Source organism: Protopterus annectens, chromosome 13.part0 (genome assembly GCF_019279795.1).
Source record: "Protopterus annectens isolate FY-2018-M chromosome 13.part0, PAN1.0, whole genome shotgun sequence".
Taxonomy (NCBI): Eukaryota; Metazoa; Chordata; order Ceratodontiformes; family Protopteridae; genus Protopterus; species Protopterus annectens.
This window is the reverse complement of record NC_056747.1, coordinates 98643492-98715580: the sequence shown is the minus strand read 5'-3', so window position 1 is coordinate 98715580 and position 72089 is coordinate 98643492. Positions and strand designations below refer to the sequence as shown.

At 38.1% G+C, this 72089-nt stretch overlaps 1 protein-coding gene across 2 annotated transcripts; it reads left to right on the top strand.

Annotated features, from left to right (window-relative positions):
* Positions 1 to 36651: 36651 nt before the first annotated feature.
* On the top strand, positions 36652 to 67792 carry LOC122817619. Of its 2 annotated transcripts, XM_044090664.1 has the most exons (5): positions 36652 to 37175; positions 38985 to 39069; positions 63866 to 64010; positions 64925 to 65056; positions 65492 to 67792. In XM_044090664.1, the coding sequence occupies exons 1-5, from the start codon at positions 36852 to 36854 to the stop codon at positions 65502 to 65504; spliced, it is 699 nt and encodes a 232-aa protein (XP_043946599.1). In that variant the 5' UTR covers positions 36652 to 36851; the 3' UTR covers positions 65505 to 67792. The 2 variants fall into 2 exon arrangements, with proteins under 2 accessions (XP_043946599.1, XP_043946600.1); XM_044090665.1 differs by lacking the exon at positions 64925 to 65056.
* The last annotated feature ends 4297 nt before the right edge of the window (positions 67793 to 72089 follow it).

The following is a 72089-nucleotide window of genomic DNA, read 5'->3' as shown; positions in this document are numbered from 1 at the left end:
TGAATATGCTTTGTAAACATATATCAACACACCATGTTCGTTACTCAGCTGATATGATTACATCATTCACATTCAACAAAGATACAATCATGAGTCATCTGATGGTTATACATCATATCTATATAAACCTTGATGACATGATTATAGCTCAGTTCTTATCTGTGTCTCATATTAAGATACAACGGACTACAAGGGGTAACTGTTTGAAATTTTGGGACCCACATGAATAAATCCAGCAATGTGAAGACTGAACAGACAAAAATCCTGACTTACATATACGAAGTCCAAGACGGTTATTTCTTGTAAAATTCTTATTTCCAGTGTATGGTGATGTTGGAGTTGATATATACAAGTCTGCTCCCCACATTGAGGGGTGCAAGGGGGCTTACTAGCCCCCCCCCCACAAAAAAAAAAGTTTAAAGGAGAATTTTTACAGTATTTCTGGATTTGAGTTTTTTATGTAGTCAGGACTAAGCATTTTGAGTCCCAACATTTCAATGGGGAGCCACCTCATGGACCTACAAACTATCGATGAATCAGTTATGTATACATATTAACCTAAACCTGCATTATATGATCATGACTCAGCCGATATGTATGCCCATATTTTCATACACTAGCAGGACATCATTACGCAGCTCATATGTATACATCATGCTTACATATATTAGCACTGGATCCCTATCACTTCACTGAATTTACACAAGACTGAAATTCAAAAAAACGAAACAATAACAATGGATGTTTAGAAGGACAAATGTTCTCAAAATTGAACTTCATATCAACCGAAACAAACACATTCAATCCAATAGTCTTGCACATGTATAAACACTCCAGAGAAATACAAGTCTGTCTCTTTAAACTAACCTATCATTTCTACAACTACTATGTTATATACAAAGCACTTTTTGCATTACAATTCTTTAACTGAAATCATAAACGTACTCTTCTATTTACCTTGAATTCAACCTATTTTTAAGTTTTTGCAGGGGGCAAGCCCTGCAATTAACAAATGAAGGTTGATATTTTTAAATTTCAGTAGGCTCATGTTTTTGATGGACAATTTTTACTTCATTTAAATTTTTGAAAACATACACCTTTAAGGGAAAAAGTTATTGAATTGGGTCATGTAATGTGGTTTATAGTTTAAATGGGTGGTTCTTAATCTAACTTCTGTATCTGATTGTTTTGGCAACACGTTTTTTTTTTTTTTGTAGTAAGTTTACAGTACTGTTTGGATTTGTTTGTTTTGTGTCCGAAATACCTACAGCAGGACCTGCTTCTTCACCTGCGTTATTCCTACAATTTGAGTTGGGTGATTTACACAAGTTGGTTGGTAATTTAACACTGGGTATCCAACAGCTCACCCACAGAGTTGATGAATTATCTACACAGTGCCATTCTAGGCAAATGGGAGGGATACAGTATCAACAAGGTATGAGAAAACTTGCAATCAATGCCCCTCTGATTCACAATGCTGGTATTATCATTAATAACGCCATGAACAATCTTATGAATCACATGGACTGTATAGTAAGACAATATCCCTTTCAGGAAGGAGTGCCATCACTGAATGAATGGCTACAGCACAAGTCTAAATTTCATGTGGAACCAGTAGTATGTGAATCAAGCATGAATTGCAAGTTGAATGAAATGGATTATAAACTTCTTAACGTAAGAAAGCTCCAGCTCAAGAATGTCTATTTTCTGGACTCTGTTAAAGTAAATAGAATACCGAAGAGGCTTAGAATATGGTGATTTCCCACAGGACTAGAAAGAAACTCAGTGGTACATCAAGAATTACTAGCCTTGTTTGATAAACAAGGGTGGGAGTTTTTACAGCTGCTCATTAAACATAATGCCATGTTTATTGAAGAATTAATGGCAGATATCCAAGTTTTGGACAATTTTATTATGCAGGATGCACAATCCAAGTTTTCCAAATACAAATACACCAGGATTTTCTTGTGTACTGAGCAGCAGATGGAATGACTGAGGGATGTAAAAATAAACAAAATGGGATGTGACAGGCAAAATGCAGCACAACCCAACCCTCCCGACTCCCAGACATGGGGTAAAAAGAAATCCTGGCATTGCATTAATCATTCTTTCTTGGACCAAAATAATGATTAATATGCTAACAATAAGAATCCAAATAATACTAACAGCAACAGTTAAAAGCAACTGCCAAAGCCCTTCAGCAAGTGTCCCTTTAGAATCCCCTCCACTGAGACTTCTGAAGAGAATCAAAGAGTGAAACAGAAACAACCAATAGCAGTAACAACAGTCATACAAACCCTCCAGAAGGAGCCAATGGCAATCCAGCAACAGGAACCAACCCTCCCATTTCAACCAACAGTACCAACAGCAATGGGCAGAGAAGAAATAACTACACTGAATGCAGAGGAAATTGAACAGGACTGTGAACAATGGAGATGAGATTGGCACTTACAATTTTGATATTATAATGAATGAAGAACAAGATTTTAAACTATATAATTTTTCTATTGTTGGCATTAACAAAGAGAGGGTGAACATGTGGTTTAAGGGTATGACGTTCATTACAACAAAGATTGCAAATGTTGCCTCAAGGCTCACTGATCTGAAAATGTTTTTGAGAAAATTAAAATTCAAAATCATGGTCAGCAATACCATGGAACCAGAGAACAGCCTTAGAATCCCCCACTATATCCGGCACTAAAATAATGTAAAAAACTATGCAAACTGGACATCAGGAATGCTATGGCTCGCAAGGAAAGGAATTCTAATATGAGCACCCATGAACATGAAAACCGGAAATTTATTAAGAATCAAAAAATTAAAAAAAAAATATGAAACCAGATAAAGGGGGAAGTTTTTTATGGGCAAACATGATTATAATAGAATAGTTGAAATCTTGGGAGCATACATTAGGACTCAAATCAAGGACATGTTCATCGATGAACATATTGACATGAATGAGTATGACTACCTTTAATGTGGTATCTCCCAAAATCCCAAGATTGTTCTGTGTTCCAAAAATTCACAAAAATATCAGGAATCCACCTATGGGACCTATAGTTGATGTGAAAATTTCCATAACAAGTGCATGTGCCAAGTTTCTAGATGTAAATCTAAAAGCCCTAATAAGAGACAAGGATTATATATATATATATATATATATATATATATATATATATATATATATATATATATATATATATATATACAAGGATTCCTGGGATTTTCTAACCAAAATTAACAACTTGTAATTTCATCCTGAGGCCATACTTATCACCATCGATGTAAAGCAGTTATATACTGTTATTCCCCAGGACCTGGGTATACAATGGTTTACTGAATTTTTAGCCTATAAAGGACTACCACAAGAACACTATTAACCTCTATGACGATCTTTCCGAACTTATTTTAAAAGAATAATAGCATCATTTATGAGGGGCATATATTTTTTTATATACAAAAAAGTGGAGTGCTATGGGTAGGCCAGTTGGTTCCTCATTTGCTAATGTGGTAATGGCTCAGTGGAAATGGGGATACTTATTTAACTACCAGTTGAATTAATTTTTTAGTGTGTGTGTGTGTGTGTGTGTGTGTGTGTGTGTGTGTGTGTGTGTGTGTGTGTGTGTGTGTGTCTGTTATTTAGATGACATCTTTATTGTATGGAGGGACTCTAAAGAAAAAGTGAGGGAATGTTTGGACTACACTGATAAAACCACAAAGCTTTTTGACCTTCACCCACGATATACAAATAAGTAAGGTAGATTACCTTGATGTCCTGTTGGAAAAAGATTATGATCTCCCGTATTTACAGGAAATTTACATACTCTGACTTTTTACATTTTACAAGTGCACATCCTTTTCATCAAAAAAGAGTAGTCATCGAAGGACATATAGTAAAGGCAGAACACGATTACTTTGGATTTGCAATTTATGGAAGAATGTATCAACCTCAGGAATAGGTTTATAAAAAGAGGATACCCAGGGAATCTCACTGAATTTAATACAAGAATTGCAACAAAAGAAGGATAGGGGACATTTTACCCCAATACTTCAAATAGGGGACCCATCCATACTGCCTATAATACAGAATCAGTCTAGAGGTTTATCATTTATGCCAGCACGGCACTTAGATTTAGCAAACACTTTGTTAGATCTTAAATGTTATATCAGAAAGTTGAACTTGTCTGTTTTACTGGGTAATGCAAGTAATTCAATGGTGGATTTTAAAATCCCTAGTACATATAATCCACCGATTCACCCCACATTAATGTTATTAATAATGTCAGGACATTACATAACAACAGAGGTAAATTTAATGAAGTCAAAAATGTAAAGAAGAAGGAAATGGAAATCTTAAATGATTTTAGACATCTCCCCATAAGAGTAATGAAGCCTGACAAAGGCGGTGGCCTTGTTGTAATGAGTATAGAGCACAACAATGAGAGAATGAAACAACTATTAGTAGACCCTACTTATGACAAAATAAGTTTGAATGAACTCAATTTAGCATACAGACAGGTGAACTCATATTTCAATGATATGTTTATACAATGCTCAATTGACATTCATACTTTCAATTACATTACCACCTTATACCCAAGAACACCAAGGGTATTTGGACTACCTAAATTACACAAAAGTATTGACACTCCTCCAATGCATATTTTAGTGGAAGCAAGACATTCCATTACATACGTGAGCACAAAGGCAGTCAACTCAATTCTTAAAAAGTATATCAAAAAGGAGAAACAAATATGTCATGACTCGTGGTATTTTTTAGAAGACCTGAATAAAGCCTACAATTTCCTGGCTATAGATGTTAGAGATTTGTACACCTCAATACCCCATTTGGAAAGTATTGAATGGGTGTCAGCTCAAATGAGGCAAGCAAGGGGTGACCAAGATGAAGTCAAACTTGTTGAGAAACTTTTGGACATCATTTTGTCTATTAGTATTGCGTCATTCGATAATGAAATTTACCATCAAAAAATCGGGGTAGCAATGGGCTCATCATGTGGAGCAAGTTTTGCTAACATGGTATTAGCCCATTGGAAGAATGAATACATTTTCAATCAAATTAACATAAAGACCCAAATAAATTACTACACCGGATTTTTGGATGACATTTTCATAATTTTAAAAGGGGATATAACAGTAGCTAATGCTTTAACTCAATATTTGAACAACACTACACATTTCTTACATTTCACACAAAACTTTGGCACTGAATCTATAACTTATCTAGATATTGACCTTAAAAAGACTGTAATCTGTCAGGTTATAGAGCTAGAATTCATCAAAAAATAATGTATTCGAACACCTTCTTACTTTTCACCAGCTCCGACCCTTACCAACAGAAAAAATCAGTTGTAAAAGGTCAATTGGTAAGAGCAGCAAGAATGGTGTCTCTAAAAATGATTTCAAACATGAATTTGAAACATGTTTTTGAAAAGAGGCTACCCAAGTGGACTAATGCTAGAATTAATTAGGGAAGTCCAAGATAAAAGATGCAGAGGTGTATATCAACCAATCTTGAAAATAGGACCCCTTAGGGAATTATTTGAGAATTGGAATATAGTTCACATTAGAGACAACTTACACACCCTAAATTACTTAGATACAAGTGTTGAACCTATCAACACTAGTGGTCCCACTTACAATATAAGTTTCATCACTACTTTTAGCACTCAAGCACTAGAAGTTAAAAAAAATGATAATTAAAAGTTGGAACCTAATTAGTATGGACAAGGTGTTCTTAACCACAATAGGTAACCACCCAATAGCAATTTTTAGGAGAGGGTTAAATTTAAAGAACCAGATAGAAAAAACGCTTGTCAACTTGGTACGCAATCTAGGCATGTTCAACTGTGAAATGTGTAACTTCTGTAGGTGGATAGAGACAGGGAACAAATTCCAGTTGCAGAATAACATACAATACACACACAAGAAATACAACCGCAACTCCAAACTAGTTGTCTACCTAGCCCAGTGTCAGTTTTGCCCCACTTTTTATATCGGAAAACCAAGCGTAAATTGAAAGAGAGGATATACAAGCATTTGTATTGTATCACCGAAACAAGAAAAGAAAACGAGCAGGCAATGGAATATCCAACTGTTTATTGTACGTAAGCGCTTTCACTGAACAAAAGACTTCAGCATCTTCAGACAAGTAAAAACTATTCACTTCCCAGTTTAGAAACCTAACACAAACCTGCTGAGCCAGTGGGCTGGGCCAGCCCAAGTACATGATGTCATGCAGCAGTAAACATTTAAAGCAACATTGACTAATTAAACCATGTTGCCCAAATGATAGTCTTAAGCATCTGAAAAAGTTAATAAAAAAGTTTACCATTTCCAACCCAAGACAAAAAAAATAAATACAATTGGGATGGTAAATGATGCTTAAAATTAGGCCATTGTTATATAAAAAATAAAAAAAATAATGATAATAAATAAAGTCTGTACTGTGTAAATGTGTAGCATAGAAATATATTATGTTATGTTATTAAATTGAGTTACATTATGTTAATGTAAAAAACCAACATGTAAATACATCATACAAGACTCGTACGCCCTGCCTTGTGGTGTTATACATGTAAAAACATATAAAACCATAGAAAGTCTTACTCATAAACAAATATAAAAAGAAGAGAAGTCAGTTAGATGTTTTAAACATTTTTGTGTGAAACAAACAAGCTGCCACCCCTATTTTGCCAGGGCTTAAAGCTTCAACAAGCTCTTGATAGATAAGGCTTCATTTAACCCTGAAAAAGAGTAAGCAGCAGTTGCAATTTGCCATTCCACTTCAGCCTCTTCTAATTTGAGTTCCCAGGGCCCCCCTCTTTTGTTATGTTCTACTTGTTGTAAAACCACAAATAAGAAATTGTGACTTGGGAAAATAAGGGTATGTCTCGCTAAAGCACTAGTACTAGTTTTGTTTATAATGCTGTACTGGTGCTCATAAATCCTCTGTTTTAATTTCCTCTCTGTTTTCCCGATATAAAATGCTTCGCAACTGTCACAGAAAGCTCCATAAACAACCCCTAGAGAGTCACAGTTGTATCTATCATGGATGTAATATACTTTATTTATGATTTTTACTCTGTCAGTTAATTTAATGAACTTGCATTGACGACATCTCCCACATTTTGTCCTGCCTGTATTAAATTTAGAAGTCCTTTTCGGCCTTTCAACCAAACCTTTTAGGTTTACGCCCCTCCAAAAAGTTAGTTGGGGTGTCAAACCTAAAAAACTTCTAAAGTGGGGATCTTCCGAAATAAATGCCCAGTTCTTGTTGACAATTTCTCTAATGACTCAGAGTCGAGTCAAGTGAGTAAGTTGTTAACAGTCTAGTTTATTTGTCTCCCTCCTGTATGTTTGTTGAAGCAGTAGATGCTAAAATGTTAGTGTGTGACTCTGGCATGTTATAACCTTTGTGTAACAGGGGGGTAAAGTGGCCTGATGACCTTTTACTAATGACTTCTTCAAACACAGTGGCCACAAAGGCCATTGGATACCCTCTCCTGTTAAACATGGATCTTAAGTCACATTCAGTAATAAAATCATTGAAGTCACTAACCATTCTGGCAGCCCTTACTGCTTGTCCCTTCACCACTGCTTTTTTTCTGGTGTAAAGGGTGACAAGTAGAAAAATGCAGAAAGGCATTGGAATAGGTTGGCTTACGGTATATAGTGGCTCTAAATCTGTGGTTAACAAGGTCCTTTGCTAGATGAATATCCAAAAAATCAATGTAGTCTGTGCCTATTTGGAAGGTAAAATCCAAAATGGTAGTATAAGTTTTAATCTCACTGATGAATTCACTTTTCAAGTTTACTTCACCCTTCCATAGAAAGAACATATCATCCTGGTACCTAGTGTACCAGACCACATTGTTCTTAAAGGTAGGGGAATTAAACAAATAGGACCTTTCCCAGTAAGCCATGACAGTGTTGGCAAAACTGCTGCCACATGCAGCTCCTATAGCAACGCCACTTGTCTGGAGGTAAAATTCATGGTTAAAAAAACAGAGAATTGTTAAGTAGTACAATCTCAAGGAGAGTTTCAATGACTTGCACCTCTTGGTTGTCCATGCCTCTCATGTGCAAAAAATCCCTAACCCAGTCAATACCAACTAGTTGAGGGATTACAGTATAAAAATCCTTAATGTCCACTGTAAGAAACACTAAATTGTCATTAAAGTCCAAGTTATTGATGGACTTAAGAAAGTGCCATGAGTCCTGACAAATTTGTTGTTCCAACTTGAGTATTGGTTTAAGCTCGGAGTCAACGTATTTAGCACAAGCATACGATATGGAACCATGACCATCCACAATAGGTCTAAACGGTGGGTTAGTTAGATTTTTATGTATCTTTGGGGTTCCGAAAAAGGTTGGTATAACTGGAACAGGCATAGACAAATAATGGTATGTATCAATGTCTACTCCCTTCCAGGAACAAGTCAGAAAGAATCCCATTGATAGACTTGTATGCTTCATTGATCTGGTTACGACTGACTTTTTCGTATGTTGTACTGTCTAGGACCAAATTCATCCTACAGTTGTAGTCATGTTGATCCATGAACACTAACCCTCCTCCTTTGTCAGGTTGCATGACATGCACTTGACAAATATTCAATAAATTGATTAAATCAAATTCATCCGGAGTGATATTTTTATGGATGTTACTGATATGATGATTGCTTGTGAACATTCTCCGAAAGTCAATTTCACAAGTTTTCTCAAAGAGTGCTAGAGATTCAGGCATAGGAGCATTGAAGAGGCTGGACATCCTGAGACCTTGTGTGAGAAGTGAGTTGGCACACATGAGTAATCGTAGATTAAGTTTATAAATGAAAAGTTTTAAATCAATGATAAGTTTGACCATACTGGCCCTCCTATCAGGTACAAATGTTAAGCCTTTTGAAAAAAAGTCCACCATAGATTTTTCAATATGCAGGGAACTAAAATTATAGATTTTAAAGTCCCCTTCAGAACTAGAAAAGATGTTAGGAGATTCCGAACTCATCTCCTCTTCCTGTTTTAGCGTTTCCTGTTCTGGGGCTGTCTCCTGTTATTGGTAGGTTTGTTCGAATGAAGGGGTTGTGGCCCATTGGATTCCCGAAAATCCTGGTGGAAATTAACATTCAAAGGTATTTAATGCTGTTGTCCTGAATGTTGGGCTGCCTGAGGTTGTTGATTATTTTTAATTCTTTCACTGTGATGAATAGGTTGAACTATGTCTCCAATGTCATTTGCCATGGCATTGCCATTGGCATTGTCATTGTGGCCCAAATGGTCCAACTGAGCATTGCTATTATTACTAAGAGGTGAATTCCCAGCAAGGGGAGGTGGTGTATAAGCACATCTTTTGGAGTAGTTGTTGAGGTCTCTCGATAGTTTTTTTCTTTTTGACCTCAATAAACTTGCTTAAATTGGCATCTATGCTGGAAAAAATGTGTGCATAATCAAACCGATACCTTGCATAATCTTCTGCATCTGTGATAGCACTTTCCAGCTTATCCAAGTCACTCCTAAGTGAAGCAATCTGGGATTTGTAATTATTGATTAACCACCCCAAAACCTCTATGCCTTGTTTGTCAAAAAGGACTATAAGTTCTAGATGGAAAGAAGAACCATTAATAAGCCCTGCTGGATAGCGCCACTGGTGCAAACCATTTGGAATAACTTTTTTGTGGATGCATTCCTCAAGGTAGGAAACTTCCAACTGCAGTTTCCTACACTTCAATAACTTTTGATCGTACTTGTTCAAGTTATTAACAATTAAATTATTTTCATTGTTATCACGATCATTGGTAACCGCAGTACCAAGAGGTACATCGGTGTTAAAAAAGGAAACATTCCTTAAAAGGAATCAGTAGTAGGAATGTCACTCACCCTAGAAACATTAAATAAAATGCGTGTTTCCACTGCCGTGTGTCTAGGCAGGTACAAGTTACTCACTGCATTGCCTGGATTTAAACAAGCAGAAACTTGGTTACCTGAACTAGTCAAAGGAATTGCAGCCTGTGCAGGCTGCCCGGTGCTATGTAGATTAGCAGGAACCAGTATAGGCAACTCAGCAGAAGGTGGAGAAGTGGAAGAACAAGATGCTCCAATGTCTCGCGAGATCGACTGTGTATTGTTGATTCTTTGAGATAAAGAATCAACTTTCTTCATCAACTCTTGTACCAGGAGTGTTAAATCACCCACAGTATTCATTTCAGAGGTGCTGTTTAAACCATTGTTTGTAGAACCATGCTGGGAAAATAACGGTTGCGATAAATCCAAGCCGCCAGCCATAACCACAAACTAAAAAACGTAAATCCAAACTAGCAAAACCAAAACAAGAAAAGAAAACGAGCAGGCAGTGGAATATCCAACTGTTTATTGTACGTAAGCGCTTTCACTGAACAAAAGACTTCAGCATCTTCAGACAAGTAAAAACTATTCACTTCCCAGTTTAAAACCGAACACAAACCTGCTGAGCCAATGGGCTGGGCCAGCCCAAGTACATGATGTCATGCAGCATTAAATATTTAAAGCAACATTGACTAATTAAACCATGTTGCCCAAATGATAGTCTTAAGCATCTAAAAAAGTTAATAAAAAAGTTTACCATTTCCAACCCAAGACAAAAAAATAAATACAGATACAATTGGGATGGTATATGATGCTTAAAAATAAGCCATTGTTATATAAAAAATAAAAAATAATGATAATAAAGTGTGTACTGTGTAAATGTGTAGCACAGAAATATATTATGTTATGTTATTAAATTGAGTTACATTATGTTAATGTAAAAAAACAACATGTAAATACATCATACAAGACTCGTATACCCTGCCTTGTGGTGTTATACATGTAAAAACATATAAAACCATAGAAAGTCTTACTCATAAACAAATATAAAAAGAAGAAAAGTCAGTTAGATGTTTTAAACATTTTTGTGTGAAACAAATAAGCTTCCACCCCTATCTTGCCAGGGCTTTAAGCTTCAACAAGCTCTTGATAGGGTTAAGGTGTTTGCCTTACAAACACACAAGGTACAGGGTTTGAATCTCACAGCTGGGCTTAAAATGGCTTGCAAAGGCAGTTAGCCTAGTATGAACCTATGAACCTATGAACCTATGATAGATAAGGCTTCATTTAACCCTGGAAAAGAGTGAGCAGCAGTTTGTATTGTATCAATAAAAATAAGATGGAAAATGCATTAGCAAGACACCAGCCAATGTCCCTCACATCAATTTAAATTTAGGGGTATTGATCAAGTAAACATGGATTTCGGGGAGGTCCGACCACTATTTTGTTAGGAAAATTAGAGTTACTATGGCAGTTACAGACCAATGCATCCACATACCCAAGTTTAAACAAAACTTGTTCTATTTTATGTTTTCTAAAGTTGAAAAGTCTAACTAGATGAAGTGTGGAATGTTAAGACTATGAATATAGCAGGGTTGAATTTTCAAGTAAGATTATATATAAATTAAAAATTTTACATAAATATATATATTACCATATATTTATTACACATATTTACATATATTTTTCATAATTAGGCTACTATTTCATAAAAAATGATTTTATGTTTTACAATTCTAATATGTTTATATGATGTTTGGTGTTTTCACTTTGCTTTATTCGCACATGAATTCTATTTGCGATTTTTATATGTGCTTTTTAAAAGATTTGATTCTCAGAGTTAACTTATGAAGTAATTATGTAAATGAGAGTATCCACATGATCTGAACATATTTAAGTGTTCTTTGAAATCTTGTATTTTATCTGAAGAAGTTTGTTTTACTAAATCAAACGAAAAGCGCTTAATGTTAATAAATTCCGGGTTTGGCTGTGGACATCATTTCCAGTGCTTTTTTGTTGTTTTTAAGTTAGTGTTTTTCATTCATTATAATACAGAATCCACCAAGCCTAAATGAAAATAATTGCGATTTTACATATAGTAGTTTCATAGTTTCATAGTAGTGTACTAGGCTATCTGCCCTGGGGCACTTACAAGCCTAGCCAACAATGATGTGGCTTACGCCACCCCGTATTATACAGTTGCGCCTCTCTAGTAGTGACACATGTGGGACCCCATTATTTAGTAAACTATACCTCTGTCTAGTAGTGACACTGAGGTGACTCCCGGGGTAAACTTACGATCTCCCATCCATGCATCGAGATTTTTCTTGAACAGTGCCAATGAAGGGCTCTGTCTCACATGAACTGGGATTTTGTTCCAGAGTACGGGTAACCTCTGTGTTATGAATCTATCCCTCCAGCATGTTTTATTCATATTTGTGCAGAGGTTGAAATCTTTAGCTCGCGTGGTTCTGGTGGATCTGGATTTTTTGAGATGGAGCATGTCCATCAGTTCTTGGTTGGACATGGCCCTATATGTTAGGCACAAATCACCTCTGAGCAGGCGGTATGCTACTGAATAGAGCTGGAGTTTCTTTAATCTAGCTGGATAAGGCACATGTTTGAGACCCATGATCCTCTTGGTGAGGTACTTCTGGGGTCTTTCCAGTTGTTGCATGTGCCGGGTGAGATACATCCCAAATGGAGCATTATATTCAATCATGGGCCTGACAAGGGAGGAATATAGAGGTACAATGACCTCCTTTGATCTGGATGAGAATCCCTTCATGATGAGATGGGCAAGGTAGAATGTCTTTCTGACCACTTTGGCAACATGGTTGTCATAGGAGAGGTCACTATCGACTTGAGTCCCCAGGTCTTTGATTACTTCTTCCGTACTCAGTGGGTTATTGTCTATGTGATAATTTGTGGGTACTTTGTTTTTCCCAAAGGGGATGACTATACATTTTTTGGCGTTACGTTTGAGGCCATGATTCCGGCACCAGTTGTCCGTTTCAGTGAGACCTTTCTGTAGGATGTGTGTGTCAGCAGGTGAATCAACTATGGCACCCAGTTTGCAGTCATCTGCAAACTTTGTCAGCCATAATCCTCCCATATTTGCTTTCACATCCGAGAAGTAAATGCCAAATAAGAGTGGTCCCAAGACTGAGCCCTGTGGGACACCACTCGTGACTGGTTTTGAATTTGACATGGCTCCAGCAATTTTGACCTTATGGGTTCTGTTTTTTAGCCAGTTTGCTACCCATCTTGTGACATATGGATTTACATTTAGGCTGCTGAGCTTGTCTATGAGGCCAGAGTGTGGTATCGTGTCAAAGGCTTTAGCCAAGTCCAAGTAGGCAGTGTGGACAGCCTTGCCCTCGTCGATGGCACTAGTGACTGTCTCGAAGAAGTCAACCAGGTTTAAGAGGCAGGATCTGCCTTTTACAAAACCGAACTGGGTGGGATCAAGGGTCTGCAGATCTCCAATATCGCCATTTATGAGTTCCATGATGATTCTTTCCATAGCCTTGCAGACCAGGCTGGTCAGACTTATGGGGCGGTAGTTACCAGGGTCAGTAGAATTTCCCCCTTTGTGGAGTGGGACCACTGTTGCTGTGCGCCAGTGTTCAGATACATATCCTGTAGTGAGGTTAAGACTGAATAGCGTTTCTAGGTGCGGGTTGAGTTCATCTTGAAGTTCACGTAACACGCAACCGGGGATACCATCGGGTCCCATAGATGCTGTGTTTTTTGCTTTGTTGAGTGCTGATTTCACCTGTATGTCTGAGATGACAGGTAGGTTACATTCAGCAGGGATAATTACTACATCTTTAGGGGGTGAGGGAGGGGAGAAATTTGCACTGAACCTATCTGCCAGAATATTGGCAATGTCGGTAGGGACAGTGAATTTTTTGTCGTTGTGTACCAACTCAGAGCATATCTGAGAATTTCCTCCCAAGGTTCTGACATAATTGAAGAAGGCCTTGTGATTGTCTTTGGTATCCTTGGCAATCTTTCTCTCAAAGTTGGCTTTAGATGTTTTTATGAGAGAACATAGTTTTTTACTTGTGCTGATCAGGGAAGCCTTTCCCTTGTGGGATTTGGCTTTATCCTGCAGTAGCTTCCTTCTTTTGTTGTACAGTTTGTTTATAGCCGGGGTACACCAAACCGGGCGTTTTCCCTTGGTGGAGAGGGTCTTGGTTTTAGTTGGGATTGCTTGATCCATGCATTCTTGGAGATGTCCGTAGAAGGCTGTTGTGTAGGATTCAGCATTTTGGGATGTGGTTTCCATTAACCCAGTAGGCTTAAAGGATATCATTTCTGACTTAAGGAGTGTAAAGTCAGCTTTTGAAAAATTTTTCACTGTAGTCTTTTGTTCTGGGGGTGGGGTGGGATATGTACATCCAACGTGATCAGTTTATGGTCAGATCTTACTAGTGAGGGGTTTATATCCGGTGCAGAGCATTTGGACCCCATGTTTGTGATAATCAGGTCAAGTATATTATCTCTCCTCGTAGGAGAAGTGACCAGTTGCTCCATAGCATTTGAGTTAATGAATTCCAGGAATCTTTGGGCTAGGGTGTTAGGGCTAGAATAGTGGGCCCAGTCTATGTTGGGGTAGTTGAAGTCACCCAATATGATGGTGTTTGGTGTGACATTCATATCCTCCAGTGTTTTCAGGAATGCTTGATGGGATTCCTGGGATTGGGAGGGTGTTCTATAACATGCGACCAGTTGTATGGCAGTTTTGCCTATGGTGAGTAAAACTTGTATGGTTTCTGATGCTTCATGGGTAGCCACCAATCGAGAGGTGTAGGTGTCCTTTATGAAAATGGACACTCCCCCTCCCTTTGTGGTTCGGTCTGGAACTTGAGGCCGAAAAGCATGATATGAGGTATAGCCTGGTAGTGCTGGAGTGCTCTCAGGAGCCTTGAACCAGGTTTCAGTTACTGCACAGACATCGATGTTCTCCATACTGAGAAGTGCTTCGAGTGCCTGCATCTTGAGATTTAGACTTCTGGCGTTGAGCAGCATTACCCTTAATTTTTTTCCATTTTTGTTTTTAACGGAGGTTGATTTGTCTTTTGAGCATTGCCTAAAAAGGCACTATGGGGTGGCAAGAGCCTTGGCCAGTATCCGAAGCCCAGTGGTGACAGGTGCAAGCCATCCCTTGAAGCAACGCTGCTTGTCCAGCATGTCATCCCAGGCTGACAGACATTGGATCCCCCTAGAATGACACCAGTGATTAAGCCAATTGTTAAAACTGATCATTTTGTCTTTGTACTGAGGCATCATTCTTGGTGAAGGCAGGATGCTGCTCAGGGTCAGGGTCATACCAGTCTGGGCTACATAACCGGAGAGCTCCTCAATGTCTCTTTTCATGTAGTCCAGGGAGGTATGTCTCAGGTCATTCACACCAGCATGGACAATGACTGCATCATACTTGTACTTGCTTTGGAGTGACCTGAGTGTGTGTGTAATGTGGCGGATCCTAGCTCCTGATAGGCAGCTCACCGTTACCCTCTCCTTATTCAGCCTGGTAAGTGGAACGTCGGTGTGTCTGACTATAGAGTCACCTATTACTAATGTCTCTGGCATAGTGTTTTGCCTTAGGGGCTGTGATTGTGTGACACACCTGTTGTTTGAGGTATGTGTTGTAGGTGTTACGTTTTGTGGGGGTGTATTTCTGGGTGTCTGCTTTGGAGGCCTCTGTTGTTTTGGTAAGTTTTTTATAAGAGCCTCCGAGTATGTCTTTGTGTTCTTATGTGTTTGGTTTGTAGTGGTGGTGGTTTTATGTGTGACCGGTTTTGCTTGGTGTGGGTACCTTCTCCTCCTGTCTGGTCTTGCCAGTCCTGAGTTGAGAGAGTTCAGCCTCCAGTCTGGCTATATAGTTGCATCTCTCACAAGTATTTGTGTTAGTAGGAAGGAGGAGAGGGTTGTCTGTGTACATGAGACAATTGTAACATTGTCTTAAGATTCCCAGGTCAACCAGCTGAACAAGAGAGGATGCTAGTGGTCTACCACTCGACATACTAGAATATTATAAGGAGTGCTGTGCCTTTAAGGGAAGTGGGTATTCACAGGGGGTAGTGGATGGCTGTAGTGCTTACTTTAGTATAAGTTTGCTTACTTTATTATAAGAGTGCTTGCTAAGACTAGAAGTCCCGAAAACAAGTGCTAATATATACAGCTAAATAGACTGAGTAGAGCTTTCTAAGTGAAAAATTGAAGAGCAGACTTGGCGGAGCCAGAAATAGTTTAAACCTGTATAACCGCTGCTGCGCTATGCACCCAACCAAAACGCCCTGAGGCGGATTTTTATACAGGGAACTTGAAAAGAGCTAGAAATGGTCCAAAGCAACCAATAATCTACAGCTCAAGTGCTGAGGTCACTTCCCCCAGGGACAGATAGGCTGCTCAAGGCTCCCCACTCCCACTGGTGAGCTCAGAAACTTCCTTCTATCCAAGTAAGGCAATGGCCAACACAGGAACTACACACAGCCCAGAATACAGCAAAGCCTGTATACTGGTCCAAACTAGTCGAGCAAAGGCAGGAAAACAAGGAGTATTTTTTTTTTTGTTTTTTGTTTTTTCAGGAAAGCACACAGAAATGCAATTAAGCAAACAGTAAAATCGATTTACACAGGCTAGCACACTTTAGTGGGCAGCCTCAGCAGTTAAATTAACAAAAAAACAGTATTAATCGACCAGAGTCGACCAAAATGCTACTTTTAAGTGCAGATACTTCAGAAATCAGCAGATAGACACAAAAACAGTTATAGCTAGTTAAATGAAAGCCAGAGAGGACAATGCAGATAAAAAAGCCAAAAAATACTTAAATCTGGAAAGTGGTCGCTTCTTTCATTTCTCTGTTGCCAGGACCCCTCTGCAGGACCACGTGGAGCTCTGCTTGGGTATATAGCCAGAAAAAACGCCCTGAGGCGGATTTTTATACAGGGAACTTGAAAAGAGCTAGAAATGGTCCAAAGCAACCAATAATTTACAGCTCAAGTGCTGAGGTCACTTCCCCCAGGGACAGATAGGTTGCTCAAGGCTCCCCACTCCCACTGGTGAGCTCAGAAACTTCCTTCTATCCAAGTAAGGCAATGGCCAACACAGGAACTACACACAGCCCAGAATACAGCAAAGCCTGTATACTGGTCCAAACTAGTCGAGCAAAGGCAGGAAAACAAGGAGTATTTTGTTTTGTTTTTGTTTTTTCAGGAAAGTACACAGAAATGCAATTAAGCAAACAGTAAAATCGATTTACACAGGCTAGCACACTTTAGTGGGCAGCCTCAGCAGTTAAATTAACAAAAAACAGTATTAATCGACCAGAGTCGACCAAAATGCTACTTTTAAGTGCAGATACTTCAGAAATCAGCAGATAGACACAAAAACAGTTATAGCTAGTTAAATGAAAGCCAGAGAGGACAATGCAGATAAAAAAAGCCAAAAAATACTTAAATCTGGAAAGTGATCGCTTCTTTCAGTTCTCTGTTGCCAGGACCCCTCTGCAGGACCACGTGGAGCTCTGCTTGGGTATATAGCCAGAAAAAAACGCCCTGAGGTGGATTTTTATACAGGGAACTTGAAAAGAGCTAGAAATGGTCCAAAGCAACCAATAATTTACAGCTCAAGTGCTGAGGTCACTTCCCCCAGGGACAGACAGGCTGCTTAAGGCTCCCCACTCCCACTGGTGAGCTCAGAAACTTCTTTCTATCCAAGTAAGGCAATGGCCAACACAGGAACTACACACAGCCCAGAATACAGCAAAGCCTGTATACTGGTCCAAACTAGTCGAGCAAAGGCGGGAAAACAAGGAGTATTTTTTTTTGTTTTTTGTTTTTTCAGGAAAGCACACAGAAATGCAATTAAGCAAACAGTAAAATCGATTTACACAGGCTAGCACACTTTAGTGGGCAGCCTCAGCAGTTAAATTAACAAAAAAACAGTATTAATCGACCAGAGTCGACCAAAATGCTACTTTTAAGTGCAGATACTTCAGAAATCAGCAGATAGACACAAAAACTGTTATAGCTAGTTAAATGAAAGCCAGAGAGGACAATACAGATAAAAAAATTCAAAAAATACTTAAATCTGGAAAGTGGTCGCTTCTTTCAGTTCTCTGTTGCCAGGACCCCTCTGCAGGACCACGTGGTACTATTTTGTTGCTTTCATTACTCCATTTAACACCGATCAGGACATTCTGAAATGGATTTTGAAAAAGAATTGGGTCTTATTGTGTGAGGATTCCCAGGTTAGAGAGAAGGTGGGGGATATTCCAAAGGTTATTTACAGGATAGGAACTACCTTTAAAAATGTTTTTGAAAAAAGTCCAAAGTAAAATACATCGGTGAGCCTCTCCATGAGAAAATGTGGTCATTGTCATTACTGTAAGTACATTCATACAGGTGAACATTATACCATCCAAGTTAAGGAATACACCACATAAGGGAGATATGACTGTGACACGACTGGGGTGCTATATGGTGCACTGTGCCAATCTTGTTCCAGCTTTTATATGGGCAAAACCGAATGCAAATTGTGAGAGTAAATATATGAACCTGAGTGTGAAATCTGGAAAAAACAAACTAATGTGCTTTACAAACATATTCAAATGCACCCAGGGCATTATTTTAAGTTTGTTGCAATTGAAAGGATGGTTAGGAATACTTGGGGGGAATCCATGGGAAATTATTTTAGAAAAAATGGGAAATATTTTGGTACTTGCCTATGATTGCCTACAATTGACCTGCATTGAACGAACATTGTTCTATCAGCCCTGTACTTAAAAGGCACTAACTAGGGAGTCTTGACCTTAACACCTAACAGATTACTTACAAAATAATTCAAGTGTGTTGGCTAACTTATTTGACTGTATTTTATTTTATATTTTTTTATAAATTAATTTAATCCTCTTGTTGACATGTTGATATATATATATATATATATATATATATAAAAGTTATGAGGATGTTATGTGGATGATTAACAAATGAAGGTTGATATTTTTAAATTTCAGTAAGCTCATGTTATTTTCCCCTGAAAAGTGGTCACTAGTCTAGTGGGATTAATGCAGTTAACAAATAAATTGGCTAATAAAATCCTTCCATTAAACTGTGCTCCTCTCTTCCTCATTATTATTAACAATGAAACTATGCTATCTTTTCATAAATTGTCAGTCTTCTTTTCCTTTATCCTTCCTTTCACTTCTGAACATATTGTATAATGCAATTATCATACGCAGGTCTCCATTTTCTATTGTCCACGTCTCTGTGATGCTGGTAATGTTCACCTTGTCAAAGCCACCATTTTATTAAACAGATTTGGACAATTTTGTTATAGTCTCCAGCACTTAGGACTCTCAAATGAGAAGTGTAACTTGCCCCTAGGGAGTCCTTTAACTCAAAGAATGAAAGCAACAAAATAGTACCAGCGGGCATTCTGTTACTCATGCTTTGCTCTAATATACTTTATGCTGTCATTTGGAAGTAAAAGAAGAATCTATTGTGGTAGTGTAAATGTTGTCATATATGTGTGTCTGTGTGTGAGAGTGAGTGTGTGCATGTCTGCATCTATGTGTGCACTTGTTGTGGGTCTTGGATTAAGCAAAAGAAACACTGGAAAATGAAGTGAAAATTAGACTGAAAAATGTACGTGGGGCAGAAGACAGCCAGTCTAAGAAGGGATATAAAAGTATTTTTACAAAAGTAAATATTTCGGTGGGCTGATGTTGCAGAGACAGAACATCCACCTGTGCTACTGACTATTCAACTTGAGAAGGGACTCTAGCTACCATGATGCACTTTATTGGGTAAATACATATGTATGTATATATATTTTTCATTTGTATATACACACATTTATATGATATGCTTTCTGCATATTGGTTTATTTGTATAGTATCCATTGTATGCATAGACTACATGTTGCTTATTTACATATATATGCATTTATGCTTTTTTACACATGATTTTTTATATAATTTTTTATATATATTTTCATTTATTTATTTATTTTACATTTTTCCATACACATGCTATACAGTCTTATTTCTTGTTGTTGTGTCTTTCGGCTTTTCCCAGTTAGAGGTCGCCACAGCAGAACTCCGGTCCGCTAATGATTGGCAGTTGATTTTTACGCACTGAGTTGCCAGCCCTAACGCACAACCTTCAACGAAGGTATGCCCAGTCATGCATGTCTTCATGCAGAAGATGCTCTAGCTGAGAATCGAACCGGACAGCGACTTACTGTGAGGCGACAATGCTACAGCAGCACCACCACCGCGGTTATTGGTTATCGTGTCTTATTTCTAACTGGTAGTAATTATAGTATTTTTTAAAATATCATTTGACTGTTTTATAGTATTTAAGGAATTGTGGGATTTTTAACAGTTGTCTGATGAAGGGGTAGATCCCTGAAAGCACTAGCCTTTGTATTGTGAGATTTTATCTTATATTTAGTTTTATTCTAATAAATTTCCTAGCTGTGGCACTGTCGTGGTTTTCTATATTTGCTGACTCTAGCTACCAGCAGGGTTGGCCAAGGGGATAGGATGAAGTGGCTGACAGACAACTCTGCTCTCCCATTGAGTGGGGAAAGAAAAGGGAAAATCCTGATAGGGTGACATCTGATGGAGACCAAGAGCCCCTTGGCTAACATTAAAGATTGAAGGAGTAGGAATGGGGTCCATACCTTTCCCAGTATTAGAAACTCAAAAGACTTGAAGAAATTAAACAGAGTGAAAAGTGAGAGACGAATTCAGCAAGAAAAGGAGAGTGGTATCACCGTACTCCTGGAAATGAATTCATCATCAGTCTTGGTGAGTATCTTCACGCACTGGATCTGGTTTTCACAAAATATCACCCAGATGACACTAATATATAGACTTGTCTTTTATACAGCATGGAGGTTGGTTAAAAAGGAAAGATGGCTTGGTGCACAGGGCACAGGATAAAAAAAGTACCCAATCCTGCTCTATGCAATGGTGAAAGAAATGGGAAAAAAGGGACTGTAGAATACTTAAGACATAGAAACATTCCTAGCACAGGTTCAGACCATGATCAAGGGGAGGATGGTCACTCTGTGATTGAAGGAAGTAGTAGTTCACAAAAACTGTCAGACCAAAAAGAGGCACAGATGTGACAAAAGTGGACTACAGAGGATAAGGAAGTCAGTATCTATGTTTACTATTATACAAAAAACACAGAATTTCCAGAAAAGGATATTCAGAAAGATTACGAAAGATTAAGAGAAAAAAAAATAAGAGGATAGGAAATTACTTGCATAAAAAAAAAAAAACACCGAAAAAAGCTACAAACAAATGTTGTTGTTTAATAGAAAGGAATTACAGAAATCATTATATAGACAAAAACACTGGGCCACCAGAAAAAAGAAATGACAGAGTAAGAAAGTGTAAAGAACAAAATCCTGAGCTTCTTAAAAGGTATAAAAATGAAACCAGGACATGGGAAAGAAAGAGATCCAATAAGCTGCCATATATACACAATGAAGAAAGGCAAACTAATAAATATAAAACTGCACCTCCAAATGTATATGAAGAGAAAAATAGCCCAGGCACCCAGATATGGAAACTTTCAAAATACAAAAAGAAAGAAAGAAAACAAAGGGGGGGTGGAGTACTAAAAAGGATTAGTAAGGCAGAAGTTATAGGTTATCTGTGAAGTATTTAGAAAGGAGAATCCAAAAGGCAGTGGGGGGGGGCTCGATCAACAGAATCCATTCAGTCCAGTGCCCTACACCTATACATACACACACACACACACACACAGATACTCTTACTTCCTTGCTTAGCGTTTCTGTTTTTGTGCCCGTTTAAGAAGCAGAGGCTGAAGTTTACATCACTGCCCCTTCCTCTTGCTCAGGTTTTGCCATCACTATCATTCTTGAGAAGCTCTATCAGATGACTGTACAGCAAGAGTCACAGCTGCATGGTGGATTTTGGCACTGAAAGCCAAGGTTAACATGATGAGCTACAAAGATAAAAAGCCAAATTTGAATTCTACCCACTCATACCTCACACTAAAAACACTTAACGCTATGCTCATAGATCTTCTAGAAAGATGGGACCTCTTTCTCCAGTGGGCTTATTTAGTTAACTGTAAAATATGAATATGAACCTGCGTGAGTGCAACCATTGGGACTGGCCAACTGCCCCTATCTGGAAGGATGCACTTTGTTTTGTCTGGGAGCACAAAGGAGTACATTTATAAATGGTTAGAGAACAGGTAGTCTATATATTTTCTGTCTGAAGAACAAACATTCTCAAGCAGGGTGTTAACATACAGGTAATACTGCAGAAAGAATTAGTCTGACAAGTTAAGGCAGCATATTAATCTGCTGTTAAGCTTAGAAAAAAAAAAATCCTACCATTTATTTTATAAGGTCACTAAACAGTGCTTTGCTATTTTATCCTGGTAGGGAGGGTGGCCTAATGGTTAAGGTGTTTGCATTACAAACACAAAGTGCAGGGTTTGAGTCTCACAAGGGATAATTGGCTAGGCTTGCAAGGGCACTTAGCTTAGTATTAACCTATGCACATGCAAAATTTTAAAAAGTAAATACATACAAAAAAAAGAAAGAAACCCGAGTGTCTATATGTGTGTGTGAGACAGTGAAAATGATACACAGTTGTGTCTTCCATCTGCAACAAGCAATCCCTTGCATCCTAGGATTTTGTTTTTCATTCATTTGCTCACAATGAGATACTGCAGATGATTCCGTTAAAGTGACTAACTGTGGAGTAAAAATGTAAGGTCTTTCAGCTTTTTCCCGTTAGGGGTTGCCACAGCAGAACACCAGTCCACTTATGATTGGCAGTAGATTTGTACGGTACCAAGGTTCCAGCCCGATGCCCAGCCTTCAACGAAGGCACACCCATTCACACACACACCTAACTGCATGTCTTTAAATGTCACTCGACCATGGGGAGGACATGCAGACTCCACACAGAAGGCTCTCCAGCCAAGAATTGAACCGGAGAACCTCTTGCTGTGAGGCGACAACACTAACCGCTGCAAAAAAGTGACTAACTGCTGAGTATGTGTGCATATTTCTAAATTCATGTACAAGTCTGTCTATGCTTCTGAATGTACATGTGTGTGTACACATATTAAATACTTACATAAATTATGTTTTGGAGGTAATATTTTTTCCCCAACAAGCATTACATATGGTATATCAAATCTGAAACATTAGTTGGAGGAACTATTTCACCTTAAAATATAGAAAGTATATAGTAATAAAGTACAAATCAATTTAACAGCCCACTCTCAAAGTCCAATAATGCCCTCCAGCAAATGTGTTATAGAAGAAATAACACCTTCCAGGAGTGTAGAGGCCCTATATGCCACTCAACACCCCTGGGTAGGCATTATTTTTTCTAATAAAACATGCCATATTGGGCATTATTTGCTTAACATACTACTTCCTGTGGTACAGTGTTAGACTCCCTCAGCCTTCATTTCCTACTGTGTGACCTTAAGCAAGGTCATCAAACCAGGCAATGCTATGGACGATTGGAAATTTTGGCTCATTACTGATCTTTTGGACTGCGTGCCAATTAACCACGTATGAACTTAAAAATATAAAAAAAAATGAGGTAAATGCTTAGGGACTTGAAACATCTTCATGTGTATCTTCTATTCCACAACTGTTTGGGGTTGGGCACATTCACATCAAAATGTTTTATGTTTAAAAAAAAATAGAAAATGTTTATTATGCCTAAGCATTTACAGAAATAGAGACAGCAGTAATGACTAGATGCTGATTACTAAATGCGCTGTTTAGGTATTACAGTAGTAAAGAACTAAAATCATGCAGAACCCATCACAAATTAAGGATAAAAAATTGCCAGTCAAGGAAGGTAAAGCCACAAGAACACCAGTTTAAATATGTGTGTGTGTGTGTGTGTGTGTGTGTGTGTGTGTGTGTGTGTGTGTGTGTGTGTGTGTGTGTGTGTGTGTTGGCTTAGAAACCTGAAATATCAGGAAAATGATTGACTTCAATAATTGGCTGAGCTTCTGGTGTCATTCTAAGGGACTCCAGTATCTGGCGGCCTGGGATGACATGATCTTCAGACCACGATGCTTTACCAGAGATGGCCTGCACCTGTCGCCCTTGGGATTCTGGACACTGGCTAAGGCTCTTGCCACTCCTATAGTGCCTTTTTTAGGCAAGGTTCAAATGACAAATTCACCACCATAACAGGTACAAGCAAGCAAAACTGAGGGTAATGCTACTCAATGCTAGAAGTCTAAACCTCAAAATGCATTCACTCGAGGCACTCCTTAAAATGGAGAACATCGACATCTGTGCAGTGACAGAGACCTGGTTCAAGGCTCCCGAGAGCACCCCTGCATTACCAAGGCTATAATTCATACCACACCTCTCAGCCACCTAGCCTGGACCGAAACACTAAAGGCAGAGGCGTGTCCATATTCATTAAGGATAGTCACACCACCAGGGTAGGTGTTCAGCATAATGCATCCAAGATTATCCAAGTGCATCTAATTCTGGGCAAGATCGCAATCCAAATTGCAACTTGCTATAGATTCCCCACCATACCCCAGGATTCCCACTTCTCATTTCTTGATCCACTGAAACAAATATTAGGGTACAACTCAACACCCTAATAATGGGCGATTTCAACTACCCCACCATTAACTGGGAAAACTACTGATGTACCAACTCTTTTGCTCAACGTTTTCTTGAATTCATAAATTCCAACATCTTGGATCAACTTATCCACACCCCCACCAGGGGCAGCAATATCCTAGACCTGGTCATTACCAACATGGGCGACCAGTGTTCCACACCAGAGGTCAATTCCTCATTGGTCAGATCTGACCACAAGCTAATCACCCTAGACATCCACATCCCACCCCCACCCTCCATTAGGGAAACCACCGTAAAACATTTCTCCAAAGCAAACTTCATGCTTCTTAAGACAGAAGTGGCAAACTTCACGACACCCATGCAGACGGACAATAGAGGTACAACTGCTGAATCCTACACAAATGCACTTTATAAGCACTTACATGAGTGCATGGATTGTGCTATCCCTAACAGAACCAAGATGCTATTCTCCAAAAAAAGGAAGCCAATCTGGTTGTCCCCTGCCATAAACAAACTCTACAACAGAAGAAAGAAACTGTTGCAAAAAAGAGTAAAATCCCATGATTGGAGGAACTCCCTGGTCAGCCTCAGTAAGAAGCTGAGATCCCTCATAAAATCCCTCCAAAGCTAGTTACAAAAACAAAATCACCACTGATTCTAAAGACGACCACAAAGCATTCTATAGCTATGTCAAGATTCTCAATGGCAACACTCAGATCTGCTCTGAGTTACAGCACAATGGCACTAAATATACAGAACCAACTGATATTGTCAACATCCTGACAGATAGGTTCAGTGCTAACTTTATCCTCTTCTCAGCCCCTAAAGGGCCCATCTCTATACTGGAAGAATGCAAAGTTCCTGTAATCATGGCTGCACAGGTAAAAACCACACTCTCCAAAGCCAAGAACACAGCATCCATGGGACCTGACAACATCCCAGGCTGCGTTCTATGAACTACAGAATGAGCTGGCTAAGCACCATGTTCAATCATAGCCTCACCTCAGGATTTGTGCCCACTGAATGGTGCACAGCAACAGTTACCACACTCCACAAGGGGGGAGCCACCACAGACCCCAGAAACTATGGTCCCATTAGCCTAACGAGCCTGGTCTGCAAGGCCATCACCATCGAATGTATAAAACAAAGACATTGGTAATCTCCAAACTCTGGACCCCACCCAGTTCAGGTTTGTAAAAGGCAGATCATGTCTCCTAAACCTGATAGACTTCTTTGAAGTAGTCACCAAAGCTGTAGACGAGGGTAAGGTGGTTCATACAGCCTATCTAGATCTGACCAAGGCTTTTGACACCATCCCCCACTCTGGAATTATAGATAAACTCACTAAACTAAGTATAAATCCCTATGTCACAAGATGGGTTGCCAAATGGCTCACTGACAGAACCCACACTGTGAAAGTAGCAGACTCCAAATCTGACTTCAGACTACCACAGGGTTCAGTCCTGGGTCCTCTCCTGTTTGGTATCTACTTTTCTGAAGTACAGGGTAACACAGAAGGTCTTTGGTTAACAAAGTTCACAGATGACTGCAAACTAGAAGCCATAATTGAAACTCCTAACGATGTGGACATCATACAAAAAGGCTTCACTGAGTCAGATGCCTGGTGTCAAAGCCATGGCCTCAAGCTCAATGCCAAAAAAGTGCATTGTCATCCCCTTTAGTAAAAACTCTGTACATATGCACTATCACATAGGTGGTAGTCTGCTTAACACCAAAAGAGTGATAAGAGACCTTGGGACACAGGTGGACAGTAGTCTCTCTTTTGATAATCACATCGCCACAGTAGTCAGGAAATCCTTCTATGTAGCAAACCTCATCACAAAAGGATTCTCATCCAGGAAAAAAGAGATCATTGTTCCCCTCTACTCATCACTCATTAGACCCATTATAGAGTACAATGCCCCTTTTGGTATGTACCTCACAAGACAGTTACAACTGGGAAGGCCGTAGAAATACCTCACAAAGAGGATCACTGGCCTCAAACAGATGTCCTACGCAGACCCTCTCAAAAAACTCCAGCTTTACTCCGTCGCATATCACCTAATCAGAGGTGATCTCTGCCTAACATACAGCGCTATGTCAAACCCAGAACTGTTGCACATGCTCCACTTAAAGAAATCCCAATCCCTCCGAGCTACATGCTCTAGGGACCTAAACCTTCTCACCACAATAAACAGAACATGTTGGAGGGATAGATTCCCGTCCCAGTGTCTTCCCATACTCTGGAACAAACTACTTATCTATATCAAACAAAGCTCCTCATTAGCACTGCAAGAAAAATCTTGATGATTGGATGGGAAATAGGAAATTCACCCCGGGGATCACCTCTGTGGCTCTGCTCGACAGGGGCACAGGAGAATAATTTTCTTGGGTGGTGAAAGCCAGGGCACCTTTTTGGCTGGGCTTATATAGGCCCTAGGCTAATAGCCTAGTACCTACCTATGAAAAAGAACCATGCACTGTACACAAGCTCAGCTGAGACTTCTGATTAATCAAGCAACTATAACTTGTTTAAAAATCAAAACATCTTTATTGAAAAACAAATAGTTGAGCACTTTCACATTTAAACAAGCGTCAGCAGATCTAAACCCAATTTGCATGACATAGGATAATTTTCATCTTTCATGCCTGTTCTGAATCTCTACTATTGGTAGCTAAAAGGTTATGGTTCATGTGCTATATTGCTATCCTATGTGGTTAGTGCCCAGTTGATAAAACACTTTGTATAAATCTTGTCCCTGGCTATGTTTAATTATTAGGACATCATTGTATCTGTGATGTGATAAACAGATCAGATGCTATTTGCCATGTTTAGATGGATCCAGTACTAAAAAATATGTGACAACCAGTCAAACAAAAATCCCAAATTATTATACTGTAGGAATTGTAACTGAAGTTAGTCAGGTTAATATGGCTGTACCTGTGAATGGAAGCACCTTTGTATGTTTTATGAAAGGAACATACCACCCTTTCCATGACAGGACAAATTCAAATTTCTAGTTATATATCAATTGTGTATGTTCATAGAGAAATGAAAGGGCTCTGTATGTGCTAGGCCTAAGATGAACCATATAGGGTTAAATGAGGAAAGACACAACTTACTTCTATTTCAATTTGCTCCATCTAAGCACTATCAAAACATGTACAGTATAAGAGGTCAGTAATATGTGTTGTCCTAGCTGTCACAGTAGTAATCCCGTTAAAACAGCCAAGTGTAGTTCCCATCATGAGAATCAGGGAGCCTCCAAGGAAGTATGTCTTGTAGGAGGGCCTGTTGCAAAACTCCTTTGCAGAGATGTGTATGCAGAGTGGAAAAATATGCAACTTTATGGACTCTCTAGTCGTTGGTAGTGTACTGAATTTACTTAAGTATAAGTAAGATACTAAGTCATCTGTAATTGAAATAAGTAGAAAATAATTCATAGATAAGAAACAGGTTAATATAAAGATATGTCCACTGCCAATAGTCTCACATACTAAAACAATGCAGATATTACAGGTTGTAAACTAACACAAGCTGAGTCTATGATGGGAGGGTATCACAAATGTGAGAATCTTTGATGAAGAGACAAACTAAATGTGTGAAGCTAGGGCCAGTTAATAGAAAGTGGCAAATTTAATCAGGCAAAAAGGTAGCATTGCCTCGGGCCACATAAACGGAGACTAAGGGGGTTTATTACATAAACTCAGAGATATGATTATGGTAGGCTAACTATGCGGACATGAAGTCAAAGGTACAATCTGGCCTTGAGAAACATCTACTGCTGTTACTGAAGCTGATGTAAGTAAGGAAAAAGAACAAAATAATAAACTCGGGAGTCTAAAGCACTTTTGCCTAGCTATCAGTAAGTAGGTGAGGCTTCATCACACCAGTGTATTACAGTACAATGGCATTATGTCCATTCATATGGTTAACTTCCTGTAGGATGGCTCAGTGGTGAGAAGGTTTGCGTTGTCGCTTCACAGCGAGAGGTTCATCGGTTCGATTCTTGGCTAGGTTGCCTTCTGTGCCAAGTCTGCATTTCCTCCCTGAGTTCATGTGAGCTTCCTCTGGGTGCTCCAGTTTCTTCCCACTTTACAAAGACATGCGTCTGGAGCATTTCTCCATGGGCTTCCTCTGAAAACTGGCTCGTTCCAAGTCGGACTTTCCCATTAAACAAATGTTAAATAAATAAAAATAAATAAATGTACATGACAGACCAGAAAAAAAAATAAACAGATTTAGCAACATTAAACAATGAGTGTATGTAAACCAGTATTAAAATCCCATATAAATTAATGCAGGAAAGTTTCAACACTTATGTTTTCTAATACTATTCCTGACAAAAATGAAATAACTCTGTTTTAGAAGGCAGTGTTACATATGCAAGTGTTTCTAATCCCGTGATGGAAGGAAATGCTTTGCTAGCTATGGAGTCAAATGCTGACATCTTTCCCTGCATGCCTCCAATATACAGTTGCTGTGACTGTGTAAGAGAAACTACTTTTATTGTCTGAACTTAAAAAAAAGAGACATTAAAGCACAGAGAGAGATGATTGCAAGAGCAAGTTTGTAATTTTCAGGGCCAGCTGTACAGCAAGTAGAGCATTCTACTTAGGCAAGACTATTAATGCCCTATCAGATATCCATCTAAAATACCTTCATAATCGTCTAACCAGACATTTTCCACACTGCAGAAACATTGAACAACAGGCCCACCTGATGACAACACATGAGCTATATTTGAGAAAAAGGAGCCAGAGTGTCAAAATGACCTAAACGCTTACTGGCACCCAGGACTGAACACAAACTGCTCCATCAAATTTGTAGCTGAACTTAGAAAACTGGACTATAAGAGTCATTTCGAAAATACTACATTTTTTACATTCCTTCATTGTATTTTTAATTAGCATTATATTCACATTGGTTGACTACTGCAGGACCATGTAGAAAAAATTAGGTAAGTTAATATCACGGGCTTAGAAGCACTTTTATATTTACATGTAACATTGCTTTCTAAAACAGAATTCTCTCATTTCAAATTCTTTCTGGACAGTACAGTGCCTCTGGTCACTATATTCAACCCAGTTACTGCTGAAGCTCTGCCACAAGGGCCAACTCCCAAACCTTTTCACTGAGAACTTTTGTCTTTGTACAATGTAAACAAATTACACTTTAAGAACCTTGCTGTGTATTAACAACATCTAGTCAAATAGTTGTCTTCCTGCACTAGAAATTAGTTTTTAATATCCCCCTGCAGAGTTGTCCTTGGATTATAAGGACCACTGACAACTGCCCTTTCTCTTGAACATCAGATTATACTGTATATGTCACTTACTTAATTTTCCTGGCAAACAGATTTCTGCATTCAGGAAATGAGATAAAAACCTGCTCTACTTGGTATATCTCTGCTAATTGCTTTCCATTACCTATAAACTGATTACTCTCTGTTATCTTTGACCTGAGGGTGGAAGCCCGCTACGTTCCCCTACCCTACAACCAGTTCCCATCCACCACTCTTACTGTACTGTTATACTTCCTACATATATATAACAAGTGTGACTACTATTCCATAACCCTCTCAAACAACCTTATTGCCAGTATATAAACACTCCTGCTTTTGTTTTCCTAATTCCCAACATGTATTTAATCTTTTAGCACCATTTCCTACTACCTTTCTGCCTCGCATACTGCTTTGCTCTATATGCATTCATAGTCACACCTGCTCCTTAACAGCACTTATCTATTCTACATTGTATCTTCTACTTTTACCAAATAAACCCTCACTTCTTCCTATTTTACCTACATTCTTAATCACTAGTCTTTTAAATTCCCTTATTCCTTACATTTCAGAGAAGATACAAAGACAATCTAACTCTCTTCCTTCATAAAATATACTTCTTTCCTATCTACCGTCTATCAGCTTTCAGACTTCACCACCATTAAATTTCCTTCTACCATGCAACTTTTTTCCTTTTTGATCCCCACTTCCTCACTACCTACAACTGTAACATAAGGATCCCTTTACTTAATCAAGCTAATACTCAGCTTATCCTCTATTCTTCTCCTACTACTGGGCCATCTTTCATCCTATTATGACCCTATAATAGCTCTCAACATATCTTCAACTCTTCCAACCAACTATTCATACCTCTTCAATATACTCTCCAAGCATTGTACCAAACCTATTTAATGGTTCTCTCACCTTTACTCAAAATATAGACTGATAACTTTCAACATAAACCAAAACAAAATTAGGTGGAAAAATAATCATCAAAAAGCAAGCATCAATAATGCCCCAGTATGCTAAAATCCTTCTAGGAGGAAACATTCACCCTAATCCTGACCCCACCCATCACAATGAGCATCAGGACAATTCTCTTTCACACCCTAAAATAGTCAGTCCCCAATCCCAGTAATCTAACTTTTGCTGCTATAAATGTTAGAACCATAAGAAATAAAATTGCTGAACTATATGCCTGGATTACCCAACATAAGCATAAATTTCTCATTGTAAGTGAAACTTGGTTAAAACCCAGCATAAAAGTCACTGAAATTACATCTCCCAGCTATAATATCACCTGTAATGACCATAAAAAGAGGAAAGGTAGTGGTACTGCTTTAATATTCTCCAACAACAAACACATTTCCCCCTACAACAAATGAACAGCAAACTTCAGCTCAGCAGAGCTTCTTATAACTTTCCTGAAATTAAACAACTATAAACAAATATATATAACTATTCTTTACATCCCTTCTGGTGACAATGCAGCTATACTGGAAGATATTCTACACTGGATATCCATAACAATTCCACAAGGACTACTGCTACTAGGCGATGTGAATGTCAGTTTTTGGACAAACTCTAACTCCCCTACATCTAGTGTGAACGTATTTGGTTTCACACAACTAATTAATAGCCACACACATTATAGCAAGGCATCCAATTCCCTATTAGACTGGATACTAGTATCACACCCAAGCAAATGCACTGCCTCAGGTACAATGTCTGATAGTGTCAGTGATCATCCCCCAGTGCATACAACCATACGACTCACACATCCACGTAGACTGTGTGTTTATAAAAACATACAAATTTTCCAAGTTTAACCTGTAAATGTTCATTTATTAACTGGAACTTCCTAAAAATCCTCCCCTTACATGAAGCTGTAAATGAATTCAGTACAACTTTCTTGAATATCCTAAATAGCCTTGCACCTCCTAAAAGGAAGGGACTAAAACAAATAACACAATTTGGCTATCTAAAAATACAATGCTAATGTAGGACAGAGAAAAAAGTATGGAAAGAGTGGCAAAAATTTAAAACACCACAATATCTTGAAAACTTCAGAATCTTTTGTGATCATACTAAAAAGCAAATTAATGAAGACATAAAAGAATACATAACAATATTCAGAACAATAGTAAACACAATCCTAAACAATTCTGGACAGCCATTAAGGAAATCTTGCATAGTGACCATAATTTCAAACCTAACCCCTCTCCCAATACCTCATAACTTTAAAGTGCAATCCAGTTAATCTCTTATTTCACAGATAGTATAGCATATGTAACCAAGTATTTCCCAACATCTAATCTTAACCCTGCTCAGCAGCCACATATCATCACATCCACTTTCACCTTCAAATATGTGCTCACATCCTATATTAATCTACTATTAAACAAACTGTGCTCTACTTTAGCTGATCACCTTCCACATGAACACCTCAATAGCATTGCCTACCCTGTCTCAATACTAATAAATAGGTCATTCCAGGAAACTCAAGTTCTGTTCTACACAAAATAAATTACAATTTATACCTGTGCACAAAGGAAGAAATTCAACAAACATTACTAACTTTAAACCTATAGCAATCTTATCCCCCTCTCCAAAATACATGAACAATGTATTCAAAAGCAATTGCTAAACTATCCCCTGCAGGAAGAACTCCTGTCCCCCACACAACATGGCTTCTGTCCTTCCCATAGTACTAACACTGCACTTCTAACAAATAGATACTGTCAATAAAGTTAGGATAACAGCAAACTTGTCTCCTCCTCCTTTATAAACATGTCTAAAGACTTCACTAAAGTTTGTCAGAGTAAACTTCTAATACAAATGTCCTCTTTAGGTCTCTCTCAGCTCACCGTTCTACACTTCAAAATTTACCTATCCAATACATATCAAGTCAGTAAAAATGGCTGTCTCCCATCATTACATACCTCCCCAGTCTCCACTGGTGTACCACAAGGCTTTATCCTTGGTCCTCTCCTCTAACATTCACACCAATTCTCTCCATGCATCCACAAAACAGACATCCCTAATACAGTACACAGATAGTCATCAAAACAAAACATTTGCACACATGACAATATGGCACACCTCCAAAAATTTACTCAGGAAGCTGTAATAGAAACTAAAACATGGCTTTGTAACTTACAACTCATACTCAAAAAAACTACTTTTTTCCCCAAATTCTTCTCCCATAAAAAAAACACACACACAATTTAAAGATCTCTGTCATAACACAACCATTGAAGTCAGTTATCAAAGTTAATTATTAGAGCTGATAGTGGATGATAATCTTAAATTCAACCTGTGTATAAAAAATTGTTTAAGAACAACTCACCAAAAACTTTCTGACTGATGCAACTAAAGCTACACTTGCCACTGTGCATCTCCTCCCCACACTTCTGTACAAGGCTCCCATCCATGCTAACCTCCAGGTATCACATCAATCAAAACTTGAGCAATGCTATAATAAAGTTGCTAAACTGGCAGCAAATACCCCTTTCAGAACCCAACATCGTATAGCACAGAAAAGCCTATATTGGTTGCAACTACCTCATCAACTAACATACACCTACAAAATTATCCAGAATCCATCTGCTTGTCCAGCACTAAACATTATACACAACTATGTTCCTAGTTGGCCACTGTGATCCAATGATGAAAAGCTCCTGTCTGTCCAGAAACCAATCAAATCTGCTCAGTATTTTCAGTTTTCAACCATGTTGCTAAGGCCTAGAATGCCTTATCTCTGTCCGTCAGGTCAATACCCTCCCTTCCATCCTTCAAAACTGTTCTGAAAGACTTCCTAGCTCAAGTACCAGGATAAAGTATATCCCTATATGTGGACAGATTCATATTCGTACCTTACATCTCCATACTCTCCTTTCTTCACTTACTTCCTTACTTCTATCAATTTCTCTCTCGTACTTTCTCTTTAAATGTACCATCAGCCTGCTTTTCTCACTTTGTACTGCAATTCCTGTTTGCATTATACTAACGTACATTTAATTTCTCTATAAATGGTCCAAACATGTCTCCAACTGTTAAATCATTGTCATTTAACTTTCTTCTCCTCTTAACCAATGTCATCATATTATGTCTAATTTGGTATAATTATTTAAACTGTATTTTTTGTATTATTTTAGACTATAAAATTATTATTCTTAAAATGTTTTGTAATACTTTGGAGCTTTTCTTCCTGAGCCTCTGCTGAAAGTGGGCTCCTATCCATTCAGACTTTCACAGTAATCAGATGTCAATAAATAAAATCCCAATGCATTTGTCAGAAATAGTGTTACTAGTAAACATAAGCGTTAAAACCTTCCTGCATTAAGTTATATAATATTTTAATATTGGTTTACATACACTCATTGTTTAATGTTGCTAAGTCTGTTGATTTTTTTTTCTGGTCTGTCATGTACACTTGTTATTTAGTGGAGTTAACCATATAAATGGACTTAATACCATTGTACTGTACTACACTGATCTGAGGAAGCCTCAGCTGCATACTGGTAGTTAGGTGAAAACATGTTAGACTTCTGAGTTTATGATTTTGTTCTTTTTCCTTACTTGCATCTGTTTCAATAACAGCAGTAAACTGATTATGTTTCTCAAGGCCAAAATGTACCTTTAACTTCATGTCAGCATAGTCACCCTACCATAATCACATCTCTGTGTTTATGTAATATAAACACACTCCAAACTACTTAAACTGGCTAACCTACATCTTGCCAGCACAACTCTCTCTTGGTTTTACAAACTTGAACAAACTTACAATAAAATCGCAAAATTTGAGCTAACTTACCTAATCCTACCCACCATTGTTTTGCTCTCATTAAGCTACACTGGCTTTAATTTCGTCATCATCTCAGTTTCCCAACTTCAAATAACACACTTCCTTCTCAATAAACCCACTGTGTGTCCGTCTCTCTCCAATCTAATCACTTACTGTGCCCCTTCCCATCTCTTGCACAGTGCGGAAAAATTCCTTCTTCAAACTTAGAGGTCCAAAATGAACATTGGCAAGCTCTTATATAAATCCTCCATAACAAAATTCTGGAACACACTCCCTGCCAGTTTGCATAGCATTACACACAGTAACAGCTTCAAAAAAGGACTAAAAATCTTTCTCCAGAACACTTTGTTATGCCCCTGCCAGGACCCTACCTAATCCCGATCCTAAATTTCTCTCTCCCACTTTTAAGCTGTAAGTTTTCTTCCTCTTCCCTACTTAGGAAATGTGTTGAACTATACAATCTGTACAACCGTATCATGCTTATTTCTTGTATATTATTTTGGATCATATTTTTCATACTTGTATCATTAGTATTACTTGATCTCCAAGTTACAGTTTTTTCTTTAATTTTTTTTTCATACTTATGCAAAATTGTGCAATCTTTCTATATATGTATACTAAGAAATTTTCTTATAGTAATAGGGTTCACAAAAAGTAACAAAAATTGTAATTATTTTTCTTGGAGCTTTTTCGCCACTGAATATGGGCCTGTGCTCAGTTGGACCGGTTAACAAAATGAGAAATAAATAAAAATGTAATAAAGCTCCCTAACCTCAGTTTATGTGGCCTGAGGCAATGCTGCCTTTCTGCCCTGATTAGATTCACCACTTCCAATTAATTAGTCCCAGCTTCACACATTTAGTGCAAGTCTCTTCTCAACAAAGATTCTCACATTTGTGATATTGCTCCTGTCATAGACTCAGCTTGTGTTTACAACCTGCAACATCTGCACTGTTTTAGCATCGGCAGCGGATCTGTCTTTGTATTATACCTAATGTTTCTTTGTACTGTATTAGCATATGAATTATTTTCTACTTGTATGAATTACAGATAGAGTAAATTCAGTACACTACCTAGGACTAGAGAGTCCATAAAGCTGCATATTTTTCCACTCTCCTTAGACATCTATGCAAAGATCCTTTGCAACAGTCCCTGGTACAAGGCACACTTACTGAAGGCTCATCTATTTCCATGGTGGGAATTGAACTTAAGACTTATGACATGTTACTGACCTCTGATCATGTGCCTGCTTTTATATCATTTAGATGGAACAAACTGAAATAGAAGTCAGTTATGACTGTCTTCATTTAACTCTGTTTTGTCCACTGTCAAAATGCTGCAGTGTGTCTTAGACCTAACACATACAGAGCCCTTTCCTTTTTCTCAGATCACATTTATAATTGATCTTGAAAGTCGAATCCATCCTGGCATGTAAAGGTGGTATGCTCCTGACAAAGGATACAAGCTAGGCATACCTTTCAACTGTTCAGATTTTTGCATCTTATTTTTGGTCTGTTCCTCATAAAATGTTGTTTTTCTGGCCAATCTTTCACAAATCATTAGAACTGAAGTAAAAAAATATTGACAGATATCTGGGTTTCAGACTTCATATTCTTCAGAAAATTCATGATAATGCAAAACCTGTTATTCTATCACTATTCTACATTTGTAAGAGCAATATTAAAACATTTTTCTAATTTCGGCCCTTTGTCCCCCGATTATTTATAGCTGTGTCCGTACTTCTTACTTTAAGAGGGTGAAAGGTAGGAAGGTAGTTTAACTTGACTGCTTGTCACATATTTTTTAGTCGTTGTTGCCCCATCTGCACATGGCAAATAGCATCTAGTTACTATGAACAGTCTAAAATAAAATTCACACATTTCATAAAATGGCATGTTCGTTACAGTGAAGACTAGGTCACCTCTGAGGATGATTCTGGTACTGCAGCTTGCTTGCTTGCTTTCAGTTTCCTCTTGTCACGTGATTTCTGGGAAACAAAGTTTCACTTGTAATGCTTCAGCAACAGATGATGTGTGATTGGGAGGGGTATGAGTATAATAGCATGCTAGTGCACAGGTTTGTAAGATGCTTCCCTGGACTGTGCAGAGTACAATCACCTTTTTCTTCCTGGTTCTAGGTTCAATACTAAGCTCGTGTAGTTTACTTCGTGGATACTCATTTTCCCAGAAGATTATTCCCACTTTAGTCCTGTGGGGGAAAATATTAAAAATAAGACTCTTAATGTTTAAAATTTTAAAAAAATGGAAGCAGGACAAAAAAGCTTAGCAGCTCAAGAACTACAGACTCTTATGTTCTGCAGTTACTTTCTGACATTGCTGTGTTCTGTGGCTTTAAGTAAAGAGAACCATGGAGTGGTAATGACTGGGAAGGAGGGTCAGGTACTCTGTGAAAAGGAGACCTCAATGCTAAAGTATGAAATTGTACAGCTGAACAAGGTGATAGAGGCTCTGAAGAGACAACTGCAGGAGAGAGCACGGATACAAAATGTACCTGACACAAACCTTTCGCAGAAAATTCAACCTAAGATGATGGGAGCATCTCAGCAACATATAAACATGAAAAAGGTACTGATTTTTCCATTTAAATTATTATTTTTCTTATTGCAAACTGTCTTTTTCCACTGACCAGTGTGTCTGCTTCATGTCTGTCTTTAATCATACCAGAAATCAGAAATGTAGTTAGTTTAAACCCATATTTTATAAGTGGCTACATCGTGGTATTTTAAGGTACAGCATGCCTCACTGATCTCTTCATCTTCTGCCTGAGGTATGAGATATTTAAATGCGATAGTAACTGTTTATTGGGGGTGCATGTATTATTTGTATGCAGGGGGGATAATTTTAACATGCATATCTTACACAACTGAGTCCTAGCTTGTGCACATAACTGAATGTTAGCGTGTGTCAATCAGATAATAAAATATATATAGCATTAGCTTCTCTGATAAATGGATGTGTCACAGTGTATTCATATTCACAACTGTCGTGATTATATTTATTTGTGTATTGCTGCACAGGCTTTTACAAGTGTTACTGAGGAAACATGTGCCATATACGTCAAATCACAAGGAGAAGGACTTGCCCCAAGTAAAACAAAATAATACGTAAAATATAAACTAAATAAAATAAATGCAGGCACAGCCCTTTAATCAGAAATAATGTTCTGTTTTACTATAGGGAATGTACTTATATTTATTCACATGGAGTTATTTTAGTGCAGGTAGTACATAGTGGAATTGAAATAAGGGGAATGGGTTTTGCAGGGAAATATCAAAGCTGTGTTTTTTTTCCCTTCATTTGCTTTTCGATGCAACTTAATAAATGTCTTGGAAAATGTACTCTAGAAGGCCATCCCATGAGAATTCCGTGTCATATCATTAAATAATGCCATTGTTGATCCACATGCCTGTCTGTGTATCTGTGTAAACACAAACTGTCATAATGCAAAAGGGAGTTGTACCAATAAACTCAGGTTCAAATGTCCATAGGATTTTTCATTTTTAACTCTTTCACAACTGCTGTATTCACTGCACTCTTTTCAATACTGCAGTATGCCAGCACTTACAGCTGAAAAGACTAGATCAGTCACACTCCTTTAAATCACCTGCTTGTCTGTACCTCAAAAGTTTGTGTTTATCCACAGAGAGTTGCGACAGTGCCTCTCTCTGCACGTGTAATGATTGTCCGTAATGTGTTTGTATGCTGCTGTAAAATTTTCTGTCAACAGTGCTCTAGAATTGCTGCTAATGTAAATATTTTTTTAAGTAATAGTGTACATAAATGTTCCTTTTATTTTCCTGTTGCTCTTCCATGAGCCCAGGTTGTGTCTGAAACTGATCAATTTGATAAGATCATCTACCGAAACTGAAAGGAATACATAAATTAATGAACAAATAAGTAAAAATAAAATACACAGTTCTGTAAATTCTAGGCATGGAGGAAGAGAATGAAGATGAAGAATGCAAGCAAATATTACTAGTTTTACAGAAGTGCATTATGTTGAAATGGGTTTATTTATGCAGGTGTGCTGTTTAGCTATTGCTAGTTCCACAGATACATTGCTTCTGCCTTTACAAAATATAACACCTATTTGCAGCTGCATACTGTAAATGAAATCTATCAGGTCATTCAGGATTATCTTACCAAGAGTAGGGTATATGTTGGGATGAATGAGGTTCACCTTGCAGAGCTAGGTTTAATTCCCACCTCCAACTGAGTTAGTGGGTGGCCATCACTTAAATCAGGCCAAAGCTACAGTCACCTTTGAAACATTGACAGTTCTTTGTAGAGATCCTTATCGCAGAAAATAATAAAAAAAATCAGTGTGCATTTTGAAGCTTTTAAAGTGTTATTTGTTTTTTCTTATTTTCCTAGAACTCCTCAGAAAGCTTGATGGAACCAACTGAAATTAATCTACAAATGAGTATGGATCTAGACCTAAAACCTGAACTATTGCAGGGTGAGTGAATCTCTCACCAAAAGTAATACTTACTTCATAGGACTGCAGCCTGTTTCTTCACTAGTTTGTTCATATAACAGATGTAGCAATTAACACATTGCAACAAATTCTTTAGTTCAGTTCTCAGCTCCCCTTCTGTAACCCAGTGGATTTTCACCAGGTGCTTTGGTGCCTTCCTACACCCAAAGACATGCTATTAGAGGTGTGATGACAGTGTCCTGGCTCAGCAATCAAGGAGCCTCAAGCCTCACCACTAACACCAGGTAGGTCGTCTACGAGAAGCGGAAAGGATAACTAATACACACAGTAAAGTACAATTTCTCTTAAGTACAAACAAAGATCACAGTCAGTCTGGGGCTGATTGCTCCCTTGCTCACCAGGTCCCCATTAAGATTCCCCACTGTCACAGCTATAGGTTCCAGGTCTCAGCCTAGCCAGGCAAGCTAAAACCTCCAGTACCCTCTCTGTCCAACCAGTGCTTTATGTCCCTGCCCAAGTAGCTGACACAACACACACACACACACACACACACTTTGAGATAAGTATTTATACAACTTCACAGACACTCCTGGGAAAGGCTGACAGGGATTCTCCAGCTGTGCCCCTTTACCCAGACCATATGGTAGTAATCCCTACCACCACCCAGCTAATAATATCAGCTCCCCAAAGGCCCTTATTAAAAGGGTGCCCAATTATTACTGTGCAATATTATTATCCAATGGTAGTATGACTAACAGTCAAGGCTTACTTTAGAGTGGCCTATTGCAATGAACTCTATAAATATGCAATGTACTCTAGAGCTTATTTCTATACAAACCAGCCACAGGTAAAGGTTTTTAAAATATTTAATAATAAATAATTAAAACACAAGATAATACTACTACACCACAGGGATATATAAGAGTTCAGAGATCACACAGAAACTTAACATAATACAGTAGGACAGGTCTGATTTCAAAGAAAAATACCTAATTAATCTTTACTAGCTAACTATTCCTACAATAAATCACAGTGCTAGAAACTTACATGTGAGCTTAAGCAGAGTGCTGAGTTAGATATCCAAGATTAAAATGCTCCCAGTCTCTCACTGAACAATAGTTTTTAAACACTAACCAACAGCTCTGCTAAGGCCCTCCCAAATTACATCATTTTGACACTTAACTTTTCCCAGTATTCATATTGCATTATCTTGACACTTGGTCTGAGTTCTCAGGCCACAAACTGCATTATTTAGCAATCTAACACCTGCTCAGAAAACTATAACAATACAAGGCATTTCACATATACACTTTAGCAGAAACCAGAGCAATAAAGCACCATTCACATGTAAATTCTGGTCATAAACTTTAGCCTTAAAACAATACGCATGAAACCTTCATCCACACGCACTGGAGCCAAATTCTAACATGAAAGGGTCACAACATGCTTCACTTGGCCAGTAGAGTGCAATGTTGTCACATATTTTGCAGTTCTACATTTCACAATATTCTTTTACACTCAAGAAAACATGACTGTATTTTACATTTATTTACAAATGCCGGTATTATATATCAAATTCTATTTGACTAGGCTGGCAGCCTTCGCCCATCTCTCCCCAATCATCACAGGAGTATTGACAATCCACTGAATTGACCATGGGTGATCGGGTGTGGGGGTTCCTTAGTTGGATCCGTGATCCATCATAGACTGGTTTCTTATCCCGTATTAGTTTCTCTGCCTTGTGTCTACTGAATGCCACAAAAGGCTTCAGCTCACCCATCTCATTGACCTAGATAAAGCAGGAATCAGATAATAAATTAATTAAAGAAAAGTACAGAGCATTTGAAATGCAAACAGTGTTAAAAAAGCTTTTATTATTAAGCAAGGCTGCAGACCAAACTCTTCTCTGAAATATGATGGTAAATTATTTCAGATTTTCAAAGTTAAGCTAGCCTGCGTTTTCGTAACTGTCAGCATTCAAGATTGAAGACCTTAACTAATGACAGACATTTGGGTTTACTGCTCATATCCTTCAGAAAATGTATGCCAGTGCAAAACTTTATTATTGCATTATTTTGTAATATAATCAGTTTGCTTTTTTTCAACAACCGTCATAAGTACATTCAAAATAAAGACCATGTGAAAATATAAAAAAAAAACTATAACAATAATTTTTATCCAATGTGAACACACTTTTATGAGTTATTTCTCAAAACCTATGTACATATTTACTTATTAACAAGATGTTTACTGTCTGCTCATTATTCAATTTTGTTTTTCCTACCCAATGTCTGATTTGCTATAGCCTCAGTTTTATTCAAGTCTCAATAAAAACATGTCACTAAAAACTTTTGCTCCATTGCATTAAATGTTTAATGATATTTGATTGATTTTAAAATATTCTGTATATAAACTTCCCGTTTTAACAGTGTGCAGTATTCCCATTCCGTTACTGATGCTAACGGTAATCTAGTAGTCAGCCTTTCTTTTATCAACTTACTGTATCTTTATCCTCAATCCTAAAGCTATCAGGTTTTCTGAATATTCCTGTCCAACTTTCAGATGTTTGCCTGCATCTCTTCTGTGCTCTTCTACACTCCCAAACCATAATATAATATTCCTACATCCTCCACTCCACATCTCCAATACTTTACTTCCATAGCTTCTCTGTCGCTCATTATCCTATCCGACATCCCGCACCAAAAATGTAGCATCCTCATCTGTTAAATTTTATTGGCAGTGTCCCATATTATGAAACATTCAGTATGTGTCGCACCCTCAGGTATAGCTTCCTTAACCTTCAGTACCCTCTCTAATCGGGCCCTTCTTTTCGTACTTTTACGCTACCAGATGTTCCTATAAATTAAAATTACATTTTCATTTTTTTATTGTACTCCATCTATAGTAATTATATCTATAAATGCAATATTTAAAATCTGTTCCAAATTTCTGGTCATTATCCCCTTCCCCACAATAGCTTTAGCTTCGTCCAGAATTCTGGTGCTTAAAGGTTGAGTGGCATGCCTGTCAGTAGTTTCCATCAGTTGACTTCAGTCTGGTTTGTAGTTTATATGGATAATGTAAAATAAAATAAATACTAAACAAAAAGCTGTTTGAGATGAAGAATGCTTTAACCATCAGTTCTTTCTAGAGTAAAATAAGAAAGTATTAAATGTTCTCAGTTCTTTCATAATTTAGGTATAGCAACTTGGGTGTAATCATTTCTATTTCTGTGTACATATATTGGATTCTTTGGCAGTATATATCAATATTTGACAGTTGCCCATCTCCAATCATGGAGTGGCATAACTGTCATTTTTTATTCCATATAACTTGCATAATTCATATGTTCATAGGAGGTTTCTAGGCTACTGGCTGTAGGGCCCAGCCATATTATACCCTTGTTCCCTTACTGACCAAGTTGTATGGTCTATATTTGCAGCACAAGTCTATGATCAGCACTGACTGCCCTTATCCAAGAGGGACATAGGTGACACCCCCAAGGTAAATTTATGGTCTCCCATCCAGTTGTCTAAGTTACACTTAAATAGGGTCATTGAGGAGCTCTGTTTTACATGAATTAGGAGTTTGTTCTAGAGGAGTGGCAATCTCTCCAGCATATCCTGTTAATGTCACAGGCTAGGTTAAGATCCCTAGAGTGAATAAACTTTGTCCCATCTGACTTGCGGATATGCAGCATTTCCATTAGGGCAGGGTCCAAGACTGTCCTGTCACCTCTCAGCAGCCTATAAGATACAAAGTACAGTAACAGGGCCTTCAGTCTGTCCATGTAGGTCACGTGAAGGCCCTAAATTTTCTTGGTGAGAAACCCCTAAGTTCTCTCCAGCTGCTGCAGGTATCTGATGAGGTACATACAGAAGGATACATTGTACTCTTAGTGGTCTGATGAGGGATGAGTACAGGGGAGTTGTAACATCCTTAGCTTTGGATGTGATGCCCTTACTTATGAGATGTGCAACACAGAAGGCCTTCCTTACCACTGTGGATACATGGTGATCGAAGTTAAGGTTGCTATCAACCTGTGTTCCCAAATCTCTCACCACAGGGTTTGAGATGAGGGAGAGACTGCTAATATTGTAATTTGCAGGGACTTCCCCTTTGCTGAAAGGGATGATAATGTATTTTTTTGCATTTAGTTTAAGCAGCAATCATTTGTCTGTGTAAGGCCTTTTTGTAGTATGTTAACATCGTTGGGGGAACGTGGTAAGCCACAGGCCATGTATTTTTGCTTGGACTTCTGAGAAATAGATTGCAAACAGTAAGGGGCCCAGCACACATCCTTGTGGTTCACCACTGGTAACTGATCTGCTGATAGAGGTAGAATCCCCAACTTTGACTGTATGCATTCTGTCGAGGAGCCAGTTGGCTACCCATCTACTGACATATGGGTTAACGCCCAGGTGGGTGAGTTTCTCAAGGATGCCTGAGTGGGGGATTGTGTCAAAAGCCTTGGCTAAGTCAAGATAGGCTGTATGTAGTGTTTTGCCTTCATCCAGGGCTTTGATGACATTCTCACAGTATACCACGTTTAATAACACGATCTATCCTTAAAGTCAAATTGGGTCGGGTCAAGAGTATGAAGGTCACCTATCTTTGTTGATAAGCTCCATGATGATTGTCTCTATGGCCTTTCAGATAAGGCTGGTTAGGCTTATGGATCTATAGTTCCCAAGGTCTGTTGATGGACCCCTGCTGTGCAAGGGAATTACTGTTGCTGTTTTCCATTTTGCTGGGACAAAGTGCTTAAAGATGCTTAACACTAAGTCTTTAAAAGAACAGCTAGTAATATAACAACTGCATCACTGGACAGAATTTTCATTGTTACTGGCTGACAATAATTCCATTCTACTGGGTTACGTTAAATACCCAGCAATAAACTTGAACACTTACACTTCCAATGTTAGTATGCTCAGAATTTATTATACTTATTAAACAAATATTGTAACTAAACCTACCTGAGGACTTAGTATTATTTAGCTGGTCCTCACAAATAGAGCTGCCTTGTGCATTACTCCTCTGGTATTCCCTTAATCAGTGAAGTCTGACCACAAACATAAGATGTTCACTTTCAAAATGTCAAAAGCCCCTAAAGGAAATATCTTGTAATTCAAGGATTACAAACATGTGAACCTTAACCTATTCTATGATGAGATACTGACATTCTCTTAAGATGGCAGTAACCCAGCGTAGACACAGTGCCTACCTATACCAAGGAATTCTAAAGCCATTTAGATAAAAATTTAAAAATAGGTAGTCCCTGCTAGAGTTAATTATGGGAAATTCAAAATAAACCACATTGGTGGCATATCAACATTGATAAGTTTTACAACATTAAAAATAAAACTCCTTGAATTATACAGTCTATTTAAAACTTTTCAGATTAAGGAGAATATTAAAATATCACAAAAAATTGAAATCCTCCATCAGGTCCACTAAAATGAACCATTAACTTAGTTTGGCATTATTTATTTAATTTATATATTTTTAACATTTGTTTAGTATTAGTAGGTGAAAGTAGTAATTTAACATTAGTAGGTGAATATTATAAAGCACTCTTTAGCCGTGTTAGAAAATGCTGGAATACCACCATACACTGCTTTAAACTCGTTAAAAATGGCATCTCTCTTTCAGACCCAAACAACATTGACAATGAATTGAAATGTGTTAACTTTACCTCAGCAAGTTCCGTCTGTAGCCCATGAATTCAGGAACCTCTTATCTTCCCTTTTTATCACTAAAGAAACATTTACTGAAGACGAGAAGACTGGAAATCCTTACTCCATAGAACCAGATCACAGCTCTCAACTTTTCTATTTTGAAGAAACATTTCTATTTTCCCACCTGATTTACCCATGCACACAATGTTAATATATTTGGAGAGATGACCCTTTATTCACTCTTGATTGACCCATTTCACACAATTTTCATAATCCACCCATTACACGTAACTTTTGAAGCTGTCTAATATACAGAAAAAATGTACTACATGACCAACATACTTACGGCACCAATGATTTAAAGAAAGATAACATACCTTTTACATCTCTGTTTTTTAAAAGCAAACATAAATGACATTATGTCTTAGAATTTTGCAATACAGTTCATTATTGTCTGCATGTTTTATATGGTTTATTTAATAATCTGTTTATATTTTTCCATATTTTTTGTTACACTATGTTTCTTTAAACATTTTTCTGTTTTCAGCTGGTTGTACTTACTTTTCAAGGACCTTTTTTGGCCTTGCTGTCCCACTGTAGAAAGTGCTGTACCTAAGCTTAGCAACAGGTTTTGTCCCTGAAGAATGTACACTGCAGTTGTGATGCTTCTATATACGGGTGGCCATACCACCAGCCAATGGAATTAAAGACCTAACAGCCTAATCACCCACATTTACAAGGCAGTGGAATGCATTATAAATGATCTCACAAACTATAATATCAAAAACTTTTGTTAGGTTTAACCATCAGCAGACTGCCTTTGGCAAGAGTCAAAAGGGTCATCCAGGCTGTTGACAATGGCCATGCAGTGCACACACTGAATATAGATCTGGCCAAGACATTCAGCACCATACCCCATGGCATAAGAAAGATAAATTATTTCAAAATAGATGCCAATGTGGTAAGACAGATGGCAAACTGGCTAAAAGAACCCTTTCAGTATAAGTCGTAAGCACATGATCAGAAAGTATAAAGGTGACCAATGGAGTCACTCAGGGCTCAGTGATCCTTTTCACCATTTACTTTTGTGGTCTCCACAGAGACCCAGGATCTCTGACTTACTTAGTTTCTAGATGACTGCAAACTGGCAGTTATCAAGTCATGCCATAATACTCAAACTCTCCAGCAAGATCTCGCCCTCATAAATTCTTGGTATACTGAAAATAGGCTAAAATTAAATGCTACAAACTTCAGTATCATTTTATTTGGTAGACAACCCCTCCCTTGGTGTACTGTCTTGTTAATATACCACTACACAATGAAGATATAGGGACTTTGGAAACTTGGGCTGGTTACTCCCTATCTTTTGATCATGATCCAAGAAGGTCATCAGACCTTATATCAGGCATTTATTAAAGTACATTGCCACCTTCAAGATGTACCTCACTAGACAGATTAAACAATTAGAAAGGTCACAAAGGTTCCTGACTATCATCATCACAGACCAAAAAGATCCTGAGCTACCAGAAGAGGATGGAAGCACCATCCCTTTATTATAGTACAGAATTTTGAAAGTGGGGGAGGGGGGATATGCCTCGACTAGCCTACTATTATATTGGAGACCCGGGTCTATATTAGGTTGCTGAAATGGTATTCTGGTGAACACATATTCAGCAACCCGTAATCAGCAAAAATTGCTTCAGCAATTTGCTGAATTCACTAAGGGCAATGAAATAGTTGCTTGAAGCACAACGGACAACTACAGAACTTTGCCCTTTTTTCCACTGTAGTGCAATCTCAGAGTTGGTATATATAGTTATGGAAGGTGAAGCCCCTCACTTGGGTGGGTTCAAGTAAACTAACAGTTGGTCCACTGTGCTTTGGGCAACTATTTAGTTGACCTTAGTAAATTCAATGAATTTCTGACATAATTTTCGTTAAGGGACTTTGAATAGGTGTTCTCCGGAACACCATTTTGGCGATCTAATATAGACCCAGAGACCCAGTTGCCCTTGATTTCCTGCATGTATTTAAGTCTAACATTTTCACTAAGACCAGAGAGAGAGACCTATTTCATTCCCAAGATATACACAAAACAAGGTTGGAGAGGCAGGTTTATCACACACTGCCTCCTCCACATCTGGAACAGACTTCCCCTGCAGGTTTAACAGCGTGATTCTTTAGCATCTTTCAAATGGCATTTGGAAGATTTCATGGGCCCCACAAATTTATATGAGAATTGACTGGTCCAGCCTTCCCTGAGAATGAGAATTTTGCCCCCAGGGTAGGTACTGGTAAGGTATATATGGTCCTAAGACTAAACTTCCCTGAAATATCGATGAAAGTGGTGTCCTTGTACTGGATGGAGAAATTTGGGTTTGGATGGAGAGATGAAATCAGTGCAAAAAAGATGGGAGGTTTTGTTTTGATCTAAAATCATCCTCAAGCCTTAGCAGGTACCTTCTTATGGTGGGTCCATTTTTTTAATAAATCCCACCAAGGTAAAACTGATTTTATATATATATATATATATATATATATATATATATAGACTAATTTATATTGTGGAAATAATTAAGGGAAGAGCTGGATTCACTCGTCCCAGGATAAAAAAGTTCCCAGTCCTGGCAATGGCACTATGGCCAGAGCTGGTAGAAAGATGAGTGCAAAGCTCTTCGAAGGATGATAGAGATCTTGCCCGTCTTAGGCCTTGATTTAACAGATGATCTAAGAGGTTCCACTGTGACATTGTAAAACTATAGCCCACACAAAAGTTAAGATTTTGGTAAGCCATGTAAGATGCCTGGAAATGGAGAAATGGACACTTGAGGACAAAAAAGAATGTTTTGTTTTTACTATGCAACTATTCAAGATTTCCCAAAAAATGGGTTACACTTCCAGAATAAGGAGAAAATACAATAGAGAACAATTACTGAAATAGAAATAAAATGGTAAATATTACAGGACACCAATTTAAGGTCATACACTGGCCAAAAAATATGTAGACATGAAAACATTGCTTGAGTTAGAAAGGGAAGAAGAAATGAAATATTAAAAGAGAAAGAAAAAAGTCCAAAGGCATTTGCAACATTAAAAAGAAAGGAATAGACCTGAGAAAAGAAGTGAGACCTAATACGGTGCAGTTTATATGCAGAAAATAAATCAATGTTAACTAATAATTGTGAAAAACATTTGAAAATACATATAGGCAAAGGCATCCATACATGGTAAATATTGCAAAAAAGAGAACAGTGGCACAGAAGTCTGATGTAGTGACAAGTAAGCAGCTTGATACAGAAATGCAGGAAACTGAAAATGAAGTGAGAGATCAGTTATGAAGTGAAGAATTTGAATGGGAATCCCAGGTGCTAAGGCCACTTCAAAATAGAATGGTGGTTTATTGAAATAGGTACCATCTAAAGAAGTGACAGAGGAAGCAGAGCAGGGCAATAGTAGAGAAAAGTACTAATTAATTCAGTTAAATGTTGAAAGTAGAAAAGATGGTTCACAAAATGAAATGCCACAATCATTTCAAAACCAAGATATTCCACACAGGTGCAGAACGAGCAGGAAACACACCACAGAAGAAACTCTCAGGAAGAAAACAATTTAAGAGAAGACCTCCTCATTTTTTGGGGAAAAAAAATTAGATGAATATAATATGTGTAAGACAGGCTGGCAAAAGTGAATAAGATGCTGATAGTCAAAATATTAAGACAGATTAATAAAGTCATTTGAACTATAGAGAGATAACAGACATTAATAAAACACATCATTGTGCAGCAAGACTGAAAAACAAAGTATTAACAAGCATAAATGGGCAAATAGACGACCACCATGGAAGCACTAACTAGAAACCACTTGTTAAACATTTAGGAAAAGTAGTATCATTATTAGAATAGATAAAAGGAAATTAATCTAAAAAATATTAGAAAAGTGAATTGACTAAAAGAAAAATACAACATGTAAACAAATCAGGATTTGAGTTATACTATCTCTCACAATAAATTAGAAATGTCTGCACAGGCTGAAACTTAGGAGATATGCTGAGAAATGTAAAGGAAGGATACAAACAGTTTAGAGATGTCCCAAAAATTCTACAGGGGGTTAGAAAGGAAAATGGCAACAATTGAGATGCCACTAAGAATAGGAGGATTTAATACACTCTGCAAAAATATCTATGAGGACCCAGTTAAGCACAATAAGGAGGCTGAGTAGATACAAGTAGTCAAAGAACAATCAATAGACTCTGGTATAGAAAATAATGCTTTGGAAAGAAGCAACTCCCACTGAAACAGAGATAAAAAGAAGGTTAAGAAAAAGCTCCAACTCTAAAATCCTGGGTCCAAATGCTATTCTTAACTTTTGGTTAAAGGTATTAACATCTTTGCAATGTGATTTAGCCTTGAGTAAAAGCTACTTATGTGTACACCCTGGACTGGCTAACAATGACCTAAACTATACTTGTACTAGTCAGATCAGCCTAAGAACTATTGACCAATATCCTGTCGCCTATTAACATACAAGTTGTATACCAGAAATGATGCAGACAGAGTATACATTTATTTAGATAAAAATTCAATCATAGTCATAGAACAGAAGGAGAATAAAAAAAGATTAATATGATGGCTCAAAGGATGATCTTGGTTCTTGATCAGAATTGCTCCATGCCCATCAAATAATATGCAAGAACTTGTGTTTGCCAAGATTATATATCTCTCAGTCTGAAGGAGACATGGACCTCCTTGAAAGACTATACATGTAGGTCAGTGACAACATTTTGTTTAATGACATTATCAGATCCACATGTATTGAAAGTTCTGACTCATGAACAAAAGATTACCTCTTTGCTTAGGTTTGCAAAAACTTTTAAGAAAAGAGAAGGCATGGAAATCCAACCAAATGTGGGAAAAACGTGGCAACAGAAACTGTAAAAAAGCAAAAGAAAGAATACAAAGAAGGAGATTAGAAAAAAAAAGAAAAGATCAAAGATCAAAGATCAAAATTATAGCAAAAAGTATGGAAATGAGCTTGAACAGCCACATGTTGATCGAGAGTTTACGTGCGAATGGCTTAAATGAGGTGAATTTAAACCAAAAGATGAAGGTTAGTAATGGCAGCCTAAGACAGTGGATTACATACTAGATGGTTCATAAAATCCATAGAAAAGGTAGGAGACACAGACAAATGTAGGTTTTCCAGTACAGAGTTAGAAACAGTTACACATCTTATTGCAGGGTACAACACACAAATGGCTGAAGATTTGCACAGTGCAAGACAATAACGTGGCAAGGAAACTTTGTAAACATTACAACACAGAGACAGTGGAGAAACACTGGAAACATGAGCCGCAAAGACTGAACGTAGTGAAGTATCACCCCATACCAGCAACTAAGAAGGTAGAAGCAAACAGACTGGATATTGTAGTTCAACAGGAAAGGATATAAATGGCTTTGATTACTGAAATTGCTAAATGCAATGATGGCAGTGCCTTACAAACTTCAGTCTCATAAATTTGTATAATATCCAGACTTGCATGCAGAAACTACAGCAATGTGGAATAAGGATGCACAGAGCGCTCCAGCTGTAGTAGGAAGAAGTGGGATAATAAAAAAAAAAAAAAAAAAAATCTTCAAAAATCTAAAAATGCTCCCAGTACAAGTAACCCCTTATGAACTTCAAAAAGAGGCAATTCTGGGTCCATTGTATTTGTTGAGAAGAGCACTTGTATCAAATCCCAAGTGAATTCCAGCTGCTTCACTCTATAGCAGTGATGGCAAACCTATGACACGCATGTCAAAGGTGACACGTCATGTTGTTTTGGGTGACAAACCAGAGGTCATCAACAACCGAGTTACCAAGGAACCTGAATGAATAAAAATACAAGAAATATGTAACGCTGCACTTAGCTATTAAAACTCAGCAACAAAGTCATTAATTGATGTTAATCAAATCAAATGCAATGTGTTCCATATTTTTTCAGTTCAATTCAAGATTACTATGAAAAGTAGGGTCATTTTTTTGGAGCTCTACCTTAAGCCCAATTATCAGTGAGCATATTGTTTTCTCTATTGTAAGTTTCTGACTTTTCTTTTATTTTTATAATACATAGCAGCACACATGATTAGACTGCATTTTTTAAATAAATGACCATGTAAAGAATTGTTTCTCTTTTGTTTGGGGGGGGGGGGGTATGTCAGCAGGGGCAAGGATAGGCAATTTCTGACATGCTGAGCCCAAAAGGTCCGCCATCACTGCTCTATACTAAGTGCACTATGTCTGACAATTGCTGCTGAAAAAGTTAACATAATCACACTACCAAAGTAACTTGTACAGTTGAATTTCACCTCCAGTTACAAAAGTTCAAAAGAAACAATACATTCAGTTATAATCTATTGTACTGAGCACACAGATACACACACACACACACACACACACACACACACACAAAAATATTTCAAGCATGGGAATTAATGCCCTTCTAGTCTGCCAATACACTTGTTCCCATAATAAGTGTCCAGGCTGTTCTTAAAAATATCTACATTAGTACTTGCGTTAATGTAACTAGGTAGTCTGTTCCATGCACCAGCCTCTTTCTCAGAGAACCAATCTCATTCCTCTGGAATCTTCTACACAGGCTGTTTGATGATTATCGATTACTTTTTGATAACCCCAAACCTCCTAGAGGTAGCTGTCTCTATATGCCTGAATAAGATCTCCTCTTAGAGATCTATTAGAGACACTTTACAAGTTCAGATATTTTAGTATTTCATAATAACTTAAATTTTCACATCCATGGATGCCCCTGGTATATTTCTGCTGTACTCTTTACAGTTTACTACTGCTTGTTTTCTTGTAAGGTTTCCATATTTTTATTCTATACTCAAGGTTGGGTCTAATGTAACCAACAAACAAGGACTTCATTCATCATTTCTGATTTCCAAGACTTTATAAATCTCTTTATTCAATCTATAGTTCTATAACTATCATTAACCAACTGACTGATATGATTAAAAAAACAACTCAAGATGGATCTAACCATATACCCAGGAAAGAATGTACAGTTTCAATCACTCTGTGCTGTATTTAATATTCAGCTTTCAGTTTATGTTTCCCAAATCTCATATGCTTAGTTTTTGATGTATTTATCAACATATTATTCTCCTGTGCCCAAATGGTCAATTTAGTCAAGTTCTTTTGCAGACATTCCCTATCTGTAACATGTGATCAGTTTACCCAATTTCAGGTCATCTGCATGTGGACTATAGAACACCTCAGATGAAAATGTTAGGTCTGAAAGATACAATCTAAACAAGTAAGGGCTTAGCATACAGCCTTTTGGGACACCTTGACTGCAACCAAGAATTTCACCTGTCCAATTGCTGTATGACAATTGCTGCTGACAAAATTAACAATCACACTACCAAAGTAATTTTTACACCTGAATTTCACCTCCAGTTGCAAAAGTGCAAAAGAAATAATACCTTCCGTTAAAATCTATGTAAGGCAATTTCCAAGAATCAAATTAAACTTAATTGCTTTCCCTCACTTCTGCATTAGTGCATTCTGTACTGTAATGAGGGACACACCTACACCACCCCCACCCACTGGCCTTTTACTGCTGAAGGTGAAGCTAATTTAACACTTTAGCATATTTTACTCTAGCAGTGTAAAAATGGAAAGGCAATAAAAGTCCATAACCATAAAATTAACTGATGTCACTCGCGTCAAATATTTAGAGTTCAATGTATCAATTTCAGGTCATCTGCATGTGGACTGTAGAACACCTCAGATGAAAAAGTTAGGTCTGAAAGATACAATCTAAACAAGTAAGGGCTTAGCATACAGCCTTTTGGGACACCTTGACTGCAACCAAGAATTTCACCTGTCCAATTGCTGTATGACAATTGCTGCTGACAAAATTAACAATCACACTACCAAAGTAATTTTTACACCTGAATTTCACCTCCAGTTGCAAAAGTGCAAAAGAAATAATACCTTCCGTTAAAATCTATGTAAGGCAATTTCCAAGAATCAAATTAAACTTAATTGCTTTCCCTCACTTCTGCATTAGTGCATTCTGTACTGTAATGAGGGACACACCTACGCCACCCCCACCCACTGGCCTTTTACTGCTGAAGGTGAAGCTAATTTAACACTTTAGCATATTTTACTCTAGCAGTGTAAAAATGGAAAGGCAATAAAAGTCCATAACCATAAAATTAACTGATGTCACTCACGTCAAATATTTAGAGTTCAATGTATCCATAAACATTCTACTTCACTGATTGTTTTTGGTGGTAAACAACCTGTGGTGGGGACTGCATTCCATTGAAGTACATGACAGTCACTTCACTCATCACAGTTGTTTTACCAGCTACCATAGCATCATCTCAAGCCAAAGTCTCTGCAGTACTGCCTGTTGCAGTAAATTTACGGGTATGTTAACAGCAATCTATGAGCTTGTGTTACCATCTTTAAAATTAAATTGCCTCCTGTTTTGCTGCAGTTTTACAGATAGCATTCCTGGTACTTAATCCACCATGGGTCATCCCACTCCATTCAGCCTTTTCCATGCTCGGGCTTCACTCCATGTCCCTGCCCTACCCCCAATTCCCACCCACCCCCACTATGTCTACACTTATACCTCTCTCACTTCACCTCCTCTACTCACTCTCCTACCCTGTACCTACACTTTCTATCCAATAACAAACTGTTCTCTTTATACCATCTCCACCCACTCCTGTTCTAAATTTCTTCTCAAATCTTACTCTGTTCCCTCCCCATCAAAGCCTACCTAATCTCCACTCTGTTATCGCTGCTCATTACCTAACCTCGCCATACTTCAAATTTTTTTCACCACTAATCATGTTGTTTTCCTCCTGTATTACATTTTTCATCCTCCTCCTCTCATTCCTAAAATCACCACCAGTAGTAGTAATAAGTAAGCACACGTCAACCAGTATTTCCTCCTCACCTATCAACCATCTTCCCAGTAGGTACTCAAAAATTTCTTCAAGCTTATTTCCTAGAACTCCATTCTACTCATGTAACCCCAAAATACTAAAAAATTCCTGTCCCAATGTTAAGGTAATGCTTGTACCCATCTCTGCTAAAAATGCCATAACAAGCCAACCATCTTTCTCCACCATACATCATTGTGGTGACACATCCACTCCAACCAGGTCCCAATCAAACCCCAAACTATAAAATACACCCTAAAAGTTAAAAAAATTGTCATTCTAAACATTAGAAGTAAATGCAAGAAAATCACAGATGTTCATGCCTGGATGACATACACAACCCAGCCATCCTTGCCACAACAGAGACATGGCTAAAACCTGAAATAAAAGATGCTGAAATACTACCCCCAGTTATATTATTATTATGCTCAACAGAACACAAAAAACAAAACAAAAAAAACAGGTGGAATAGCTATAATCTTCACAAATATGCTCAGAATAACTACCTTATACAGACAGACTTCCAAATTTTGGAAAAGCAGAAAACCTCATCTCATTCCTAAAACTTAATAGAGCCAAGAGCATATCCATTTCTGTGCTATATACCCCTCCATGACAGAAAATTCCAATACTTGAAAAAATACTCTTCTGGATAGCTGATACAATCACAAATGAAATTATCCTTATGGGTGATGTAAACATTGACCGGTAGTCCTTATCAACAAATTCAGTGATCAACTGCATGAACCTCTTTGGATTCACTCAACTTATTAAAACACCAACAAGATATGGCAAAAATAGCTAACAACAATCTATCCTGGAATGGATTCTGGTTACCAATCCATCTAAGTTTACCTCCTGAGGAACCCTCCCTGATACACTATGTGACCACCTGCCAGCTTATACTCACAGGAGTATTACACAACTAACAAAGGAACATAACCTCAAACTTACCGGTAATCTCTCCAAATTATCCGAGCAGTCTTTCATTAAATCTCTGAAAGCAGGTAACTGGTCCATCCTAAAAAGACTCCCCTTAAATGAGGCAGTTGAATACTTCAATGCAGCATTTGTAAATATTCTAAACACCTTTGCCCCGCAGTGGGCAAACATAATTAAAAACAACCATAACCCATTGTTCACCCACCAATACAAGCTCCTTATGAAACGCAGAGACAAGGCATGGGTTAACTGGCAAAAGAATAAAAATGACGAAAATTGGAAACTATTTCAGATAGGTGTGAAACCAAGTCAAGAAACAAGATAGCCATAAAAATAACCCTAAAAATTCTGGTCCTCCATGTCCTCTCTCATCAGCCCAGGTACAAAACTGAATCCCAGCCCATTCCCAGACATTATCCTTCTTCAAACAGCTAGCTATTTTAATACACACTTCATAGAATGCATAGCCAACTTAACCTCACCAACTTCCCCTACCCTACATTTCCTACACAACTCACCTCACTGCAACCGCTTCAGTACACATGCAGACAACACCCACTTTATCTTTCAACCATTTTCTATAACTCATAAAAACAGCTTTTATGTAAACTAAAACCTTGTTCCTTCTCAGCTGACAAACTTCCCCTAAAACATCTAAATCTAGCTGAAGATGCAATAGCATACCCAATTAGCATTCTTATTAATAGATAAATAACAGAATCCTGTGTCCCTAACTTGTGGAAAATGGCACACATTACCCACGTACATAAAGGAGGTAATTTCACAACGTTACAAATTCTGTCCCGTAGCCATCCATCCTGTCTCCCCTCTCTAAAATCCTTCAGACATGTATTCATCAACAATTTCTCCACTATCTCTTACAAAATAAGCTAATCACCAATAGGCAACATAGATTTCAGCAAGACCACAGCACCTCTACTGCATTAGTATCATTTACAGACACTGTCAATAAAGCTCAATAAACCCAGTGCTGTTTAGAAATGAAAGAGTGGTAGTAGACAAAGCCACAAGGGCAGTCAAGTGAGGATGCAATGCAATTTCTAAGCTTAGACTTAATAACGAGTGAGATACAGAATGTATGACAAAGACTGAGATGGGTTCACATGTACTTAGCAATCCAAATACCTATGATAATTCAAACCGGGCTTGAATCCCATCTATGTCTACTTGCATACTTTGTAACAGAGAGCAAGCCATTTAACATTCTTGTGATCCTGGGACTGTCCTATAAAAAGAAAGTACAGTTACGTTACATCTTACCATAGAGTAGATGTCATACTTCTCACTGTTGCAGTATTCTTCACTCTATGGCTATCCAGTCGAGGCTAGTTGAGCATCTGGCCAGCATATGAAAGACTTTAGGTGCCATACATCAGAGGTATGTCCTGTATGCAAGGTGCAAGTTACATAAGTGGCATATGAGCATCTAATCCTCAGAAATGAAAGGACCCAGATAAACCAGAGCAACCCTGGAGGAAAGCAAGAACATGTACATATAGGAATGAAAGAAGAAAGACAAAATGTAAAAAAGATGCCCTGGTCCAGAGGGAAAGCAACAAAAAGTAATGGGACAGGAGGGAAGGACAGAATGCTGCAACAGTTAGCAGCAGAGGCTTGCCCCACATAATCTTGTGGAGGGCCTTTGGTAGTAGAGGAAGAATGGACAGGCATACAGAAACATTCCCTTCCAAAAAAAAAAAAAAAAAAAAAGACATGGCATTCACTTTCCAAGCCAGAAGACTTGTAACTCTAACAGCACTGCAGAATTTGTCTGTTCAGAGGGGAAGACAGAAAAATCTACTTGAGGAGTAACCCACCAATGTACAATCTCCAGAAACACCTCCTTGTGAAATATCCATTTGTGAGGATTTCCCCTGGACCTGATCAGAGGGTCTGCCACAAGATTGTGCTCTGAAAGAATGTAAACCTCCTGAAGAACCAAGTGATGCTGGATTGCAAAGTCTCAAGCCTGCAAAGAAGGTAAGGTTTTGTGCCCTCTTGCTTACTGATGTACCACATGACTGTGGCATTGTCTGAAAAAGCCTTTAGAGGACCCAGAACCCAAAGGGAGTGAAAGGCCTGGACAGCTAGAATTATAGCCCTAATTTATTTGATGTTAATATGGTCTCTGCCAGTTGTTGATGGGACTAAAGACCCTGGACTTTGAGGTTGTTAGAAGAGGTTTCCCAAACTGTTGCCAAACCAGAAAAGGAATAGGCAACCTGAGGCACAGAAGTGGCTGAATGTCAAATAGAAGCAGATTTGTCAAGAGGAGGAGGTTTCTGGCCCTCATAAACATGAGAAGGCTTATCCAGAAAAAGTATCCTAGATGCTGTCTTGCCCCAAGAAGTTATCTAGGTTGCCTACAGACAACAGAAGGCTTAGCTGGATGTTTCTATGAAACTTAGGAATAAAAGAGCAACATTTGTTTTTGTTCCTGCAAAACTTTAATATTATCCTGAAGGGTCATATAAAATTCAGGAACAGCAGCAGTGCCAGGGAGTGTCTGGTTATCTAAAGGGGAGTCTAATTTGGCCTTGAGGTCTTCAAGCAGAGCCTGGAGGTGCAGCCAAGTGTACCTCCCCATTACAGATCCAGATGAAGTGACATCAGCAACATCACAACTGCATTTAATAGAATGATAAGCCACCTGAGAGGCACAGCTCAAAGGGAAATGGCTGACTTACTCTCCAAATGAAGCATATCAACCAGAATGCCTCGAAGGTTAGAGAGATGAGCCAGAACATACCTAGTCATATGACACAGCTGTCCTTATCAGAAGGCTTAGACGAGGGCAGTGACGTGAATGGTTAATCAGTGACCACAGAAATAACTGCAGGATCAGAGGAAGGGGTTTTATATAAAAACATTTGCACTTCAGGGACTGTATAGAACCTGCTTTACCTCTTAGGGACAGGAGGTTGAAAATTAGGGGTTTGAGAAGCTGCAGTGAAAATATCCAAAAGAGAATCCAGCACTGGAGAAACTCTAGAAGGCTGAGGAGATTCTAATGCAAGAGTTTTTTTAAGTCAGAAATCTAGGAACAGGCCCACTTAAAATGTGCCATCATATGATACACCATAAACCCAAAGGACAGTTCTTCCATAGGGGAGTCATGAAAAAGTGAGTCCTCTTCTTCAGACCTCAGGGCAAGAGGAATATCTGAAGAGTAAGCCAATGACTCATTATTGGTCTAACCCTTTATCAGATGAATCAGAGTCCCCAGGACATTTGGAAGGAGTGGAAAACCATGAAAAAGCCAGAACAGATAATCATTGAGGGGTCTTAAGAGTCATAATAACATTGAAAAGTCCCTGTGTAAAATCCTGCCATTCTTTGTGTCCTTAAAAAAAAAAAAAAAAAAAAAAAAAAAAAAAAAAGGTACATCAGCTTAAACAAATCCAGGAAGAGGTTCAGACCCTGCTTAGATTCAGAGAGTACCAGGCACCTCTTCCCTACCAAGTGTATGGGGAATTCCCCCAGACCCTTGTGGTATAATCAGCAGTGGTTACATCTGCACCAGATGCAGGCAAAGCGTCAGCAAACTTGCAGGTATATGGCTTCATGTTGGCCTCCAACTGGGTCACGACAGAGGGAGCTGATGGCACCAGACAGTCCTTGGTTTCTTCATACAACCCGATGGAGATGTCCAGTGGACACACCTACACCACCCCCACCCACTTGGTACATGCTTTTTTGGCTTAAGTTGTGAACTTTGGGGTAGGCAGATTCGGCCATGATACTCTGAGCCAAAAGCTTCAACTGCTGGTTCTCCAAATATAAATGGAAATGTATGACAGAAGGCTGTGGAGTGTCATAGGGACAAACTCCTGACAAATTTCACACTGCATATGGTAGTGTCTAGCACCCAAACAAAAAAGGCTTTTCTAATGTCTCTCTATGTGGAATTTGCCTCACCATTCATTTTCCCTTCCTGGCTGACATGTAAATAAATAAATAAAAGGAAGGAAGAGACCTTAAAGGGGCACTTATCTTAGAGGGATCGGTATTTGAACAGCTTACAAACCAAATACGGACACAAGCAGTCTGTAAAATGACTCGGGGCTCTAAACCTCAAAGACCAACTTCTCTGATAGCACTCTTCTACTGTGGTTAGTTTGTATGGTACTGAAATACCACACTTCCTGAGAGAGTAACCACCTTTTTTTCTCAAAAACAAATTCAGCATGCAGTGATAACTCAGTTACATATTACTGACAATACTTCATGTAGATATTGTACATAAAGTCTGTAACGTGACTGGCAACAGAGCTTACTGCCCGTAGGTAAATCCTTTAAAAGCCTGCATCTGAAGGGTTTTATTTATGCAGTTTTAGAAGATACTTATTTTACACAGAGATATATAATGATGCCCTCTGGGATATTAGTAAGTAAGGTATTATTTTCCATGTATATGAGTAAGTATAAGCTCTACACATCAGCTATAGTGCATTTGCTTAATTATCTCTGGCAGGTGCAGAGGGTTAAGACTGTAGTTCCTGTCATGCAGGGGTTTGATTCCCTCAGGCCTCACTTGCCTACATAGGTGAATAGGCATATAGTAGGCTAATGACCCCCAGGGCCTTTATAAGCCTAGCCATGCAAATCAAATCAATTACATCGGTTGGTAACATGTATGTATTAATGGGGGCGTATGTGACCTTGAGCAATTAACTTAAATAGACTGTACTCAGGGCAACTCAGAATTTGGGCTAGGCTCCCCAATGGCACCATAGACCTTCAAGATTAATAGCTACCTATGTTTGTATACCCTGCACATAAAGAATGCTGTAATCCAGTTGAAAGGCGTTTGACCTTTGACTAATAAAATGTCTGCTCACTTATTTCCCAGTAACCCTCATTGCAATTATAAGTGAATTAGCTTAGGCATGTGATTCTCTTGTCTGTGTTTTATTCTAGGCAGGTCCCACACTAACACCCAGGCTAAGTCATTGTATGCCCAAAGTTTCCAAAACTAAAGGTATAGAATGCTAATGTGCTATGTTCCCTGCTTGTCCAGGATGATTCCAAAGTGAGGTATTTCAACAAAATATTTAACCAATTTATTGTTATGATGTATATTACATAGGCACTTATTACCCTACCTTAATATGTAAAATTGCATCATTCTAATCCTGTGTTGATGGGACTGTACAAGTTTAAATAGTTTGCAAATTATATTTAAAAAAATTCACTTTTTATAATGTTCAAGTAAAAATGATCTAACAGTGTTCTGTCCTCCACATAAGACGGTCAAAGCCATAACATAGCCAGAGCAACAGCCGTTAGCAGATTCCATTATCCCTGTATGCTAAAGCTGTAGCCACATCTGTGACGTACCCATCAATCGGTGAAATCATGAGGCCTCTTCTTTCAATGGCTCTCACTTTTTTATGAAAGATTTTAATGCAGTTGTATACTAGGCCCATTTTTCATGCAATGAAATATTAAAGAAAAAAGGGTACTTGCGTATTATCACAACCACATTGCTAACCACTTGATAATAAGGAAGCCTTTGCCCAGTTTCTGAGAAAATGTTCTAATTAATTTTGAATGAAACATTAACGACTGGTGATTTCAATAATAAAAGATGTGACTTTGCATATGACCAAGACCAGCAGCCCCATCTGTCAGAATTTCAGTACAAACGACTCAACCCATGTTGTGTTGACATGCAGTGTGTGTGGTTGTGAGTGTTGAGATCCATCTTCCTTTAAATATTGTCAAAAGAAATATACATTTGCAGGCAGAATCTACTTTGGGTGTTGTATGGATTAATTACTGCTGTGGTGTACCTAGGTAAAGAAGTAAAACAAAAGAAACACAAGACAAATACCACCGTCAGCAAGCAAGGCACCATAACAACTGCAGTCACTGATGTAACAGCACTGTGGCTGGTTTTTGCTATTCTTAGCATACCTCTCAATTTGTTACTAGATGAAATCAGTGGAAATTGTACCATAACTGTGGGTCAAAGTCCCCAAAAATAGGGACAGATGTTAACACATTGCCGTTACAAACTGTCTTACAAACTGAACGACTGTCCGGAGCTACCGGTAATTACGTATTATCAAGTGGGTTGAAAGTGGTAAAATATGTGGTCTTTCATTTCCCCATACAGCTAAATGTGTTGAAATAAAAGTCACTGTAATAGCAGACACTTCAGTAACACACTTGCCAAGTAACTTTGCTAACATATGTCGACAGAAGAAGGACTTGGAAATGAGCTGCTTCTCATGCGACGAATGTGGTTGCAATAATACGCAAGTACCGAAAAAAGTTCCAGATCTAGCAGGTATATAACCTGTTATTACTAGGACTCTCATTCAGAATATGTTTGTGAACTCCTTGGAGTGACGTTGGATTCATTTCTGCAGATGACATTACTGCAGTGATTAAATAGCTCCACAGTAAAAAGGCTGCTGAAATGGATGTAATTGGGCCAGAACTGCTGTTGGCAAGTCATGGCTACCATGCCTGCCGACTGTTACATGGATGGCTGGAACAGCACCTCTGAAATGGAAAACTGGAGTGGCAGTCCTTGTTTTTAAAAAGGAAGAGTATGTTTGCAGTCTTGGAGAAGGCATATGACCAAGTATTCCAGAATGTCTAGTAGAAGGTGCTACATCTGAAAGGAGTCCCAGGGAGAGGGTTGTGTGCTGTTTGGTCCCAAGTCTATGTTCAGTCATCAAACAGCAAATATATTGAACCTCTCTTCATTGAATGTTAAACACTGAATGTTCAATCATTGAATATTTTACCCAGGGAACAGAGTTGGCTGGCCAGATGTAGGAAATTTGCCCTTTCCCCCCTGGGTGGGTTTACTATACTGTGGTGTGTTTCTGTATGATTGTTGGTTCACTGTCTCTTTTCCCTGGGTAAAATATTCAATGATTGAACATTCACTGAATGGAATGTTCGATGTTTAACATTCAATGTATTTCTTATTCGATGAGTAAACATAGACCCGTTTGGTCCCTGTATTTGTAAGGCATGAATTATTAATATGGAATCCATGTGAAGCAGAGTTCCTCCCTAAACCAATTCAAGTGTAGCTTGGAAAATTGGATGGGAAACAGGAAATCCATTCCTGGTTTGGCACCTATGTCTCTGATGGATGCACGTGACCTGTAAATGGTTCATCTCCTAAACCCCTGCTTACACCGATTGAGGGTATCAGAACTTGTCAGAGATTTGGGATGCATGGCTAGACTTAAAAAGGCCCTTGTGGTTGTTAGCCTAGTAAACACCTATGATGCTACGAAAGGTGTACCATGCAAAGTCTACCAGACAGAGGCCCCAGGCAGACCAAGAACACACACAAGAGACTGTACCTCTCAGATGGTCTGAGAATACTTAAGCATCTACCAAAGAGAGCCATGAACTGTCACTAGAGATAAAAAAGTGTGTTCAGTCTTACTCGGCTTGTTACCACCACAACTCACACAAGGATAAGCAGCTTTAGAAATGGATTCCTGGATGAAAATGGTCTAAATATTTCAGCATCCAACTTCTGCAGTTATATCGAGTACAAGGAGAATAATCTTTCTCCTCAAATTAAATACGATCCCTTTCTTCATAACAGTGCTCCTTCCATCTCCAAATTACACTGAATAAAATGTACCATAAAGACTGAAGCACAAATGTATCTGGTTCTCACAAAACCTGCCTCCCCTTCATAAACACCTTCCATTTAATTGTATCCTTAATCCATTGTACAGATGTTATGCCAACTTTTCTCTATAAGTTAACCATTAAAAGATCAGCCAAGAACTTCAAGAGACCAATAGACAAGAAGGAACTGATGCATCGTCCTAACATTCTTCATGTCGACAGATTTGTTCCTGACACTACCTCAGTTATCTAGAATTCCTTCTTTTATTTGCGGTAGACATAAACCTGCCATTTTCCACACTAAATTCCTAACTCACCTATGTACAGATGGAGTACCTGTTGAAAGTGTAAGGGGAAATATGATCCTCCACACAGGTACAATTTAAGTGTGATTCTTGTGAATATATATTGGTATCTCAAGAGTATTTCACCTTCTCAGAGGTACTGTGATCTCAGAATAATTACGAAGCAGTGGAGGGGGGGCTAGTACACACCATGTCAGATATGGTGGACTGCAAAAACATTTTAAAATTGTAACAGTGAGTTTCAGTTTTATTATTTTATTTATTTATTTTTAAGTGCTAAGACGAAGTATCTTGTCTTGAATTTCATGTCACAGTACATTTGATTGTACTAGGTAGCAGCAGGTTTGAGAGTCTTATCTAGCAAATGTTCAGTCTTATAATTGCTCTTCTGCGCATTAACTACAATGTGTTTGCAGATTTTTACTAGATAACTGTACTGGTCTCTGAAAAATATTCCCAGACATGTTGTTTCCATGAAATAAACTATAATTCTATATCAAATGCAAAACAAGTACAACTTTTGACATTTTGTGTTGTCTATTGATATTACAAACTGAAATTAATCTTAACATGATGTACTATGAATACTAACTAAAAAAGAAGATTCAGCTTAGGTTGTAACTTTTGGAATATTCTCACAGCCATAATTCATGTTCTTAAAACAACAGCAAAATTATGCAGTAATCATTTAATGTCAGCTGAGAATGGAACATTTTAGGTGGTTCTCAGAACTCTGAGCAAAATTCCCATGAATCCATGCTTTAACACACTACTTTTCCCTTCACCTAAACAGTATTCTGTTCATACAGCATTTGTTATAACCAAGATCAGAACACAAAAGTCCTAGTTAAGCAATGTTCCATAATATTCATTTGTTGACTACATACAAAACATAGCTGTGATTTCTTATCTAAACCTGCAATATTGTAATTTCAGCATGATGTGTCTCAGAATGCAACCATTTTCCAACCTAACTTGCTCAGAAGTAATGTCTGAAATAATCTCACATAAGATAAATGATTTTTCAGGCCTACTTGCTTAGAAGCAATGTTAATTCTATTTTGTTACCACTTAACACTTTCCTCAGGTATGTAAGCATAATTTCACTTCTGAAGCAAATTTATTCTGCCTGGAAAGGGTCCTCGGACCAGTGACCCAATTAACAAAAGTATAAATACCTACTGTGTACTGATTTGTGCTGTGGTATAGCCTGTCAAATGATAACTGCTGAGGTCTTGACTGTGGATGTCTGTGTCCATAAGCTATGAAAAAAATGTGTTTTTTATTTCTTCAGTGGAAGAGTCAGAGCAGAAGCAAACCTGTGCAGAGACCTCACAGCAGCTGAGTGACTGTGAGCAGCATTGCTCGGAGTTCCAGATAATGCTGGAGAGGATAAGCCAGAAGTGTGAAAGGGACAAGAACAAGCTTATACAAAAAGTGTAAGAAAAATATTTCCTTTACATTTAGCATGTATATTCTGTATATGCATTACTGTAGCAACACTTAGACCTTATTTTTTTCTAATTTTATTGAATAGTAATGGAAAAAGATAATTTGCCTTCATTTAAAAAGTTACAACTTTTAAAGTAATTATATAAACATGTATAGAGATAGGTGTGTTGGCACAACATTGCCGATCATTCCTCTCAACTATCCAGATTTTTGCCACATATCTTTGGTTTGTTCCTCATAAAATTTTTTGTTTTTCTGGCAAATTGTTGAAGATTGAAATCAGTAAATAATAATAAAGAATGGCAGGTATTTGAAATTTAGACATAGAACTACAAAATCAGTTTATTCTAGCGACTAAGTTTATAGGAGCAATATTTAAAATCTGTCCCTATTTTTGGGCCTTTGCCCCCCCCCTCATTATTTTTGGCTTTGTCCATACTTCTTGTTTCGAGAGGTTTGGAAGTATGTTGGTCATACAAACTCCTGGGACAAATTTGGGAAGCCAGCGGGGCAGTATAAGAAAAGAGGGTATAGAAAACAGTGCTTGAAGGATAGGCCTCTTCACACTGGCAGGGACATACATAGCATAAGCTGCACATTTGCTATTTGCAAATCAGAGTGTCAGTTTCTTAAAATAATTTAGAAATTATTTCTTGAAATCTAGTAGCACAACTATAATTGTTCTGTTTTTTCACATTTTCCAAACTTGACTTCAATGCATCTTTCATTAAAAGATCCAGCACAGACTGAACAGAATGATAAGAAACATTTTAAATTGGCAATCTCTGTGTGCTATAAAGTTAAATATTGTTGAGAAAAGATTAGCTCAGTTTATAATATGTATTCTAACTTGAAATATAAAAGCAGATCCCTAACAGCTGTTACTGACCTTTGTCTGTAGGTGGCAGAGACAGAATTCTTTTGATACAAAAAGACAAGCACAGCTACAATATGCATACTCAAGTGGTGTCTGTCCTAGAGCCTTCTGGCTTTTGCTAGACCTGGCTGCATTGGTCTTCATTGTTTACTTCAGGTAAGTACTGTAGACATAACCAAAAGGGAAAAGTCAAGCTAATTGGCTAGTGAGTGGGCATGTGAGTCCGTACCGAAATAGCAAAATAAGTATTTGCAAGGCCCTGGATAATGAAACCTTTAAAAAATTTTTCTAAGCTGATTCTTGGGCCCTGAATGTTTTTAAAAAAAATTGGGAAAATTTGGGACCATAGAAAGTTAATGATAATTCTAGACACACAACAGAAGTTCACTGAAGCTCAAGTGGTGATGATGACTAATTTATGCTCATGTGATCCTACAATATGTATGTCTGTAGGATACATATCCCCATGTTCAGCCATTTAAGTTGGACACAGTAATTCACAGAGTAGAGAGCTGTACACTAAGCTGACAAGTTCTGTTTTAGACATCATGGCTGCAGTATGATTAAACGTTTTCTCTTTCTGTTTCATAGGCAAGGGCAGTAGATTGTCAATAAAAACATTACCTGGGTATAAGCAACTTTTCAGAGAGAGGTGCAGAGAAGATGAATTTCGAACATTGCTGCCAATATGGGAATGGAAAAAACTCGTGGAATACCTTCCAACTACCTAATGATATGTAAAGTGGCAAATGTGATCCTCTTTTTGAGATGCAACCACATCATTCTACATGAAGTCTACAGAAATATACATGCCACAATGTTATTAATTTCAATCATTTAATCAATTATTCATCAATGTAAAAGATACAGTCTTAAATCACATTACTGTCACAGAACACCTGTTAATATAGTGGAGGAATTCCCAGCAATGATTAATATTCATGACAGTATGCTACAGAGGACAGTAGTAATATTTATTTTTTGTTTTTTGTCCAGGTGACTTGGTAAACATATCAGAACAAATGAAGACTATTTCCAAATATACACCGAGAACACATGGTATAAAAAAATGTCCTTGATGAAAGCTTGTGCAATAACAAACCCACATTTTAGTGAGTTTAGACATCAAGGGCCACTATGTTATTTTATAAAAGTGCTAGCAGTTGCAAGCTGTAGAAAACAGACAAAGATATTACAAAAGTAGGGTACAATTTATATGAACATTACTAGATGTGGGAATCATAGCAATGAACCATACAGTTTGTCAGACAGAGTACAATTTGACCCAGCTAACATATGGATGGTCACTGTAATATATATCCCATTTTTTTATACTTAATTGATTAACATTGTATTTTCCTTCTTTGATTGTGTGTTCAGCATGCAGAATTGCATTATTCAACTTATAGAATCTTTACTGGCTGACCGGGGGTGGGGGGGGGTGGCTGAGTTAAGAATAAAAGGAGATCATCAGGTAACTGGCCTGGGTACACATCTGTCAGTCACCAGTGAAGCGAGTGATTTGCAATGCCATTAACACACATCTGCCAGTCACCAGTGAGGCATGCTATTTGCAGTGACATTAACAGGAGTCACTGTTTGTACAAACATGGGCTTAGAAGTCATCTGCGGGCATCCAAGATTGCATTCTGGCTTAACCGTGACTTTCCACTGGCCTTAACTACGGAGTAATACAAAAGTGCAAATCCATACTCTCTCCCCTGCTGTTGTACAACAAAGTTTACACCATCCTTTCAGTCCTTCTATTTGATCTGCCCTTCAAAGCTCTCCACTGACATGCTGAGACAGTGGTACCTGTAACCTAATTCTTCATTTAGTTAGTTATTTATAATTATTTATTTATTTATACTTTGCAGATTGGGTGACTGGATTTATCTGCTTATGTGCTTGATATCTGTCACTTGGGCCTTATCACTGGAGACTGTTGTAGCTGTAGCTGAAGCGGTCCTGTCTTGTCACTCCTAGTGATATCTGGAGACCTCTGCGCAATGCTAGCATTGCGTGAAAGTTCTCTTGGTTAGCTTCATTGCTTCCATACTCACCAATTTGCTTGCTGAAGCTTGTCACTTATGCAGCAATGAATTGTACTCAATACGCACTAGCTGCTGAAGTGTACATGTTAACATTAAAAAGAAGTCCGCAGGAGTGCAAAGCAGATGAAAAGCAAGCAGAGACACTGGTGGTTATATATGGCTTAATTTACCAGGCTTATTAAGACATGTAAATACTGTCAGTCTCACATTTAAGAGAAAACTTAATATTGCTGACCCTGACGTTTAAAGGACAATGCCTCCAGGGTGACATTCTTTTCATTGCTGTGGACTCAGCCTGTGAACTGCCATTTTGTTTGGCATTGGATCTTAATGCTGTACATCTTGTTAGAATTCAGCATTGCATTATTCATATATGGTCATTATTGGCCATTCTGCAAATCAAAAAAGAAGAAGGCAGTTTGGCTGCTCAGAAAATATCAGTCAGCATTTAAGATACGAGTGCAGTGCTTTTCAGACTATTTTCTGTTTCAGCATCTGAATGGCTACAAGGAAATGCCCTGTCTATTTTACAGTAGATTCAGATGATGTTATAAAACATCAGTGAGGATTAAAACAGAAGCAGAATGGGTTTTAGATTAGTGAGAAAACTAGGACTGTGATGTGAGAACTATATCTATGAATACTGCAGTTATGTTGTCATAATACCTGAAGTATTGTCTGTTCCCTTTCAGTGGATATATATATAGTGTTTCAAATTCAATGCTTTATTTCTGAAAATGCTCATCTTTATGTTATGTTCTTTACTGGTGTGTGCTTGAAATAGAATCATTATTTATGCTTATATTTTTATAATAAATCTGAAATGAAATAAGCAACAGCATAAGGTGTGATATCTTCTATGATATTGTTTACTCACAATAAAAGTTAAAGAACACTAGTGCAAATGTGACAGAAGATATGGAGGGATCTAATGGATTTGGATGCCCTGACAACCCAATACATACACACACTTGGCAGGACCTGATTGAATTAGCTTAGGATACACAAGAGTCCCGACGATGTACAGAATAGGTAAATTTGGGTTGGCCATTACCTGACTTGTGTCTTTGGTGAAACAATAGTATGTCACCTTCCCCCACTTTTGCAGTTTTCAACACTTCCTTTGCATTGCAATATCCTAGCCTTCTCTCTCTCTCTGCCTGCTATCATAGGATGGAAGCTGGCTACCAGAATACGAGACGATTTTCACATTTTTTTCTTTTGCTGTGCTCAGCACTGCTCCAATCATTTTATGTAACCGTCATGTCAAAGGTATGATATCAAAGTCCTCTTTTCATATGATACTCGTTATGATACCACCAGACATCCTACTATGCTAAAGATGCTTCTTAATGTTTTATCCCAGCACCATTTAAATGTGTCATCTGATTTGAGCCAAACCTTACCTTCCAAGTCTTCTGTAGCCAACTTATAAAGAAGCTAAGGGAGGGTGGCAGCAGTGAAACCTGACAGTGTCTAAACTATTCCACAGTAATCTGTGTATTCATCTCTTTTCCAGCTATAGAGGAAGATTGACAATCCAAGAAATTTGTTAGTGTCCAGCATGAACCCTTTAGTCTGTGCTAAAAAGGCACGTTTTCCATGATGTGCCCATTTGCAATTCAGAGAAAATGTAGCTGCCATGAGGTAAGACTTGAATATTCAGTTAATTTGAATGTCTCTGAATAGAAGTTACTCTGATGTCATGCATATTATTGCTGATCTGCACATCATGGTAGTAAACTGCTGCTCGTGTATGCAGTGGCAGTCCCCCCTACTCACTCTACAGATACACTAGTATACACTACACAAAGTCACACACACATGAAGACACACACATCACCCTGACATATCTGCCCTTCCATTTTCCCTCACCCACATAGATCACCATAACAGTAGAAATGTCATTCTGGGCATGTACCTATTAGGCCCTTTGGGGTCTAGTGTATTCTCCACCCTCCAATCACCCTACTGCTGTTAGTGATGGTATGGGGCTTTCCTCTGTGATTCATCCCTGGTGTTTAGTGATTCCCTGCATTATGGCACTGTAACAGTAATCCCCAATATTTATTTCCACCCAACTCCAACCCCTAATCCCTGTATTGCTGTTGTTGCCATTATGGCACTGCCACATTGAGTATTCCCCGGTAGTCTATCATACACACTCTCAACTCAAATACATGTACCACAGTCATGGTATTTAGCTGAGAAGGGGTTTATGGCCTTATTCAGTACCACAACATGGTGGTGATGTCCATACTCATCTACATGACTGAGCAATGTCTTGAATTGCTCAGCCATGTAGAAGCCTTCCTGGAAGTGGTTCCAAGGAACTAGAAAATGACTAATTAGTATATACAGAAAAAAATACCACATGAGGTGACACACAGTTATGGCTGTGGAAAATCTTTAATAAAGAATATGTATGCACTTTCGCTTTGGACTTGGACACTTCATCATACATGTCTGATGAAGTGTCCAAGTCCGACATGAAAGCACTTACATATTCATTCTTTATTAAAGTTTTTCCTCAGCTGCGATTGTGTGCGTCACCTCAAGTGGTATTTTTTCTGATAGTTTCCATTCTCGTTGAGGTGCTTAAGCCTTTGCTTTTGTATTTTTCTAAGTAATTAGCATATATCTCTCCCCCAGGAAGGCCTCATTAGCATTCAGCACAGCTGCAGGCCCAGCCTTTCTTGCTGCTGCATGTCTTTGTGGTAGACTACCATGTAGCACAGTGTTAGTGCAGTAGCTGAATTGGGGAAAGCCACCACAATGTGTACACAGAGATTTACACAATGCAGTACCTTCTTGAATTCCCACCATTAACAACAGATAAGCACTAAAAGGCTCCACTTAATCTACATATTATTTATTAGATAAGTTACTTATCAGATGAATTGTACAATTTAATTTAACAGTTTATCCCCATACCCACTTCAGATGTCTGATCATATTTTTATGATTTATATTATTTTCATGGTCATACCCGCGGTGGTGGTGCTGCGGTAGCATTGTCGCCTCACAGTAAGACGCTGTCCGGTTCGATTCTCAGCTAGAGCGTTTTCTGCGTGGAGACATGCATGAATGGGCATACCTTCGTTGAAGGTTGTGCGTCAGGCCTGGCAAGTCGGTACATAAAAATCAACTGCCATTCATTAGCGGACCAGAGTTCTGCTGTGGTGACCCCTAACTGGGAAAAGCCAAAAGACACAAACAAATTATTTTCATGGTCATAATGCATATTCCTTTGCATTCTCCCTGAGGTTACCCAGTTCGCTTATGAATGTCATGTGTGGAGTGGTGTCAGTACCTCTATGGCTTTAATCAGCAATGTTCAGTACTCCATCACAAAGTTAGTTTTCTGCCCACTGTCTATCAAAACTACTTCATTACAGATCATTTATATGATTCAGCCATTTTGCTCAAAACCAAAGTCCACTGAATGCAAACTCTATCACAGGGCTTTTTCCATAGCAGCACTTCTATTAACATACTTGCTGCTGGTATAATGATCTCATTATTAGTACCCCCTCTTTGTGAAACAGTCCTGAACAATAGTCTCTGACCCTCAGATGCATTGAAATATGACAGACACAGGTTATTTTAAGCTCCATCAGTGTTGAAGTGAGTAATAATAGTCCCCATACGTTGTACAGTTTCTAACTTGCAAACCCTTCACACAAGTCTCCTAAAACGTCTGCATTTTGTGATACTTTTATTTCACCTCATTGTTTTTTAATGGAACTTTTCTTTTCACTCTGATCATCACATGCAAGTCTTTCAGATATCTGTTTCATGCTCTCTGCACTTTCCACCCTTCTCCTTGTTGAGATGTAGCATCCCAGTCTAGCCTTTATCTTTTGACTTATTAACACACCACTACCTCTCAACATTGAAAGATTTCTCATTCAGTTCATTCAGAGGACCTCTCGTGGTCGGAAAACACAAGCCAACTGGTCAAGAAAGCACACCAATACCTCCCCTTTTTAAGAAGGCTGGAAAAAGCTAAGCTTCCTCCTCATATTCTCTATAGAGGTGCAACAGAGAGCATCCTCACCTGCAACGTCACAGTGCGGTTTGGAAGCTGCACAGTTACAGAAAGGAAGGCGCTACAAAGAGTGGTGAGGGTTGCAGAGAAGGTAACGGATCCCAGTCTTCCATCGATACGACATCTTTATTCTGCACAAGGACTGTTTAATCATGTGACATCGAGCAGGAGATATCGCAGCATCCGCTGCAAGACTCATTAACAGTTTCTACCCTGCAGTTATTAAACTTCTGAACTCGGGCACGAGTCCCAGGGGTCTGGACACACGATGAGTCAAATTTTTATTTTTTTGTGCAATTTATACTTGCATATATTGCAAGTGCAATATTTATTTATTATATCCATAGTCAGTATTATTTAACCCACTTAAGTGCAATATTAGACAAATAAGTTAGGCATTTCAGTCTGTAGTGCGTTTTGTATTACTTTAAACACAGTAGTAAATTTAACCCAGCAGAGTGTATTTTTTTCATATACGAGTGTTGTTAAATGTCTTTGCTCTTTCTTGCGTGTGTTGGGAGTAGTACTGTATTTGTTAGGCTTATTCTTCTGCTTGTATGTGTTGCTTCACTTCCCTTTGTAATCTCAAGAACTGAGCTGTTGCACAAAATTTCATTCAGGCTACACATGTGTAGTTCTAAATGACAATAAAGTTGACTTTGATTTCATTTTCTATTACTCTATTTACTGTAGAAAATTCATACATTGCATTTTCAAACTTGGCCAGCAGAGGGTAGTAAATGATTTATTATCAGTTATAGTAAGGCCAAAAGCTGTTTGATTTCTGAATTACCATCTTGCCAACATTCTTAGAAAAGAGATTTGTTGCAAACCTCTCAACTTTTTTGCTCAAGAAGAATTCCAGAAAAAAAGCTAAAAATGAAGGTGTGACAAAATCAGGAATAATTTTTAAATATTACTTTAATTCACTTAAAACTTGAATAGAACAAGTTTTGCACTGGTATATATTTTGGGGCAAAATCCGTTAAATATGAAACTATTAACATCTCCCATTACTGATAGACTCTTATTGTTTTTGTTTGCCTTTCCGCTTTTCCCAGTTAGGGGTCGCCACAGCGGAATT

What these genes read in the sequence shown, in the direction of transcription:
- LOC122817619 (XM_044090664.1), top strand. Translation starts at nt 36,852, where the DNA reads ATGGAAGCAGGACAAAAAAGCTTAGCAGCTCAAGAACTACAGACTCTT. An exon ending in AACATATAAACATGAAAAAG is followed by an intron (nt 37,176 to 38,984) that starts GTACTGATTTTT and finishes TTATTTTCCTAG; the next exon opens with AACTCCTCAGAAAGCTTGAT. An exon ending in AAAACCTGAACTATTGCAGG is followed by an intron (nt 39,070 to 63,865) that starts GTGAGTGAATCT and finishes TTATTTCTTCAG; the next exon opens with TGGAAGAGTCAGAGCAGAAG.